Here is a 67,988-nt window from a genome sequence, read left to right on the forward strand (position 1 = left end):
ATTCACCACTTTAAGCGTCTATAAGAGCAAGCCAAAAACCGTGAACTATGCAGGCAGTCCCAAGTCTCAAAGACAGTGTAGCTAGTAAGTGAGACTGTAAGTGTCAAGACATGAAGAACTCTCACTGCAGCAGGTTGCTCCTGGTGTGCTCAGTTCTTGTGCTCTGCATCGTAACCGGAGGCGCGAGGTGCGACAAGTTAAGCAGCAATTTCTATGACTGGACGTGCCCCGGAGTGTACAACATCGTCCAGCAGCACGTGTTTTCTGCCATGAGGGAAGAGCTGAGGATGGGGGCCTCCCTTCTCAGGCTTCATTTCCATGACTGCTTTGTCAATGTACCTCAAGTTTCTTCTGAACTTACTATGAATGTTATGTTGCTGTCCGTCTACTATTGTGTTGCAGTTACTGAAAAAGAATGTTGTGATGTATCCAGGGCTGTGATGGTTCAATCTTGCTGGATGGTGCTGATGGCGAGAAATTTGCACTACCCAACCAGAACTCCGTCAGAGGGTACGAGGTCATCGACGCAATCAAGGCCGACCTCGAGAACATGTGCCCTGGGGTGGTGTCCTGTGCTGACGTTGTAGCCCTTGCAGCTGGCTATGGAGTACTCTTTGTGAGCATCTTACATCTCATGCTCCATTTTGTCAGATACATTCAGCTTGTCATACAAAGTATTAGGTACTGCACTAATTTTTTTCAGAGTGGAGGGCCTTACTATAATGTTCTTCTGGGTAGAAGGGACGGTCTGAAGGCGAATCAGTCAGGAGCTGACAACAGCCTGCCCTCGCCGTTCGAACCGATCAGCTCCATCGTAAAGAAGTTTGCCGATGTCGGCCTCGACACGAAAGACGTGGTGGTTCTGTCAGGTAACAGTTTCCACAGTAATAACAAAACTAACTATCTCCACGGAAGTGCACAACTAGAATTATAAACCCTGTGCTACATCCCTGAAAAAAAACCTGTGCTACATCCCTGAAAACGAAAGAGTGACAGTGTGGCCATGTTCCCTAAAAAAAAAGACAGTGTGGCCATGCTTAACTAAGAGCAGAAGCAACTAGTTCTGAAACTTCATCCCTCACAAGCAAACTGTCACAAATTTTTCATAGGTCAATTATCAGACAGTTGACCTGATCTTATGGAATGGAGTGCACAACGAAAAACTCTATTTTGTCCTAAATTCTGAACGTCAAAACCGACAGGTGCCCACACGATCGGGCGAGCCCGGTGCGTGCTGTTCAGCGACCGGCTGGCGTCCACCAAGAGCTCGGCCAACCCGACGCTGGACGCCACCATGGCCGCCAACCTGCAGAAGCTCTGCACCGGCGGCGACGGCAACCAGACCACCGCACTGGACGTGAGCTCCGCGGACGTGTTCGACAAGCAGTACTACCACAACCTTCTGAGCAAGAAGGGCCTCCTGACCTCCGACCAGGGCCTCTTCTCCGCGGACGAGGACGTGGTCGCCAGCACCACCAAGGCGCTGGTGCAGACGTACAGAGACGACGGCGAGCAGTTCTTCTCGGACTTTGGCGCGTCCATGGTGAAGATGGGGAGCATACCGTTGCCGGGGGCATCCGCCGGCGAGATCCGCTGCAACTGCAGGGTTCCCAATCCCAAATGAGCAACGGTGAGCAGAGTTCACCGGCGGTTAGATGAAAAAGATGAACCGGTAGCTAGGAAGAACTAGCCGACTGGCTAATAAAGCAGGACTGAGGATTCAATCCCAGGCGATTGTCGCTACTAAATGGTGCAAAGATCATTGTCATACTGATTAGTAGTATATCTAGAATCAAAGGATGCCACACTACGGAAATGTTTGTTCTTCTTCCTACTTGTGGCATCTACCCACAAGCCACAACACATACATCAACTTACCTTCATCACTCACAACGAAATCATAGAAAAATACTGAATTAACTTCATGCTTTCTAGCTAGCTGGGCAACAAACATTTGGGCATCTGCATTCCTGATTTTTAATTTGAGGCCATGGTGGTTGTTTTGCAAGTCCCTTTGTTGGAATATTAGACAAATTCATGATTAATTTCAGTAAATAATTCATGACTAGAACAAAAAGTAGAGAGTTTTTACGGTACATCATACTACCTGAAATAGTGAGTAGTATTTAGTTGATCCAACGGTCAGTATGGATCGGTTATTTTTTTCTTTAGGATATATTGGTAATTCCCTATTAGAGGTAGATTTGTTCTTTAATGATGATAATCTAATTAATTAGATTAATCCCATCCCACCCGACGCCGTGTGCGTGTGTTCACATCAGATGAGCGGGTTCGCGTACGTCTCTCTTGAAAGATGGCTTGAAGCGTATGCCTAGTAGGGACGCGTTGCGTGTTATATATAGCCATAGGGCTAGGGTTTACAGATCCGGTAGTTGGTTAGGCTTGATCCCCAAGTTAGCTATTCTACAGATAAGGATCGAAGCTTTAAACCTAACTACCGGTTTACATATTGATACACACGCAACACCAAGAGAATATACGGTTTTATATACCCAACCGTATATACATACAATATATTCTAACACACCCCCTCAATCATAACTTCACCAAGTTGAGATTGTTCTTGAATTCTTCTAAGTTGCGCCATGATAAGGCTTTAGTGAATCCATCTGCAACTTGGTCATTAGTGGAGATGAAACGAATATCAAGAAGCTTCTTAGCTACCCTTTCTCGCACAAAGTGATAATCTACCTCAATGTGTTTTGTTCTAGCATGAAACACTGGGTTTGCTGATAGATATGTAGCACCAATGTTATCACACCACAATCGTGCAACAGGAGAGTGATTAACACGTAGCTCATTCAACAAGGTTTGAACCCATATCAACTCTGCCGTGGCATTAGCTAAAGCTTTGTACTCAGCTTCTGTACTTGATCTTGATACAGTAGCTTGTTTTCGTGCACTCCATGATATAAGATTTGGTCCAAAGAAAACAGCAAAGCCCCCTGTTGATCTTCTATCATCAGGACAACCTGCCCAATCAGCATCAGAGAATGCACTCACCAAAGTTGACATTGACCTTGTAACTTTCAGTCCTATACTCATAGTACCTCTTAAATATCTCAAGATTCTTTTCACTGCTGTCCAATGTGCAAAGGTAGGAGCATGCAAGAACTGACATACTTTATTGATAGGAAAAGATATATCAGGTCTTGTAAGCGTTAGATATTGCAAAGCACCTACAATACTTCTATAGTTTATAGAATCTTCAGCACTTAAAGGCTCTCCTTCTTCCTTAGATAATTTTTCAGAAGTTGAGAGAGGCATATTTGACACTTTGCAATTCATCATACCTGCTCGTTTCAGCACATCTGACACATACTTCTCTTGACTCAAGACTATGCCATCTTTAACCTTTTTTACTTCTATTCCCAAGAAGTAGTGCAAATCACCAAGATCTTTAAGAGCAAAGTCTCTCCTTAGATCTTCAAGCAATGCTTTGGTTGCATCCTGCGATGAGCTTGCAACAATAATATCATCAACATATACTAGCATGAAAATGGTGATTTTGCCTTTTCTGTAGAAGAACAGTGACGTGTCAGCTTTGGATGGCTGAAAACCAAGTCTTTGGAGTTTCACACTCAGCCTAGAGTACCATGCTCTAGGTACTTGTTTCAAACCATATAATGCCTTATCAAGCTTGCATACATAATGATACTTGTCCTTTACCTCATACCTAGGTGGTTGTCTCATATACACTTCTTCCTCTAGAACGCCATGAAGAAACGCATTCTGCACATCCAATTGATGAAGACTCCAATTGTTTGATACTGCAATGGACAGAACAAGTCTAACAGTAGCTGCTTTCACAACAGGGCTAAAGGTATCTTCATAATCTATACCATATCTTTGTTTAAACCCCTTTGCAACTAATCTAGCCTTGTATCTGTCTATTTCTCCATTTTCCTTTCTTTTAATTCTAAAAACCCATTTGCAGTCAATTAAGTTTCTCCCCATTGCTAGAGGAACTAGATGCCATGTTCTATTTTTCATGAGGGCATTATATTCCTCATTCATTGCATTTTTCCAATTTCTATTTTCCAATGCTTCTACCAAAGTATTTGGTTCTCCTGTGACAACAAGACCAGCAAAACGACGCCCTTTGTCATACCTGACCGTACCGTCCGTACGTACTTTTGGTTTCAAAATACCATGCTGAGATCTTGTTCTTGGTGGCGACGCAGAAATTATCACAGAAGCCGGCTGCACAGAGGATCCGGAGCCCTGCACAGCGGATCCAGACCCTGACCCAGCCGCACCAGATCCAATGCGGATAGTGTCGCCATCGCCAGCGTCCGCACCTGGGCCAGCAGCGACAGATCCAAGGCGGATGTTGTCGCCCACCTGCGACGCGCCTGGTTGGCTTGCGTCATCATGCGGAGGAGACCACCCCACTTGGCGTGTGGAGAGCAGCGCCTCGCTGCTCGTGGGTCCACCTGACCCTAAGTGCGCGACAGCGCCTGTGCCTACGGGCCCGCGAGAGGACACACGTCGCGGTGACGCTGGATCGCCCGCTCCCGAGGCTGATGCGGTGCGAATCCCATGGTCCGGCACGGCAGGCGAGGGAGGATCTTCCCTGGGATCGCCGCTGGCTGGATCCGGCGCAGCACCTGAATCTGCATCATGCTCCACACCTGTCTGCTGCATAAAATCATAGCCAAAAAAAGAATTGCCACCAAAATTTACAGCAGGATTTTTATGAAGATTAACCGAAGGATCAGCTGTCTGTTCGCCCCCATGATCAAGAGGTTTGGATGGAGCAGTTTCTGCAAGAAGAAGGACTTCGGAACAAAGAGGAACGCCGGCATTTGGATTTAGCGAGGCAAACGGAAAAATAGTTTCGTCAAAGATGACATCGCGAGAAATATAGACGCGTCCTTCTTTGACATCAAGGCACTTGAACCCTTTGTGGAGATTTCTATAGCCAAGGAAGACACATTGTTTTGAACAGAACTCTAGCTTCTTAGCATGAAAGGGCCGGAGATTTGGCCAGCACGCACAGCCAAAGGTGCGTAGGGCATGGTAGTTTGGTTTTTCATGGAACAATTTTTCCAAAGGAGTGTCAAGATTAATCACCTTGCTAGGAGTACGATTGATAAGATAGGTGGCAGCTAGAAAAACCTCGTCCCAAAATTTTAAGGGCATGGAAGCATGAGCAAAAAGTGAGAGACCCATGTCCACAATATGCCTATGTTTTCTCTCGGCAGACCCATTCTGTTGATGGGCATGTGGGCATGAAACGTGATGTGTGATCCCTACTTGACGAAAGAAGGAGTTGAGGCGCTCATACTCACCGCCCCAATCCGTTTGCATGGTGATAATCTTGCGATCAAAAAGTCGTTCAACTAGTGCTTGAAACTCATGAAACACTTTGAAAATTTCTGATCTATGTTTGAGGATATATATCCACGTGAATTTGCTGAAGTCATCGATGAAACTCACATAATAATTCTTTTTATTAATTGAATCTCGGGCAGGCCCCCATACATCAGAGAAAACTAGCTCTAAAGGAGCTTTTGAAATACTACTAGAATTTGGGTAGGGAAGTTGATGGCTCTTGCCTTGTTGGCAAGCATCACATACTCCCTCTTTATTCAACTCTTTGCTAGAAAAGGAAATTTGATTGTGTCTAAGAACATGTTGAACTATTGCCGAAGATGGATGTCCTAAACGATCGTGCCACCTTGATGAAGATATCTTGGTGGCGCCAAGTGCATGTCTGCCCGAGCTTATTGGAGCTGATGATAGGGGATAGAGCCCGTTTCTACATCTGCCGCGGAGGAGGGTTTTCCTCGTTGCCTTGTCCTTGACAAAGGAAAGATGAGGATGAGTTTCAAGAAACACATGATTGTCATTGGCTAGACGATGAGCAGAGATCAAGTTTTTAGTGGCTTTGGGCACATGCAGAATATTTTTGAGATGAAGATTACGAGTAGGGGTACGAACATATGCATGACCTATATGGGAAATCTTCATACCTACGCCGTTTGGCACGTTTACTTGATCGTGTCCATTGTACTTGTCACGGACGGTGAGCTTGTCGAGCTCACTGGTAATGTGGTCTGTTGCACCTGAGTCCACATACCAGTTTGTGTCCACGCCGTAGGAGGAGTTGGTGCTGTAGGAGGAGTTGGTGTTGACGGCTGCCGTAGTTTTCTCCTTGTTGAAGGAGACATCAAAACTACGATAGCACTCCATGGCCGTGTGATTTGGCTTGGAGTAGATTTGGCAGAAGACTTCTGGCAGATCGTTGCGGCCTCCTCCATTGCCGCGGCCCCCACCGCGACCACGCCCGCCGCCTCCATTGCCACGGCCGCCTCCATTGCGGCCACCATTGCCACTGCGGCCACCACCGCGGTTGGATCCACCGCGTCCGCCACGAGACACGGCGTTGGCAGAGGAGTGGGAGGACTGCCCTCCGCCTTCAAACATAGCCAGCCTGCTTTCGAAGCTGATCAGCTGCGAGTAAAGCTCACTCACCTTGATTTGCTGGGTGCGGGCGCAGATCGTGGAGACGAAATACACGTAGTCGTAGTCGAGTCCCGCCAAGATGTAGGACACCATGTCGTCGTCGGTGAGCGGCTTGCCCACCGATGCCATCTTAGCACCGAGCGCTTTCATGCGCCCGATGTATTCGGACATTGTCGAGTTGCCCTTCTTGGTGGTGGAGAGGGTGATTCTGGTGTTGACGACGTGCGCCTGGGTTTGGGAGATGAAGATCTCCCTGATGGCGGCCCATGCTTCGGCCGCCGTGTCACAGTGTGCGACCTGAACCATAACAGGAGCTAAGATAGAGTTGAAGATGAAGCTCAGCACCTGAGAATCTCGAGCCTTGTCGGTGTCGTATGCAGGGTTGGGCTCGTCCGTGGGCTTGCCGTCCTTGTCGTGGAGCTTCTGCTCCGGCTGCTCCCGATTTGGGTCGAGATAGGAGACGAGTTGTGCCCCACGGATGGCTGCCATGGCTTGCGCGCGCCATACCAGGAAGTTGGAGTGATGGAGTCGGTCGGCTATGGGGATGAGGGCAGGTGCGGCGACATCGGAGCTTGAGGAGGCCATGGCTACTAGATATGTGCTTTTAGAGGAGATAGGCTCCGAATACCATGAAAGATGGCTTGAAGTGTATGCCTAGCAGGGACGCGTTGCGTGTTATATATAGCCATAGGGCTAGGGTTTACAGATCCGGTAGTTAGTTAGGCTTGATCCCCAAGTTAGCTATTCTACAGATAAGGATCGAAGCTTTAAACCTAACTACCGGTTTACATATTGATACACACGCAACACCAAGAGAATATATGGTTTTATATACCCAACCGTATATACATACAATATATTCTAACATCTCTTGCATCTCCTGCCGACGGAATTGATTCAGATGTGTAGTGTAGTGCGTACGTGCTTGTCCTTCGGAAGAATCCATCCAGCAGCCAGGTCGCTGGAGAGGTTAGCTCTCTATGTGCATGCGTGCTAGTTTCTCGAGGATCTCAATCAACCAGCTCGACCTTTGTGTATTTGTGTCGCTCTTCGTTCGCGCCTTCCTTGATGAGACCTTTGATGTGAGCCGGGGCCTGCGCTAACATTCCGTTCTTCCCCGGCAACGTACTAAGCTTCAGCCTGCACGGCTCATGGTATTCTCTGTTGACATAGAGACGCTTCTTGGCAGGCCGTACATGAATGACGGTAACGAGGAGGAACTGTTTTGTATGAAGGCGTTGGGCCTCATCGAGCTGATGAACAAGTAGACGACAGGGCGAGTCAAGCTCAGTGGTCAAGCTGGAGATTGACGCCAAGCTAGTGTGCGGCCTTGAACCAGGAGCCTGCGGTGTCACGACGATATGCTTGAAATCGATTTCGACTACGGCTCACCTCAGGCCACATCACACAAGAACGCGGCAAGCAGCGGTGTTTAGTTCCTCCTGAAGATTGATATAAATAGATAGATAAACAGTGAACTGCCTATAATGCCCTTAATTAATGAATATACTACCGAAAATCTGTTGTAGTATTGGCTCATATGGGCCCTTCAACCACATAAATGGACGGCCCAAATAGACTAGATGCACCGTAAAAGGTCTCAAAAAGTACTCTCTCCGTCTGGTGTCAAAAAACGTCTTACATTATGGAATGGAGGGAGTAGCATACTAGAAAAATAGGAAAACACAACAACATTGCACATGTAACAACAACTGTAATAAGGGACAAGAACATATCACGACGGAGGTATTGTTCGTTCGTAGTAGGCGTAGCTGCTGCTGGAGCACATTGTCGATGATGGTGTTGGTGTCGAACTGGTGCGGACGGCGTTGAAGACGATGAGTAGGCCCGTCTGACTTGACTGAATACGACCCATGGTGACGAAATTGAGCAGTTGTGCAGAGCACTTTCCAAAAACCTAATTCGTCCTCTCCTGATGCAGGATCATAAAGACGAACGGTTCCGGATACCTTCTCTCCCGTGCGCCTATGCACGTCAGCATTTAGGATGGAGTGACTACGATGGCAGCGCAAGTTGCATGATGAGGCAAAACCCTAGGTATTTCGATGTGTCTTTGGCCGCAACCGGTAAGCAGTATATGTACGAGGACCATAGACAGTACCATGTCGCGATCATGATCTCGAACTGATTTGGTTTCCAAGTCGTGAACTTACCAGACAAGTAAATGATCAACTTGTCTTCCAAGACATCAAAATATAAAAACGACAAAAGGAAGCCGTGCTCTTGCAAGGCCACTGACCAGATTTTGGCAGAGCATCATGCGCATGTCGCACATCCGCCCTATCCTGAGCTCGGCAAGGCGAGGCGAGCACACACGTGTAGTCTTCTCTTTTTCTCCTCAACACATCACTTAGTGTGGTGGGGAGAACCCACTATATAAAGAGGTCAATATTTCTAACAACCCCCACTACCATTTAGAGATTTGCCTTTTCTCACTACTTGTTTAATATACCAGTGTTACAGCAGATATTGTTAAGTTGAACTTCTGCGTAGAGCTTTAAGCTACATCTATCTACAACTTCACAATGAACTATGTCTTGAATTGCAAGTTTAGTGTGAATTGATTTCTACTCAAAGTCTTAACTAGTACCTGGCTGCCAGTAGGCTACCCCACGGTTTGGAGCATGTACGACAACTCCCTGGTCTCTTCGCGAGCTTACTAGAGATCACTCAAGTCTCATAGACTACGATGCACAATTAGGGCTCATATAGGTATGTTATTTCATGACTGCTCTATGGGACAATATCTTTGCTAATCATAGCCAATAGAACCACATTAAGGCATGTTGCCAACCTGTCTTACAGCTCCGATCCTTACAGGCAATCTCGAAGCTCGACGCCAATCTTGATTAGCTCTATGGGCACATTAACGATGTCAAGTTGCCCAGCAACACCGACCTCGGCGAGCTTCAGAATGGTCTGGATCATTCCGGACAAACCGTTGATTCGTCCAAGGGAGCGGAACGACTGGTCCCGATGGGCACCATGGTAACACCGAGATTCGGGGGTCTAGGCATAAACACTATGTCCCACCCCTACCAGAGGTATGCAGCCCGACCAGTTCAATTCGTAATCTCCACTCAGTTTAATTGAAAACATGCATTGGAATTCTACGGATGTTTTTGGTTTGGGGCCCTAGATTGAGTTGCCTCATTTTGATGGCGCCAATCTAAAACTCTGGCAATCACGTTGTGGAAACTACTTCAAGCTCTGGAATACGCCATAGCCGCTTTAGATTTCCTATGTTTCGTTGCTATTCGTGGGAGCTCCTGCCCGTGTCTAAAGTGTTTCACCGACGAGTTCCTCACATTAATTGTGAGGAATTTTGTCGCCTACTGCAGTCCTGTTTCAGTCGCAGCCAACACCAATATATTTTGAGGAAAAGTTTCAGCATCATCAGTCAGGAACGGTGGATGATTACGTTGAGTGATTCTCTGATATGTATGACAAGCTATCAACATATTATGAGAGAAAATGCATTAGAATTGCTCCACAAAGTATTATATTGATTGAAAACACTATAAATGACAGTAGGGAAACATGATGCAAAATGGACATATCACTCGACTTTGACCAGTTTGGCTTGGTAATCCTATATGCAGTCATGCTCTGATACCAAAACAGCCGGGACCCCAATCCTAAGTCACACTGATCTAGCAAGTAACACATCATATCACTTTGCAGCCTCACACACGGTATCCCCATGGCTGTCGCCTTACCTTGGCCGGGACCGTTTGCGTCTTTTGGCTCACGCATATGATTGTGTCACTAGCATCCATATGACAGAGAATCTGAGTCGACATGACTAGTCGTAAACCAAGGTGGCACAAACTTACAAGGAGAGGCATACGTAACCCAACAGTGCACGTGTCGGTCAACAGCGTGTGCAACCGAGTCGTAGCAAGCTACAAGGACTTCAGTAAAACACCACGTGACATTTCCCCGAAGGGACATACATATGAGCAAAGAAGGATACATGACGGTCAATCCATGTGTTCTGGAGCAGTAGCGAAACTCGGTAGAAGCACTAAGTGGCATTTTCCCATAAAGAAGGCTACCAAGAATAAACAACTAGGTGTCAGATCCCACACATACCTAAGCATTTCAATAATATACACACAATATGCTCGATATGTGTAGATACAACATGGCATCACAACATAATTCTATGACTCAAAGTATTTCTTTAAGAGGCTGCGAGGAGCCTTACATAGCTTGATTTTACAAACATGGGTCTCATGACCCAACATACGACGTCATATGATACGTCTCCAACATATCAATAATTTTTGATTGCTCCATGCTATATTATCTACTGTTTTGGACATTATTGGGGTTTATTATCCACTTTTATATTATTTTTGGGACTAACCTATTAACCGGAGGCCCAGCCCAGAATTGCTGTTTTCCCTATTTTAGGGTTTCGAAGAAAAGGAATATCAAACGGAGTCCAAACGGAATGAAACCTTCGGGAACGTGATTTTCTCACCGAACATAATCCAGGAGACTTAGACCCTACGTCAAGCAACCAACAGGGAGGCCACGAGGTAGGGGGCGCGCCTACCCCCCACAGGCGCGCCCTCCATCCTCGTGGGCCCGCTATTGCTCCACCGACGTACTTCTTCCTCCTATATATACCTACGTACCCCCAAACGACCACATACGGAGCCAAAACCCTAATTCCACCGCCGTAACTTTTTGTATCCACGAGATCCCATCTTGGGGCCTGTTCCGGAGCTCCGCCGGAGGGGGCATCGATCACGGAGGGCTTCTACATCAACACCATAGCCTCTTCGATGAAGTGTGAGTAGTTTACCTCAGACCTACGGGTCCATAGTTATTAGCTGGATGGCTTCTTCTCTCTTTTTGGATCTCAATACAAAGTTCTCCCCCTCTCTTGTGGAGATCTATTCGATGTAATCTTCTTTTGCGGTGTGTTTGTTGAGACCGATGAATTGTGGGTTTATGATCAAGTTTATCTATGAACAATATCTGAATCTTCCCTTAATTCTTTTATGTATGATTGGTTATCTTTGCAAGTCTCTTCGAATTATCAGTTTGGTTTGGCCTACTAGATTGATCTTTCTTGCAATGGGAGAAGTGCTTAGCTTTGGGTTCAATCTTGCGGTGTCCTTTCCCAGTGACAGTAGGGGCAGCAAGGCACGTATTGTATTGTTGCCATCGAGGATAACAAGATGGGGTTTTTATCATATTGCATGAATTTATCCCTCTACATCATGTCATCTTGCTTAAGGCGTTACTCTGTTCTTATGAACTTAATACTCTAGATGCATGTTGGATAGCGGTCGATGTGTGGAGTAATAGTAGTAGATGCAGGCAGGAGTCGGTCTACTTGTTTTGGACGCGATGCCTATATACATGATCATACCTAGATATTCTCATAACTATGCTCAATTATGTCAATTGCTCAGCAGTAATTCGTTCACCCACCGTAAAATACCTATGCTCTTGAGAGAAGCCACTAGTGAAACCTATGGCCCCCGGGTCTATCTTCATCATATTAATCTTCCAATACTTAGTTATTTTCATTGCTTTTATTTTACTTTGCATCTTTATCATAAAAATACCAAAAATATTATGTTATCATATCTATCAGATCTCACTCTCGTAAGTGACCATGTAGGGATTGACAACCCCTTATCGCGTTGGTTGCGAGGATTTATTTGTTTTGTGTAGGTGCGAGGGACTCGCGCGTAGCCTCCTACTGGATTGATACATTGGTTCTCAAAAACTGAGGGAAATACTTACCCTACTTTGCTGCACCACCCTTTCCTCTTCAAGGGAAAACCAACGCAAGTGCTCAAGAGGTAGCAAGAAGGATTTCTGGCGCCGTTGCCGGGGAGGTCTACGCAAAAGTCAATATACTAAGTACCCATCACATACCCTTATCTCCCACATTACATTATTTGCCATTTGCCTCTCATTTTCCTCTCCCCCACTTCACCCTTGCCATTTTATTCGCCCTCTCTCTCTCTATCCTCCCTCTCTTTTCCGTTCGTCGCTTTTCCGTTTGCTTGTCGTTATGCCTAGTCCCTTATCTTCCCCGTTGTCTCCCGAAAATGAAGTTCTAAACTTTAAAGAAAGGGAGGGAGAAAAACTAAAAGACGCTTGGTATAGAATTTGCAATGCTCAAAATAGATCTACTAGGCAACAATCTACTTCCATTCTTCTTCGCAATTTTTATGTAGGCGTAACTCCTTGGCACAGATATATCCTTGATACCATTACCAGAGGGAACTTCTTGGGTAGCCATACTTTTGATTCTTATAATGCTATGATAGATTTGTTTGTCTCACCATCTCTTTTGGTTAATGGAACTATGTTAACTTTGGAGCATGTAATGCAAAAACTTGAAATTATTGAAAATAAAGTTGCTACCATTGAGTTATTGAAAATTTCGATAAAAAGATCCACAACCAAATTACTCAATATGGATCTAAAGTAGGAGTAACTTTGAAAAATATTAAAGAGAAGGAACCTATAGTTAATGAAAGAATAAACCATGATTCCATTAGAATCGATAAACTTGAGGGTATCATTACCAACTTGGGAACCACTTTTTCTTCCGTAAAGAATACTCCAAGTCCTCCAACTAAACTGTCAAGTTTATGTATGTTCCTAAAAATAAAGGTGAATCCTCTAGCAAAGAAACTACGGATCTCAAATCTATAAGTGTTCGCCCTAATCTTTTTGCTATCATTAAGGAACCATTTGCTGCCAATGATTTTTTTCAATCTTGTGCCTAAAAGTTTGATAATAAATAAAAGGAAAGAAATTCCTAAGGACGGTAGATGCCTCATTGAAGAATTACCTACCAAAGATGGCAATACCGAGATCTATCCTTGCTTTTTATGCCTAGTTAGGGGCGTTAAACGATAGCGCTTGTCGGGAGGCAACCCAATTTTATTTTTATTCCTTGCTTTTCGCTCCTGCTTAGTAATAAATAATTTATCTAGCCTCTGTTTTGGTTGTGTTTTTTTGTGTTTAATTAGTGTTTATGCCAAGTAGAACCGTTGGGAAGACTTGGGGAATGTCTTGTTAATCTTGCTGTAAAAAACAGAAACTTTAGCATTCACGAGAACTGCTGCCATTTTTATTTGGAAAGTGCTATTTAGTTAATTATTTTTTCAGATGATTAATAGATAAATTACTCACGTCTAGAAATTTATTTTAGAATTTTTGGGGTTCCAGATCTTGCGCTAGCTACAGATTACTACAGACTGTTCTGTTTTTGACAGATTCTGTTTTTCGTGTGTTGTTTGCATATTTTGATGAATCTATGGCTAGTAAAATAGTTTATAAACCATAAAGAAGTTTGAATACAGTAGGTTTAAAACCAATATAAATAAAGAATGAGTTCATTACAGTACCTTGAACTTGAAGTGGTCTTTTGTTTTTTTTCGCTAACGGAGCTCACGAGATTTTCTACTTTAAGTTTTGTGTTGTGAAGTTTTCAAGTTTTGGGTAAAGATTTGATGGATTATGGAACAAGGAGTGGCAAGAGACTAAGCTTGGGGATGCCCATGGCACCCCCAAGATAATCTAAGGACACCTAGAAGCCAAATCTTGGGGATGCCCCGGAAGGCATCCCCTCTTTCGTCTACTTCTATCGGTAACTTTACTTGGAGCTATATTTTTATTCACCACATGATATGTGTTTTGCTTGGAGCGTCTTGTATGATTTGAGTCTTTATTTTTTAGTTTACCACAATCATCCTTACTGTACACACCTTTTGAGAGAGACACACATGATTCGAAAATTATTAGAATACTCTATGTGCTTCACTTATATCTTTTGAGTTATATAGTTTTGCTCTAGTGCTTCACTTATATCTTTTAGAGCGTGGTGCTGGATATGTTTTATAGAAACTATTAATCTCTCATGCTTAACTTAGATCATTTTTGAGAATCTTAAATTGAAGGAAATATGCCCTAGAGGCAATAATAAAGTTATTATTTATTTCCTTATATCATGATAAATGTTTATTATTCATGCTAGAATTGTATTAACCGGAAACATGATACATGTGTGAATACATAGACAAACAGAGTGTCACTAGTATGCCTCTACTTGACTAGCTCGTTGATCAAAGATGCTTATGTTTCCTAGCCATAAACAAAGAGTTGTCATTTGATTAACGGGATCACATCATTAGGAGAATGATGTGATTGACTTGACCCATTCCGTTAGCTTAGCACTTGATCGTTTAGTTTGTTGCTATTGCTTTCTTCATGACTTATACATGTTCCTATGACTATGAGATTATGCAACTCCCGTTTACCGGAGGAACACTTTGTGTGCCACCAAACGTCACAACGTAACTGGGTGATTATAAAGGTGCTCTACAGGTGTCTTCGAAGGTACTTGTTGGGTTGGCGTATTTTGAGATTAGGATTTGTCACTCCGATTGTCGGAGAGGTGTCTCTGGGCCCTCTCGGTAATACACATCACTCAAGCCTTGCAAGCATTGCAACTAATAAGTTAGTTGCGGGATGATGTATTACGGAACGAGTAAAGAGACTTGCCGGTAACGAGATTGAACTAGGTATTGAGATACCGATGATCGAATCTCGGGCAAGTAACATACCGATGACAAAGGGAACAACGTATGTTGTTATGCGGTCTGACCGATAAAGATCTTCGTAGAATATGTAGGAGCCAATATGAGCATCCAGGTTCCGCTATTGGTTATTGACCAAAGACGTGTCTCGGTCATGTCTACATAGTTCTCGAACCCATAGGGTCCGCACGCTTAAAGTTCAGTGACGATCGTAATTAGGGTTTTTGTGTTTTGATATACCGAAGGTTGTTCGGAGTCTCGGATGTGATCACGGACATGACGAGGAGTCTCGAAATGGTCGATACATAAAGATTGATATATTGGAAGCCTATATTTGGATATCGGAATCGTTCCGGGTGAAATCGGGATTTTACCAGAGTACCGGGGGGTTACCGGTACCCCCCGGGGGTTAATGGGCCTACATGGGCCCTAAGGGAGAAGAGGAGGGCCGGCCAGGACAGGCCGCGCGCCCCCTCCCCCTAGTCCGAATAGGAAAAGGAGGGGGGCGCCCCCCTTTCCTCTTTCCCCCTTCCCCTTTCCTTCTCCAACAAGGCAAGAGGGGGGAATCCTACTCCCGGCGGGAGTAGGACTCCTCCAGGCGCACCCCTAGGGGCCGGCCGCACCTCCCCCTCCCTCCTTTATATACGGGGGAAGGGGGGCACCCATGACACACAAGTTGATCTTCGTGATCGTTTCTTAGCCGTGTGCGGTGCCCCCTTCCACCATATTCCACCTCGGTCATATCTTAGCGGTGCTTAGGCAAAGCCCTGCGTCGGTAGAACATCATCACCGTCATCACGCCGTCGTGCTGACGAAACTCTCCCTCAACACTCGGCTGGATCGGAGCTCGAGGGACGTCACCGAGTTGAACGTGTGCAGAACTCGGAGGTGCCGTAGTTCGGTACTTGGATTGGTCGGATCAGGAAGACGTACGACTACTTCCTCTACGTTGTGTCAACGCTTCTGTTGCCGATCTACGAGGGTACGTAGACAACACTCTCCCCTCTCGTTGCTATACATCACCATGATCTTGCGTGTGCGTAGGATTTTTTTTGAAATTACTACGTTCCCCAACAGTGGCATCCGAGCTAGGTTTTATGCGTAGATGTCATATGCACGAGTAGAACACAAGTGAGTTGTGGGCGATATAAGTCATACTGCTTACCAACATGTCATACTTTGGTTCAGCGGTATTGTTGGATGAAGCGGCCCGGACCAACATTACGCGTACGCTTACGCGAGACTGGTTTTACCGCCGTGCTATGCACACAGGTGACTAGCGGGTGTCAGTTTCTCCAACTTTAGTTGAACCGAGTATGGCTACGCCCGGTCCTTGAGAAGGTTAAAACAGCACCAACTTGACAAACTATCATTGTGGTTTTGATGCGTAGGTAAGAACGGTTCTTGCTAAGCCCGTAGCATCCACGTGAAACTTGCAACAACAAAGTAGAGGACGTCTCACTTGTTTTTGCAGGGCATGTTGTGATGTGATATGGTCAAGATGTGATGAGATATAAGTTGTTGTATAAGATGATCATGTTTTGTTGAAGTTATCAGCAACTGGCAGAAGCCTTATGGTTGTCTCTTTATTGCATAAGATGCAAGCGCCAAATAATTGCTTTACAATTATCGCTATGCGATAGCAATAGTTACAAGAGCAATAGTTGGCGAGACGACCATGTGACGACACATTGATATAGATCAAGATGATGGAGATCATGGTGTCATGCCGGTGACGATGGAAATCATGACGATGTTTTGGAGATGGAGATCAAAGGCACAAGATGATGATGGCCATATCATGTCACATATTTTGATTACATGTGATGTTTATCTTTTACGCATCTTATCTTGCTTTAATTGATGGTAGCATTATAAGATGATCTCTCACTAAATTTCAAGATAAAAGTGTTCTCCCTGAGTATGCACCGTTGCCAAAGTTCGTCGTGCCCAGACACCACGTGATGATCGGGTGTGATAAGCTCTACGTCCATCTACAGCGGGTGCAAGCCAGTTTTGCACATGCAGAATACTCAGGTTAAACTTGACGAGCCTAGCATATGCAGATATGGCCTTGGAACACTGAGACTGAAAGGTCGAGCATGAATCATATAGTAGATATGATCAACATAGTGATGTTCACCATTGAAAACTACTCCATTTCACGTGATGATCGGTTATGGTTTAGTTGATTTGGATCACGTGATCACTTAGAAGATTAGAGGGATGTCTTTCTAAGTGGGAGTTCTTAAGTAATATGATTAATTGAACTTTAATTTATCATGAATTTAGTCCTGGTAGTATTAGCATATCTATGTTGTAGATTAATAGCTCGCGATGTTGCTCCCCGTTTAATTTTTTATATATTCCTAGAGAAAACTATGTTGAAAAATGTTAGTAGCAACGATGCGGATTGGATCCGTGATCTGAGGATTAACCTTATTACTGCACAGAAGTATTATGTCCTTGATGCACCGCTAGGTGACAGACCTATTGCAGGAGCAGATGCAGATGTTATGAACATTTGACAAAAGCTCGGTATGATGACTGCTTGATAGTTTCGTGCACCATGCTTTACGGCTTAGAACTGGGACTTCAAAAATGTTTTGAACGCCACAGAGCATATAAGATGTTCTAAGAGTTGAAATTGGTATTTCATACTCATGCCCGTGTCGAGAGGTATGAGACCTCTGACAGTACTTTGCCTACAAGATGGAGGAGAATTGCTCAGCTAGTGAGCATGTGCTCAGAATGTCTGAGTACTACAATCACTTGAATCAAGTGGGAGTTAATCTTCCAGATAAGATAGTGATTGACAGAGTTCTCTAGTCACTATCATCAAGTTTCTAGAACTTCGTGATGAACTATAATATGCAAGGGATAACGGAAACGATTCCCAAGCTCTTCGTGATGCTGAAATCGACGAAGGTAGAAATCAAGAAAAGCATCAACTGTTGATGGTTAACAAGACCACTAGTTTCAAGAAAAGGGCAAAGGGAAGAAGGGGAACTTCAAGAAGAACGGCAAGCAAGTTGCTGCTCAAGTGAAGAAGCCCAAGTCTGGACCTAAGCCTGAGACTAAGTGCTTCTACTGCAAAGGAACTGGTCACTGGAAGCGGAACTACCCCAAGTAATTGGCAGATAAGAAGGATGGCAAAGTGAACATAGGTATATTTGATATACATGTTATTGATGTGTACTTTACTAGTGTTTGTAGCAACCCCTCAGTATTTGATACTAATTCAGTTGCTAAGAATAGTAACTCGAAACGGGAGTTGCAGAATGAACAGAGACTAGTTAAGGGTGAAGTGACGATGTGTGTTGGAAGTGGTTCCAAGATTGATATGATCATCATCGCACACTCCCTATACTTTCGGGATTAGTGTTGAACCTAAATAAGTGTTATTTGGTGTTTGCGTTGAGCATGAATATGATTTGATCATGTTTATTGCAATACGGTTATTCATTTAAGTAAGAGAATAAATTGTTGTTCTGTTTACATGAATAAAACCTTCTATGGTCATACACCCAATGAAAATGGTTTGTTGGATCTCGATTGTGGTGATACACATTCTCATAATATTGAAGCCAAAAGATGCAAAGTTAATAATGATAGTGCAACTTATTTGTGGCACTACGCATGAAGAAAATACATGCTGATGGGCTTTTGGAATCACTTGATTATGAATCAGTTGATGCTTGCGAACCGTGCCTCATGGAAAGATGACTAAGACTCCGTTCTCCGGAACAATGGAGCAAGCAACTGACTTATTGGAAATAATACATACTGATGTATGCAGTCCGATGAATGTTGAGGCTCGCGGCGGGTATCGTTATTTTCTAACCTTCACAGATGATTTGAGCAGATATGGGCATATCTACTTGATGAAACATAAGTCTGAAACATTTGAAAAGTTCAAAAACTTCAGAGTGAAGTGGAAAATCATCGTGACAAGAAAATAAAGTTTCTACGATCTGATCGCAGAGACAAATATTTGAGTTATGAGTTTGGTCTTCAATTAAAACAATGTGGAATAGTTTCACAAAATCATGCCACCTGGAACACCACAGCATAATGGTGTGTCCGAACGTCATAACCATACTATTATTGGATATAGTGCAATCTATGATGTTTCTTACCGATTAACCACTATAGTTTTGAGGTTATGCATTAGAGACAACTACATTCACCTTAAAAAGGGCACCATCTAAATCCGTTGAGACGACACCGTATGAACTATGGTTTAGCAAGAAACCTAAGCTGTCGTTTCTTAAAGTTTGGGGTTGCAATGCTTATGTGAAAAAGTTTCATCTTGATAAGCTCAAACCCAAGTCGGAGAAGTGCATCTTCATAGGATACCCAAAAGTAACTGTTGGGTACACCTTCTATCACAGATCCAAAGGCAAGATATTTGTTACTAAGAATGGATCCTTTCTAGAGAAGGAGTTTCTCTCGAAAGAAGTGAGTGGGAGAAAAGTAGAACTTGATGAGGTAATTGTACCTGCTCCCTTATTGGAAAGTAGTTCATCACAGAAATCTGTTTCTGTGACTCCTACACCAATTAGTGAGGAAGCTAATGATGATGATCATGTAACTTCAAATCAAGTTACTACCGAACCTCGTAAGGTCAACCAGAGTGAGATCCGCACCAAAGTGGTACGGTAATCCTATTGTGGAGATCATGTTAATTGACCATGACGAACCTACGAACTATGAGGAAGCGATGATGAGCCCAGATTCCGCGAAATGGCTTGAGGCCATGAAATCTGAGATGGGATCCATGTATGAGAACAAAGTGTGGACTTTGGTTGACTTGCCCGGAAGACGGACACTGATAGTAGTGTTACTATCTACAAAGCTAGACTTGTCGAAAAAGGTTTTTGACAAAGTTCAAGGTGTTGACTATGATGAGATTTTCTCACTCGTAGCGATGCTTAAGTTTGTCTGAATCATGTTAGCAAATTGCCGCATTTTATGAAATCTGGCAAATGGATAAACAAAATTGCATTCCTTAAAGGATTTGTTAAAGAAAGAGTTGTATATGATGCAACCAGAAGGTTTTGTCAATCCTAAAGGTGCTAACAAAATATGCAAGCTCCAGCGATCCATCTATGGACTGGTGCAAGCATCTCGGAGTTGGAATATACGCTTTGATAAGTTGATCAAAGCATATAGTTTTTTACAGACTTGCCGTGAAGCCTGTATTTACAAGAAAGTGAGTGGGAGCACTACAGCATTTCTGATAAGTATATGTGAATGACATATTGTTGATCAGAAAGAATGTAGAATTATTCTGCAAAGCATAAAGGAGTGTTTGAAAAGGAGTTTTTCAAAGAAAGACCTCGGTGAAGCTGCTTACATATTGAGCATCAAGATCTATAGAGATAGATCAAGACGCTTGATAAGTTTTTTCAATGAGTACATACCTTGACAAGATTTTGAAGTAGCTCAAAATGGAACAGCCAAAGAAAGATCTCTTGCCTGCGTTACAAGGTGTGAAATTGAGTAAGACTCAAATCCCGACCACGGCAGAAGATAGAAGGAGAATGAAAGTCATTCCCTATGCCTCAGCCATAGGTTCTATAAAGTATGCCATGCTGTGTACCAGATCTATTGTATACCCTACATTGTTTTTTGGCAAGGGAGTACAATAGTGATCTAGGAGTAGATCACTGGACAGCGGTCAAAATTATCCTTAGAGGACTAAGGAAATATTTATCGATTATGGAGGTGATAAAAGAGTTCGTCGTAAAGAGTTACGTCGATGCAAGCTTTGACACCGATCTGGATGACTCTAAGACTCGATCTAGATACATATTGAAAGTGGGAGCTATTAGCTAGAGTAGCTCCGTGCAGAGCTTTGTAGACATAGAACTTTGCAAAATACTTACGGATCTGAATTGACGGACCCGTTGACTAAAATTATCTCACAAGCAAAACATGATCACACCTTAGTACTATTTGGGTGTTAATCACATAACGATGTGAACTAGATTACTGACTCTAGTAAACCCTTTGGGTTTTGGTCACATGTCGATGTGAACTATGGGTGTTAACCACATAAAGATGTGAACTATTGATGTTAAATCACATGGCGATGTGATCTAGATTATTGACTCTAGTGCAAGTAGGAGACTGAAGGAAATATGCCCTAGAGGCAATAATAAAGTTATTATTTATTTCCTTATATCATGATAAATGTTTATTATTCATGCTAGAATTGTATTAGCCGGAAACATGATACATGTGTGAATACATAGACAAACTGAGTGTCACTAGTATGCCTCTACTTGACTAGCTCGTTGATCAAAGATGATTATGTTTCCTAGCCATAGACAAAGAGTTGTCATTTGATTAATGGGATCACATCATTAGGAGAATGATGTGATTGACTTGACCCATTCCGTTAGCTTAGCACTTGATCGTTCAGTTTGTTGCTATTGCTTTCTTCATGACTTATACATGTTCCTATGACTATGAGATTATGCAACTCCCGTTTACCGGAGGAACACTTTGTGTGCCACCAAATGTCACAACGTAACTGGGTGATTATAAAGGTGCTCTACAGGTGTCTTCGAAGGTACTTGTTGGGTTGGCGTATTTCGAGATTAGGATTTGTCACTCCGATTGTCGGAGAGGTATCTCTGGGCCCTCTCGGTAATACACATCACTCAAGCCTTGCAAGCATTGCAACTAATAAGTTAGTTGCGGGATGATGTATTACGAAACGAGTAAAGAGACTTGCCGGTAACGAGATTGAACTAGGTATTGACATACCGACGATCGAATCTCGGGCAAGTAACATACCGATGACAAAGGGAACAACGTATGTTGTTATGCGGTCTGACCGATAAAGATCTTCGTAGAATATGTAGGAGCCAATATGAGCATCCAAGTTCCACTATTGGTTATTGACCAGAGACGTGTCTCGGTCATGTCTACATAGTTCTCGAACCCGTAGGGTCCACACGCTTAAAGTTCAGTGACGATCGTAATTAGGGTTTTTGTGTTTTGATGTACCAAAGGTTTTTCGGAGTCCCGGATGTGATCACGGACATGACGAGGAGTCTCGAAATGGTCGATACATAAAGATTGATATATTCGAAGCCTATATTTGGGTATCGGAATCGTTCCGGGTGAAATCGGGATTTTACCGGAGTACCGGGGGGTTACCGGAACCCCCCCCCCCCCCGGGGGGTTAATGGGCCTACATGGGCCCTAAGGGAGAATAGGAGGGTCGGCCAGGGTAGGCCGCGTGCCCCCTCCCCCCTAGTCCGAATAGGACAAGGAAGGGGGGGCGGCGCCCCCCTTTCCTCTTTCCCCCTTCCACTTTCCTTCTCCAACAAGGCAAGAGGGGGGAGTCCTACTCCCGGGAGGAGTAGGACTCCTCCAGGCGCACCCCTAGGGGCCGGTCACACCTCCCCCCTCCCTCCTTTATATACGGGGGAAGGGGGCACCCCATGACACACAAGTTGATCTTCGTGATCGTTCCTTAGCCGTGTGCGGTGCCCCCTTCCACCATATTCCACCTCGGTCATATCGTAGTGGTGCTTAGGCGAAGCCCTGCGTCGGTAGAACATCATCACCGTTATCACGCCGTCATGCTGACGAAACTCTCCCTCAACACTCGGCTGGATCGGAGCTCGAGGGACGTCACCGAGTTGAATGTGTGCAGAACTCGGAGGTACTTGGATTGGTCGGATCGGGAAGACATACGACTACTTCCTCTACGTTGTGTCAACGCTTCCGTTGCCGGTCTACGAGGGTACGTAGACAACACTCTCCCCTCTCGTTGCTATACATCACCATCATCTTGCGCGTGCGTAGGATTTTTTTTGAAATTACTACGTTCCCCAACATAAATAGCATGGTAATTTGCTTAAATAATCCTTATATGCTAGGTATACAAGATTAATAATAAAATTCTCTTCTGAGTGTGTTGAATACTATGAGAAGTTTGAAACTTGATAATTGTTTTGAGGTATGGAGATGGTGATATTAGAGTTATGCTAGTTGAGTAGTTGTGAATTTGAGAAATACTTGTGTTGAAGTTTGTGATTCCCGTAGCATGCACGTATGGTGAACCGTTATGTGATGAAGTCAGAGCATGATTTTATTGATTGTCTTCCTTATGAGTGGTGGTCGGGGACGAGCGATGGTATTTTCCTACCAATCTATCCCCCTAGGAGCATGCGCGTAATACTTTGCTTTGATAACTTGTAGATTTTTACAATAAGTATATGAGTTCTTTATGACTAATGTTGAGTCCATGGATTATACACACTCTCACCCTTCCACCATTGCTAGCCTCTCTAACACCGCGCACCTTTCGCCGGTATCATACACCCACCATATACCTTCCTCAAAACAGCCACCATACCTACCTATCATGGCATTTCCATAGCCATTCCGAGATATATTGCCATGCAACTTTCCACCGTTCCGTTTACTATGACACGCTCCATCATTGACATATTGTTTTGCATGATCATGTAGTTGACATCATATTTGTAGTGAAGCCACCATTCATAATTCTGTCATACATGTCACTCATGAGTCATTGCATATCCCGGTACACCGCCGGAGGCATTCACATAGAGTCATATTTTGTTCTAAGTATCGAGTTGTAATTCTTGAGTTGTAAGAAAATAAAAGTGTGATGATCATCATTATTAGAGCATTGTCCCAAGTGAGGAAAGGATGATGGAGACTATGATTCCCCCACAAGTCGGGATGAGACTCCGGACAAAAAAAAAGAGGCCATAAAAAAGAGAGAAAATGCCCAAATAAAAAAATGAGAGAAAAAGAGAGAAGGGACAATGCTACTATCCTTTTACCACACTTGTGCTTCAAAGTAGCACCATGATCTTCATAGTAGAGAGTCTCCTTTGTTATCACTTTCATATACTAGTGGGAAATTTTCATTATAGAACTTGGCTCGTATATTCCAATGATGGGCTTCCTCAAAATGCCCCAGGTCTTCGTGAGCAAGCAAGTTGGATGCACACCCACTTAGTTTCTTTTTGAGCTTTCATATACTTATAGCTCTAGTGCATCCGTTGCATGGCAATCCCTACTCACTCACATTGATATCTATTGATGGGCATCTCCATAGCCCATTGATACGCCTAGTTGATGTGAGACTATCTTCTCCTTTTTGTCTCCTCCACAACCACCATTCTATTCCACCTAAAGTGCTATGTCCCTGGCTCACACTCATGTATTGCGTGAAGATTGAAATTTTTTTGAGAATGTCAAAAGTAAGAAACAATTGCTTGGCTTGTCATCGGGGTTGTGCATGATTTAAATACTTTGTGTGGTGAAGATAGAGCATAGCCAGAGTATATGATTTTGTAGGGATAACTTTCTTTGGCCATGTTATTTTGAAGAGACATAATTGCTTAGTTAGTATGCTTAAAGTATTATTATTTCTATGTCAATATTGAACTTTTGTCTTGAATCTTTCAGATCTGAATATTTATGCCACAATTCAGAAGAATTACATTGAAAATATGCCAAGTAGCACTCTACATCAAAAATTCTATTTTTATCATTTACCTACTCGAGGACGAGCAGGAATTAAGCTTGGGGATGCTTGATACATCTCCAACGTATCTATAATTTTTGATTGCTCCATGCTATATTATCTACTGTTTTGGACATTATTGGGCTTTATTATCCACTTTTATATTATTTTGGGGACTAACTTATTAACCGGAGGCCCAGCCCAGAATTGTTGTTTTTTTTGCCTATTTTAGGGTTTCGAAGAAAAGGAATATCAAATGGAGTCCAAACGGAATGAAACCTTCGGGAACGTGATTTTCTCACTGAACATGATCCAGTAGACTTGGACCCTACGTCAAGCAACCAACAGGGAGGCCACGAGGTAGGGGGCGCGCCTACCCCCCACAGGCGCGCCCTCCATCCTCGTGGGCCCGCTATTGCTCCACCGACGTACTTCTTCCTCCTATATATATACCTACGTACCCCCAAACGATCACATACGGAGCCAAAACCCTAATTCCACCACCGTAACTTCCTGTATCCACGAGATCCCATCTTGGGGCCTGTTCCGGAGCTCCGCCGGAGGGGGCATCGATCACGGAGGGCTTCTACATCAACACCATAGCCTCTCCGATGAAGTGTGAGTAGTTTACCTCAGACCTACGGGTCCATAGTTATTAGCTAGATGGCTTCTTCTCTCTTTTTGGATCTCAATACAAAGTTCTCCCCCTCTCTTGTGGAGATCTATTCGATGTAATTGATACGTCTCCGTCGTATCTATAATTTTTGATTGTTCCATGCCAATATTCTACAACTTTCATATACTTTTGGCAACTTTTTATACTATTTTTGGGACTAACATATTGATCCAGTGCCAGTTCCTGTTTCTTGCATGTTTTTTGTTTCACAGAATATCCATATCAAACGGAGTCCAAACAGGATAAAACTAACGGAGATTGTTTTTGGAATATATAGGATAAAACTAACGGAGATTGTTTTTGGAATATATATGATTTTTGGGAAGAAAAATCCACGCGAGACGGTGCCCGAGGGGGCCACGAGGCAGGGGGGCGCGCTCCTGACCCTCGTGGCTACCCCGTAAGGCAGTTGATGCCCTTCTTTCGCCGCAAGAAAGCTAATATCCGGATAGAGATCGTGTTAAAATTTCAGCCCAATCGGAGTTACGGATCTCCGGGAATATAAGAAACGGTGAAAGGGAAGAATCTGAGAACGCAGAAACAGAGAGAGACAGAGAGACAGATCCAATCTCGGAGGGGCTCTCGCCCCTCCCATGCCATGGAGGCCATGGACCAGAGGGGAAACCCTTCTCCCATCTAGGGAGGAGGTCAAGGGAGAAGAAGAAGGAGGGGGGCTCTCTCCCCCTCGCTTCCAGTGGCACCGGAGTGCCACCGGGGGCCATCATCATCACCACAATCTTCACCAACAACTTCACCGCCATCATCACCAACTCTTCCCCCCTCTATGAAGCGGTGTAAGCTCTCTCTTACCCGCTGTAATCTCTACTTAAACATGGTGCTCAACGCTATATATTATTTCCCAATGATGTATGGCTATCCTATGATGTTTGAGTAGATCTGTTTTGTCCTAATTGTTATTTGATGATCGTGATTGGTTTGAGTTGCATGTTTTATTATTGGTGTTGTCCTATGGTGCTCTCCGTGTCGCGCAAGCGTGAGGGATCCCCGCTGTAGGGTGTTGCAATACGTTCATGATTCGCTTATAGTGGGTTGCGTGAGTGACTGAAACACAAACCCGAGTAAGGGGGTTGTTGCGTATGGGATAAAGAGGACGTGATGCCTTATAATGCTATGGTTGGGTTTTATCTTAATGATCTTTAGTAGTTGCGGATGCTTGCTAGAGTTCCAATCATAAGTGCATATGATACAAGTAGATAAAGTATGTTAGCTTATGCATCTCCCTCATATAAAATTGCAATAGTGATTACCGGTCTAGTTATTGATTGCCTAGGGACAAATAACTTTCTCGTAACAAAAAGCTCTTTACTAAAACTAACTTAGTTGTGTCTTTATTTAAACAGCCCCTACTTTTTATTTACGCAATCTTTATTATCTTGCAAACCTATCCAACAACACCTACAAAGTACTTCTAGTTTCATACTTGTTCTAGGTAAAGCGAACATCAAGTGTGCATAGAGTTGTATCGGTGGTCGATAGAACTTGAGGGAATATTTGTTCTGCCTTTAGCTCCTCGTTGGGTTCGACACTCTTACTTACCGAAAACTGTTGCGATCCCCTATACTTGTGGGTTATTAGTAATCTTCTTTTGCGGTGTGTTTGTTGAGACCGATGAATTGTGGGTTTATGATCAAGTTTATATATGAACAATATTTGAATCTTATCTGAATTCTTTTATGTATGATTGGTTATCTTTGCAAGTCTCTTCGAATTATTAGTTTGGTTTAGCCTACTAGATTGATCTTTCTTGCAATGGGAGTAGTGCTTGGCATTGGGTTCAATCTTGCGGTGTCCTTTCCCAGTGACAGTAGGGGCAGCAAGGCACATATTGTATTGTTGCCATCGAGGATAACAAGATGGGGTTTTAATCATATTGCATGAATTTATCCCTCTACATCATGTCATCTTGCTTAAGGCGTTACTCTGTTCTTATGAACTTAATACTCTAGATGCATGCTGGATAGCGGTCGATGTGTGGAGTAATAGTAGTAGATGCAGGCAGGAGTCGGTCTACTTGTTTTGGACGTGATGCCTATATACATGATCATACCTGGATATTCTCATAACTATGCTCAATTCTGTCAATTGCTCAACAGTAATTCGTTCACCCACCGTAAAATACCTATGCTCTTGAGAGAAGCCACTAGTGAAACCTATGGCCCCCGGGTCTATCTTCATCATATTAATCTTTCAATACTTAGTTGTTTTCATTGCTTTTATTTTACTTTGCATCTTTATCATAAAAATACCAAAAATATTATCTTATCATATCTATCAGATCTCACTCTTGTAAGTGACCGTGTAGGGATTGACAACCCCTTATCGCGTTGGTTGCGAGGATTTATTTGTTTTGTGTAGGTGCGAGGGATTCGCGCGTAGCCTCCTACTGGATTGATACCTTGGTTCTCAAAAATTGAGGGAAATACTTACGCTACTTTGCTGCACCACCCTTTCCTCTTCAATGGAAAACCAACGCAAGTTCTCAAGAGGTAGCATCATACAAGCAACAAGCACATGTAAAAACTTATCATGTCTGAGTACAGACAGCTGAAAAGAAAGAAGGCTAGAAAGCCTGTCTATCTACAAGACCCTCCAAAGGAACTAGACTTATGTCTGGGATTCCCAAGCTAATCGGCGAACTCATCGTAGGAATCTAAAGTGAGATAGAAGTCTCCTCTGCAAAAACATAAATTAAGCAAACGTGAGTACGAATGTACTTAGCAAGACTTACATCAGAACTAGCTACATATGCATCAGTATCAACAAAGGGGTTGTGGAGTTTAATTGCAGCAAACCATATTTGACTCAGTGGCTATCATGTACTATGACTACCAGTATTATCTTTGAGGTGATAAAGCGCACATGAGTCCACATATTCACCACATCAATACACCACTATGGATTCGCTCCCGTCTCCCTACGAGAAGGTCATCCATAGCACTCACGTTTATCTTGCGCATTTTAGAGTATCCACTTCAAGTTGTCTATGAACAATGTAAGATTTCCAAGTAGTCCATATCCGAGGACGCGGCTATTCGAATAGATTCATACCCCTGCAGGAGTGTACTTCTTCACACATGTGTCCACCACTTAGCGCTTGTACACGACATGTGCTCGGCAGACTTCAAGCGAAAGCCGGCGGGGGTATAGACCACGACCTAACAAACCACACAAGTCTATAGTACAGGTTTATCGCCTATTTGAGTTCCATCCGCAAGGAAGTCTGGCTAAGGTTTCCACTAGGGCCCCAAACGATGTGTGCAGGGTTCCCAAGCCCACCAAACGGGTGCCCTGGTACACCGTGCCACTTGCCTACCGCATCATAGCCCATCCCTAGGGTCAGCGCTACGCACGACCTCCAGCATACTACAAACACCAGAAACTACTTGCAACTGCTAGACAAAGTACAAGGGGTTAATAAGTCAAGCGGGGTCATATTTCAGGGCCCAATGTGTGGTAGACTGGTAGTAGCTGTTCATGGATCACAAACACAGAACTCAGTTCCCGAGGACGGATTCAATGAGACGACCCACCATGTACTCCCATGGCCTCTCATCGCTACCTTTACCAAATCATCTTCACACACTTAGCTCTCGGCGGTAGGACATGTTCACCATCATTCCAGTCCATCCTAGATGAATAAGACCTGACACAACTCTAAGCATAGCAGGCATAGCAAGCAACCATGAATGAGTAGGCACATCATGGCTCAAACAACTCCTACCCATGCTGGTGGGTTTTAACTAATTACTGTGGCAAAGACATGTCATGTAGAGTAATGGGTTCAACTACCGCAACATGTAACAGTTGAATCGTTGTTGTCCTAATGCAGTAAAAGAGAGTAAGAGCGAGAGAGTGGGATTGTATCGGAATGCTCAAATGGGGTTTTCTTGCCTGGCACTTCTGAAGATAGAATTGTGTCTTCATCAGTGGCAATGATCTCAATGTCAGAACAAACATCTACCGAGAGGGGACAACCACCGACAAACATAAAAAGGAACAACATTCAATGCAATGCACAACCAAATGCATGATATGGCATATCAAGGTACTGAATTGAGCTAATGCAACAACAAGTCATTTTAACTGAAGTGGAATTCAGAAACATATCAAATTCCAACTCCAAATCTATTTACCAAATTTGCCCTAAACACGATTTGTCCTAAACAGTGAGGTTAACTTGTTCAAACATGCATGAACATGGAACAAACAGATTCTTCATATTTTTCTGATAATTTCTTATATATAAATTATTTTCATTGGAGTTACTATTTAATTTCTATGAAATTTGGAAGTTTTAACTATTTTCTGGAATTTTCAGATTTATCTCTAAATTAGAAAATCCAGTTAATTACATTATGATGTCAACATCGTGTCATGCTTACATCACCTAGTCAAAAGCAGGTCCAGGTCAAACCGGACCAGTGGGTCCCACTGGTCAGTGTCATAGTGATGGCTAGGGTCACAGACAGGTGGGCCCGGTCAGAGGCCACGTCAGCAAGGTCAATGCTGACGCATGGGTCCATCGGTTTAATTAATTAACATAACTATTTTGGTTAAGCAGTAAACTAAAAGGTGGGACCCATTGTCAGTTTCTTAGGTGGTTAATTAGGGGGGGTGATTAACAACCTAATGAAGGTTTAGCCGGTAGCTAAACGCCGGTGGCCATCCAGTGCGACAGAGGCTCGCGGGAGTCTCTATTCCAGCGACCATTTGTCGCGCGAACGGGTGCATTCGGGAGCTGGGAGCGTGCCGCGTCCAGCGGTCCAAGTGGTTTGGCGCGAGGAGGCCAGGAACGACGGCGGCGTCAAGGTCCACGGCGGCCGGAGCTCGGCCACGGTGGAGATCCTCGCCAAGGGATGCAAACGAGAGAGGAAAGAGAGGGGTTCTACGCGGGAGCTCACAACACATCGGATGGGGTCGTCAACGAGCTCGGGGGTGCACGGGTGACGGCGAACCGACGACGACCATTAACCGCGGTCGAGGAGGAAGACGAGCTTGTTGTCAGCGGAGCGAGGCTTCCCGTGTTGCTTGGACCCGTGGAGAGGACGAGGACGACGCCATGGAGCTCTTGGACATGGCAGAGGAGCAAAGGGGTGGTTGTGGCCGCGTCCAATGGTGAAGGCGGCAACGGCGCGCTCCGGCTCCTCTCGGTGAGCACAAAAGCGAGAGGGGGAAGGGGCTAGAGCGAGCAGAGGGCGAGCAAGAAGTGAGAGGGGGCCTCGGGCCTCTCCAGACGCAGATCAGGTCGAGAGAGGGGCAAGCAGGAGGTGGTCGGGGACGCACGCGCGCGCGCCACTCTTCCCCTCTGCCTACTAGCAGGAGGAAGAAGACGGCTCTGCCCTCGGTGGGCTGGGCCGGCCAGGTGGGTTGCCTATTGGGTCGTCCAGGTAAGCCAGGTAAGTCCTTTTTTTCTTAATTTCTTTCTAGTTTCTATTCTCTGCATTTGTTTTAAATTTGGTTTGTTATCCAAATGACTTTATAAAATTCTGAAACATTTTGTGGGCACTAATTATTTCTAAGGCCCTCAACCAATTCTAGAATTATTGGAGCATTTAAAAATATCTATAGGATTTAATTGCACCAATTCAAATACAATATGGTTTAATTCAAAAATTCAGAATGTACTAGAAATATGTGCGTAATTTTTGGCAGAGGTTCTAACCTTAGTCAAAAATCATGAACTTTTCTGCAGGGCATTTTGGGTCATTGAAAAGATTTATATTCGATCCTAGTTGAATTTCATCAGGTGCTAGGGTTTGAGCGTCCCATTTCAAATTCATTTAAACTTAGACATGATGCATGAATGCAAATGCCACTATTTACAAGCATTATTCTAGGGTTGTGACAGTATTTTTGATATTCAAAAAGAACATCCGTCATCTTGGCCGTCGGTTTTGTCCGGCGGCAGTGAATCAAATGGAGATCAGCAAGAGAAGGACTCTGCGAGGAAATAGGCTGAGGGCCGCCGTGTAGCATAGGAGATGCACACGGGATGACTCAAATTGTGAACAGCCAATACCAATTAGTTTTTTTAAGAAAAATGTTCTATATACTCCAAGATATTCCAATGCTGGAGTTTTTTTTTAAATTATTTTCTTCATTAAGTTATTTGATTAGCCTATAGATCTTTTTTTTGAGGAATCACACGGGGGAGAGGATCCCCACCTGTATGTATATTACTCAAAAGCCAGAAAGGGCCAAGCAAGATTACAGGGTCACGGCGAGCCGTGAGGTAAGGAACAGCAGCCAGGAGTTGGCCGCTGCCATGTCAGCTGGGTCGCGGAATCTATTCAGGCAGACCTCAAAGTCCTTACAGATATTTCTAACAGTGACTAGGGGAGAGTGAACTTCAATACGGAATACAGCAGCGTTTCTAGAGTCCCAATTTTCCACAGGATCATGAGAAGAACTTCAAGCCAGACACGGCCATCCAGGGCGTCCGAAGGTTGGAGCAGCCAAAGGTCTTGAAACCTGGTGGTGGGAGTTAATCCCAGCCATTCCCAAGTCCGAGTCGCATGCGGACAGCCAAGGAACAGGTGTGAGGTGTCCTCGGAGGGGCCGCTACAGCGTGGACATGCAGTGTCGGTGGCGATCGTTTTGTGGAACAGGTTGCACTTGGTATTGAGACGCCCTCTGAATAGTAGCCAGGCGAAGATTTTAAGCTTGTGAGGGGCTCTAGACCTCCAAATCAGAGGGGCATGATCATCCTCGACCTTTTCATGGAGCAGAAGTTTGTAGGCTTTCTTGGGGGAGAAGCTCGTGCCATGGATCAAGAACCGTTCGTCCGGAGCATTGGCTAGCTGGAAGTCCTGCAACAACAAAGAGAGAGCAGCAAGCTCGCGCGTGGCGGCCATGGTTAGCCTGTTCACTAGGTTTGCCTGCGCCCCATACTGCATGATGTGCACCACAGGGATGTGAGTATTTGTGGAGTGAGAGTAGAGGCTTGGGAAAGTAGTTGCGAGCGGTGTGGCCTGTAGCCAGGAGTCGAGACAAAAGAATGTCTTTTGACCGTTCTTTGTGAGCACAAAGGTGATGGACAGTAGTTTGGGTAGCTGGGCTTGTATGTTTTTTGTTAAAAAGGAGGGTTTTGCACTGCTGGCTACATGAGGTAGGCTACATAGGTGTTGTTTGTCTAACCAAGAGATCCACGGCAGGGGGGTGGTATTGTTGTTGTAAGGTATAAAATGTTAATTTTTAAAGAAGTTGTGTGGACTTCAATGTGTGCCTTGCCTTCATTGGTATTCGATACTTAGATAATCTTTTTTTTGCGGGATAGTCGCAACCAAGTATTTTGCCTCAATATAGATAGTCATACAAGCAATTAATCAGTATTTGTTGCACTGTCTCTACGAATAATGAATAAGTTGGTTCTGAAGTGTTAAACACCAACAACATACAGATACTTGCAGGCTATATATCAAGCTCCAAAAGGTCTTTTTCTTTTTATCCACAAGCTCCAAAAGGTCTAAATACACGCTGTTTGAATTCTTTTGTGTAAAATCATGAATTGACAAGTCTCACAGGGTCATTACTAAACAACAAACCGAGACACTAAAGGATCAGAAATTAACCAATCCTCAAAAAACTTGCACTACGTTTTAATTAGTTCTAATTTCATTCGGTTCTTCCTCATGTTCTCCAAAACTAACTTCTTACACGCACCTAAATCTGTGTTTGAGTTTTCTACAGTAAATCTGTAATGCTAGTCTATATGGATAGCACCGTGTTTAAGTTTGACTTGAAGCACCATCACATTCACTGAACTGTGTAATCCCCTGTAAATGGAGAGGCACTTGACGGCACCATTTGCAACTCAGCTATCGTTGAAAACCTCTTCTGAATCACCAGACCAAACCATTATTTTTTCTTCACGAGAGAGCGATTTTATTACCATCAGGCTCTGCATCATCGAGCGGGATAATGCAGGCGGCCCAATCCCCATACGAAACTGCATGCAATACATTACAATTTCCTATGGTTGGGTCTCCACTAGACCACTACACCTTGGACTTGAGACAAAAAGGCAACGGAAGCATGCTAAGTGCAGCACCATCACACTAGTGACTCCACCATGGCAGCCAATTGCCATTTTCAGAATGTGCTGTTTTGGCACAAAAAATGTTTGTTAACAGGAGAAGATCGGTGCATGCGCAGCCGCACCACTATCGCGATGACTTGTCGTACCGGGAACCAATATTCACCACTTTAACCGTCTATAAGAGCAACCCAAGGGACCATGAACTATGCAGGCAGTCCAAGTCTCAAAGATAGTGTAGCTAGTAAGTGAGACTGTAAGTGTTGAGACATGGAGTACTCTCACCGCAGCAGGTTGCTCCTGGTGTGCTCAGTTCTTGTGCTGTGCCTCGTAACCCGAGGCGCGAGGTGCGATGAGTTAACCAGCGATTTCTACGACTGGACATGCCCCGGTGTGTATGACGTCGTCCAGCAGCAAGTGTTTTCTGCCATGAGGGAAGAGCCCAGGATGGGAGCCTCCCTGCTCAGGCTCCATTTCCATGACTGTTTTGTCAATGTACCTCAACTTTCTTCTAAACTTTATGTTGTCGTACGTTTCCTACTGTGCTGCAGTTACTCAAAAAAATTGTTGCATTGTATGCAGGGGTGTGATGGTTCAATCTTGTTGGATGGCGCCGATGGTGAGAAATTTGCACTACCCAACCAGAACTCTGTCAGAGGGTACGAGGTCATCGACGCAATCAAGGCCGACATCGAGAACATGTGCCCCGGGGTGGTGTCCTGTGCTGACATTGTGGCCATTGCAGCTGGCTATGGAGTACTCTTTGTGAGCATCTTTCGTCTCGTACTCCATTCTGTCAGAATCATTCAGCTGGTGATACAAAGTATTGAGTAACTATGAACTGATTGTTTTCAGAGTGGAGGGCCTTACTATGATGTTCTTCTGGGGAGAAGGGACGGTCTGAAGGCGAATCAGTCAGGAGCTGACAACGGCCTGCCCTCGCCGTTCGAACCGATCAGCTCCATCGTACAGAAGTTTGCCGATGTCGGCCTCGACACGAAAGACGTCGTGGTCTTGTCAGGTAACAGTTGTCACAAAACTAACTACCTGCACGAAAGTTCACAACTAGAATTAAATCCCGTGCTACATCCCTGAAAATGAAACTGTGACAGTGTGGCCATGCTTAACTCATAGAAGCAATCAAGCAACTACTCCCTCTGTTCCTAAATATTTGTCTTTCTAGACATTTCAAATGACTACTACATACGGATGTATGTAGACATATTTTAAAGTGTAGATTCACTCATTTTGCTCCGTATGTAGTCACTTGTTGAAATGCCTAGAAAGACAAGTATTTAGGAACGGAGGGAGTAGTTCTTAAACTTCATTCCTCACATCCAAATTGTCACGAAATTTTCTCAGGCGAATTATCATACACTTGACCTGATCTTATGGAATGGAGTTTAGAACGGAAAGCTCTATTTGTCAAGAACACATTACCTAAATTCTGAACGTCAAAAATTCAGATAATAATTCTGAACGTGAAAACCGACAGGTGCCCACACGATCGGGCGAGCCCGGTGCGTGCTGTTCAGCGACCGGCTGACGTCCACCAAGAGCTCGGCCGACCCGACGCTGGACGCTACCATGGCCGCCGACCTGCAGAAGCTCTGCACCGGCGGCGACGGCAACCAGACCACCGCGCTGGACGTGAGCTCCGCGGACGTGTTCGACAAGCAGTACTACCACAACCTGCTGAGCAAGAAGGGCCTCCTGACCTCTGACCAGGGCCTCTTCTCCGCCGACGAGGACGTCGTCGCCAGCACCACAAAGGCGTTGGTGCAGACGTACAGCGACGACGGCGAGCAGTTCTTCTCGGACTTCGGCGCGTCCATGGTGAAGATGGGGAGCATACCGTTGCCAGCCGGATCCGCCGGCGAGATCCGCTGCAACTGCAGGGTTCCCAATAAAAAATGAGCAACGGCGAGCAGAGCTCATCATCTGCTAGGTGAAAGATGAACGGGTAGCTAGGAAGAACTAGCCGACTGGTTAATAAAGCAGGAGTGAGGATTCAATCCCAGGCACCTGCGCACTGGTGCTAGCCAGTAGAACACACTGGGTGTTATTTCATCAGCTGCTAGATGATCTTGGGATTAAATATAGTCAATGAAATGTGTTGTTGTGTGTAATATTAATATGTTAAATGCTCGAAAAAAAAGATCAAATATAATTCTTCGCATTTCATAATGGTCTGATTATGATCCTTGTTTGAGTGCGAGCTGATGAACATTGAACAATCAATGGACTGATGGCCACGTTGATTGATTTGACTCCATTCAATTTTGTCACATCATGCGGTTGATCTTAACTGTCTCTACAGTTTGACTTGTCTTGCGTGCTGCCGATCATGGCCGTGTGGACAAGGGAATTATTAACTAGCAACAACCAATTATGAGTAGGTTGCCATAGTATTAGTATTTCCCATACACATGTGATGAAAATGATGCCAGGAATAAGACCGATGTCTCTTGCATAACCACCTCCACATAGCGTATCAACCAAACCATTTTCATTTGGTATTTTTTTAACACGATACAGACGCAAGCGCTCATATATACGCGCGTACAATCATCCATATGAAGGCACGCACATCCTACCTCTATGAACACCTTCGAGAGACTGAGCCGATATATCATTTTGAGATTTTACGAAGTCACCGTAGACGCCTCATAGTCGACAGGAACATCTTCTCTCACTGAACGCGCATCGCCTGAAATTTTTAAATAAATTTAGAATAAACGCAAGCATCAGGACTTAAACCATAGTGAGCTAAGGATACCACTGTCCTACTAACCATCCAATTACAGATTTGGTTGAATTATAAGATTTTGGTTCATCAGATTTTACTTTATTTTTGGTATTTAGTAAGGTACTCCCTCTATAAACTTTTTTCTTTACCGCTTGCAGATGCGTGTATAAGAGTATGTGAACTAATGTTATCTTGGCCGCCACTCATTTCCGTACCACATCAGACAAAAGCTGAGCTGGAGTAGAGATAACATGAAAGGTGTGTAAGCCTGGCGGCTGGTGCCTGCCGATAGATTCAACAAGCAGGATATTCCTGACTATTCCGAGAACTAGGCGTCTTGATCGTTTTCTTTATGAACAATGTCTCCATGTGCTAGGGTAGTGCCCAGCTGGTTGGTTCGTCAAGATTTTTTTCTTCTAATATTTCTGAGCGTAGTGCATGTACACGCACTCAATATCCGGATATATACATATATATAATACAGAAATAGAGTACTCCTGCATGATTTAGCACATGTGGCCATTTCCTTGTTGGGAACAGCAGGAAAGGTACGTGGGAGGGAGCTTATCTGGTTAGTGTTGTCTCATGTGATGATGTCGTGCACCGGGCACACGCATCCAAGTTGCGTGAAAGGGACCGGCGCATAAACACTGCATCTGTAAAACGTATCCATGATTACATGTTAGGGCATCTCCAGCCGTTGGCCCCTCAGGAGGCGTCTAAAAGCGCCGTCTGGGGGTGAGTCGGCGCAAAAAATGGCCCTGGGGCGAGTCGGTCCCCAGTCGTCGGTCCCTAGGGTCGCCCCCAGGCGTGTATTAAAATAATAATAAAAAGAACCGTTCGGCGAAGTTATGATAAAAACTAGTTAAATTTCGGTCAAACATGGCAAATTTCAGTGAAATTCACGCATTTTCATTACATTAACCTAATCTAAAAAAGAAAGGGGCTGAAGTCGTCGCCGCCGTTGCCGCCATCGTCGTCGTCGGCCTTCTCCTCCTTGACGCGGGCGCCCCTGCTGGACCCCTGTCCGGCGTCGCCATGGCGGACTAGTGGCGGCGCATCATCGTCGTCGTCGTCGCTGTCGCAGATGACGACGACTCCGCCTTCGTCGCGGCCGCGTCGACGTTCCGCGAAGCGAAGCAGGGCGGCGCGCTGGCGCTCCTTCTCCATCGCTATGGAGTCCCTGCGCGCCAATTCCAGGGCCACTTCATCGTCGTCGAGCTCCGTCGTCACCGGCGCGAGCCCCGGCTCCGTCTTCACCGGCGCGAGCCCCGGCTCCGTCTTTGGCTTGACGAAGCGCGGAGGAGGAGCCGATGAGGAGGAGCGCCGGCCGTCCTCGTTGATGACGATGCCGGCGCTGCGGGTGCGCCGGCCGAGCGGCGTCTCCGCCGCGGGCTCGGCCTTGACGCCGAGCAGGGCCGGAGTGCCGGAGGAGTGCGATGAAGATCGGGAGGAGGAAGAAGAGGAGGAGGACCCGAACCTCCTTGGCGCCCATGGCCCGGCGCGTCGGTGCTGCGCCGGGGCGGACGCCCTCGCTGGGTACGCCAACGGCGGGTCGTTGCCGCCCTCGAGGTACGTCAGCACGCCCTCGAGTGTGCGGCCGGGGACGCCCCACCACAGGTGGCGCCCCTCGCTGTTCTGCCGGCCGCCAACCACCGGCGCGCCGTTGATGGACGCCAAGCGCTGCTGCTGGTGGCGCTTGAAATACGCCGCCCAAGCCGCGTGGTTGTCGGCGGCGTACTGGGGGAGGAGAGTTGGGCGTCGGTGAGGGAGGCGCGCACGACCTCGACTTCCTCGGCGAAGTACGTCGGCTTCGCCACGGCGTCGGGCAACGGGGGAATGGGCACTCCCCCGGCGCTGAGCCTCCACCCCGTCGGCCCGGCGCGCATGTCCGGCGGCGCCGGGATGTTCGCCTGAAACAGGAGCCAGGACTCCTGTTCGCGGAGCGAACGGCGGCCGAAGCCGTTGGTCGCCGCCTCGTCTCCGGGGTAGCGTTCCGCCATGGCGACGGGCTCGGGAGAGGTAGAGAGATAGAGGGAGGGGCTGGGCGGCGGCGCTCGGAAGAGGTAGGGAGAGGGAGGAGCTGGGCGGCGGCAAGGGGCGGGGCTGGTGTGGGCACATGCGAGTGCAGGCCACCGGCTATATAGCTGCGCCGCACCCGTGTGTACGCGTGCGAGGGAGGGGAGGCGTCGGCGCGCCGTCCCGTGACGCGCCGCCCGTGAGGAATCAATGGCAAGGCTGACCGGCGGCAGCCTTGGCATTGATTCCCCGCGGGAACCGAGGCCGTTGGGGGAAGACGAGGCGCCGTGTCGCTGACGCGGCAGGCCCGCGGCTGTTTCACGCCAAAACAATTCGCCCCGGCGCCCCCGGGCGCCCCCAGCGCGCCGGGTTTCGGCCTGGGTCCGCCGGCGCTGTTTTCGGCCCAGGCCGGCGAAAATCGGGCTCCTGGGAGCGCGACTGGGCCGTTTTTTTGGCGCCGGCGCGAAAAAATCGCCTGAAGAGGCCTTCCTCGGGGCGCGGCTGGAGATGCCCTTAGTTGCTGTCAACTGAGAGTGACCTCTCAGAACCAAATTAAGATGATGAACTGTGAGGAGTGATGCCGTGAAAAACAACTGCATGCATGTTCATGTATCAGAGAAGTCGGCTTAGGCCAACTCCACCGCGTGATTTCAAACGGACATCCGGTTTGACTGGATTTTGTCCCTTTTGGACGACGATGGGTTTGCCATGTTCGCGTTTGTCCGTTGGGTCGTGCGTGCGTCCAACACGCGGCCTTATCCCAAATCATGTCCTGGGTGGACGTGATTAAAAAAACTTAAATAAAATGCCTAAAAAGTAAATAAATGCACTTATAAAATAACATAAAACATATATAGAGGTCATGGCCACAAAACGGCCCAGTTTAATAATTAAACATAAAAAGAAATGAAAAAAATGTCGCCCGCACGCTCCTGCCGCGCCCGTCGATGCCGTGGCCGTCGCCGTCTTCACTGGCCGCCGGCGTCATCGTCGTCGCTGACGAGGTCGACGTAGTCCGACGGCGTTCGCAGGTGGGGCGGCGGGCTGGAAGATGGCCAGTGCCTGCACCACCTCCTCCCGAGGCGAGGCGTCCCGCTCCGGCGACCGCGGCGGCGTGGGGCACCAGTTCACGCCCCCCACGGCGCCCGCCATCTGCTCAGTGGTGCACGACCAGCTTCACCCCTGGCCCACCAGGCCAGGGTGGAACGCGGCCACCGGCGGCTCCTCCACCATCTCCTCCTTCGGCACCATCTCCACGTCGGGCATGGCGACGTCGCCGGCTGCAGAGAGGGCTATCGTCTCCTCGAGGCCCGGCCACTGGCGCTCATCGTGCGTGTTCAAGGAGTCCGCCGTGACACGCGCCATGAGCCGGGCCTCCTCCTCCGCTGTTATGCGAGGAGGTGGTGGAGGAGATGGAGATGGCGACGTCGACGGCGACGGCGTGGGCGTGAGGCCGCAGCCCCGTCGACGTGCCGGCGAAGAAGGACGCCCACCGCATGTCGTGCTCATCGCGGAACCAAGTGTCCCATAATGGAGAGTCGGGGGCGTACCTCTCGTCGTAGTAGAGGTCGTCCAGGAGGAGGCGGCGGCGGCGCTGGATCTCCTAGCGGCGCGCACGGCCGCTTAGCGGGACCGACGGGATCGGCACGCGGTCGGCCGACAGGTGCCAGTTATTGGGGAGGTGGACGTCGCTCCAGGGTAGCGGCGTCCTCGTCTCCCAATAACGGCGGCAGACGGCCGCCTCGATGTAGTGCCGGTCACGCTCGCCGGCGACCGTGGGTGCGACGGAGAACACGGGCGGCGCGGGGGCCCGACGTGGTGGCGATGGCGAGGCGGGCTCCTCCTTCTTTACGGAGCCGCGGCGGTGTCCCGACGAGGAGCCAGCCTTGCAGTCGTGCTTGCCTTTGCGGTTGTAGTTCCATAGGCCTATGGTTGTGGGCGGCCGGCCGGCGAGTTCTTGGATAGGGTTTGGGACTAGGGATGTCGGGTTTCGAGGAGGCCGCGGGGTGGCGTGCGGCAGTGTGGAGGACAACCGGTCCACGGTTCCCATTTAAAAAGGACCGTGACCCCTCGCCTGGGCGGATGACAGGCGGGGCCGCCCGCGCGTGCGCGTTGATGGGGGCAGGTGGGAGGTAGGTTGCCGCTGTCCACGCGGCCCCGACACGGACGAGGCGCGCGTCCGTTTGATGTCCGCTGCGATCCAAACCCGGCGCAAGTTTGCGCTCGAAATGGGTCGGCCCGGACACAAAACGGACCAGATGGGTCCGGGCCGTCATGCGCTGGGCCGCCTCGTTTGTCCGTTTTACCCCAAACGGACGGGGCCGGACAGAATGGGGTCGCGCGCTGGAGTTGGCCTTAGGGCATCTCCAACAGCGTCCATCAAAATGGCCACAGTATTTGTCCGTGGCCCCGGATATTGGAGCCGGGCGTCCAACTCTGTCCCTCAACTGCCGCACTATTTTCTTAGGGAATGTACAATGATTGATAAAATTGTCTTAACTTAGGTCTTGCATGTAATTAAGAGATGACAAAAAAGATGTCTATAATGGGTCTTTTTTAGCCTTATCTTCATAACTAGTTATTCCTAAAAACATGATAACACATATTATGCTAAGATATTATCTTTTGTCTTATCTTAAATAAGAGAAGACAATACTTTTCTTATGAATTCTCTTTCCTTCACCTTATCATTTATCCTACATGGCACTCCTAAGATAGCACCATTGTACATGCCCTTAAGTCCGCCAAAGTGTTGGCAAAACCTTTCACAACCACTAAGTAATGCCTGGATTAGTAGCTGCATTTGAAGAAAAAAAAGTGAAACAAAGTGGCTTCCACCAAACATGCTGGGAGGTTTCAAAGCCTTCCGCCAAAATGCTAAGCACGCAAAGCAAAAAAAAGAGTCATCAACAGTCGTCTGCAACCGGACAGAGAAAAGAGAGGGGTACCCTGATGTGCTTCCACTTTGTGAGATTTTGGACAATGGGACCGGTTCGTAGACTGATGGGGTACTGGGTTAGATGGCAAAATGCATTCAGACATCATACATGCTCATGAGATTGGCTTTTTAGCACCCGGGTGCCTAGGCACCCGGTTATCCCAACCATTCATCCAGGAAACAGCTACTCGGGATATGTACCAGACCCTGCATCACTAGTTGTATTAGCAGGTCTAGGATTTCTTTAAGCGCCGGAGACTACTAATATTTTAAACGACACTGGACCTATTCTTGTTGTGCGGCTCAATGCATCAGCGGTACAACGGAACATGCATCGATGTAGCTATACCTCTTTTTTATCTCCTCTCTCTTCTGACATCTATCACTGTTACACACGTCTGACAAAAAGAAAAAGCTCCTTACCTTTCTCCTCTCACAACCTCTCTCTCCTCCCCGAACTCCCGTCACTCTCTCATGGAAAAAAGCTATTTTCTCTCTCTTATCTCTCACAGCCTCTCTCCCCTGCCATTTCTCTCACACACGGGCTCACTGAAAGAAAAGGCTCTCTCTCCTCACCTTTCTCCCCTCTCCGGTCAAAAGAAGAGCAGGGAAAAATATACTAGAATAGAGGAGATTGACATGATGTGATGAGAACTCCGTGAAGCACAACGCTGCATGCAGCACCCGTGACCTGTCCTATCAACTATGGCCCGCTGTCTTACCCATGCAAAAGCCTAGTCTGCATGCCCCCAGCCTACGATCGGCCCTGTCCATCACTGCGCTTTATCTGATTAATTAAAACTGCCACCACTAATGGCCTGCTCCCGGCTGCACCACTGCACGAATCTTTAAAAGGCTGGACGCGCGAGATTAGAGGGTGTCGGGGCTCCCGAGTGTCATCACGCCTTTCCGTATGCCCATACGTTGCAATGGTGGAAAGTTTTAGTTTTATTATGATTGGCCAGGTCAAGGAACTATATCACCGGACAACAGCCGTTGGTGACAAAAAACGCATCATACGTCTATGTGGCATATGAACAAAACCTTCATGAAAGAACTAGATAAGCATAGGAGGAAGTTTTTCTGGTAGGGTTGTAATAAGAAAAGGCGCTACTATTTAGTTAAATGGAATAGGATTTATCGTTCCAAGGATAAGGGTGGCCTAGGAGTTAAAGATCTCAGGAAATAGAATATTAGTCTTATGGTGAAATGTTGGTGGAAGGTTGATACTCAAGCTAGGCTTTGGCAGGACATTGTCAAGGCTGGATACTTGACAAACAAATCCGTTGCCACTCTTAGCCCTCGTTTCTCTCTGTGTTGGGAAAGCTTGTTGAAAGTAAAAGATCTTCATATGGTGGGTAGAAAGATCAAGATCAGGTCTGGTAATTTAGCAAGATTGTGGAAAGACTCCATTAATGGGCTGACCCCATTTGTGGAGCAACTCCCTCAGTTGTTCGACATTTGTATGGATCAGGACTGTACTGTGAACAAGTATAGTGCCATAAACACCTCTTCCTTCTTTCGAAGAAGGCTTGATCCGGTGTTGTCAAATCAGTGGAATGGCCTGTGCAGGAGTGTTGTTGATATTTAGCTCACTAGTGATAGTGATTCGATCTATTGAGACCTTATCAAGTCTGCCCGTTACACGACTAATTCCATGTACAAGTGATTAGTGGTTAGAAAAAAAATACTTAATGGCTGTAACTTCAAATGGATTTGGGAGGCTAAAATACCCCTCAAAATCCAAATATTACGATAGCAATTATTCCAAAACACTGAACTTACTAGGTAAGTAGTGAAACAATGCCGCTGGCCGGGGAATCCCATCTGCTCTTTTTGTAAGGAAGTCAAACTTCCCAGCATTTATTTTTTACATGTCCAATGGCCAAGGTGGTGTGGAGATCAATTGGAGTGATGTTGGGAATGGATCTTTGTCCAAAACCATTGGCAATTTTATGCTTGGTGTCATGTCTGGGAAATATTTTTCACTGTTGGCTTGGCTGCTGTCACCTGGGCCATTTGGCCGGCTAGAAATCGAGCCACACTTGAGAACAAAATGATCAAAAACCCTTTGAGAGTGTGTTTACTGCTTATTCTTTTTTATTGTATTGGGCAGGGTTGCAAAAGGAGGGCCACGTGAAGATGCTTCGCGTTGGAGCTGAGATGATCCGCACAAGTGCTATGTCGCTTATGAGGCTTTGTGATTCATCGAAGGAGCCGGTTGGGGGAGAGTGATGTGTTGCACCCAGCTTTTTCTATGTCTTCAGTCTACTTAGTTCTTTGCGAGCCCTGGGTTTATGTCATATCTTGAAGACTGTTTTGTGTGTCCCTATGTTTGTTGGACTGTTGGATTTTCTGTCAATTAATAGGGCTAGTCTATTTTGGTGTTGTTTAGGTTTTCGCCCCATAACACTTTCTTTGCTGACAGGCGAATGTAATGGGTTTTTTAGCAGTGCTTTGAACTCACTTCCCCCTCCTTTCCCATCTCCGGTAAAGCTTCTAAGACTCCTGTATTTCCATTATTTACAATGAAAAGGGGGTTAGTTCGGTTCAAAAAAAAACTGAGGATCACGACCTAGAGGTTAGGACATGCGGTATGATTTGGATTAAATTGATATGATTCTTTTACGAAAATACTTTTGATCTATTCATCAAAAGTAACTAAAATTACATCGATGTCATGTGTTTCAATGGTAAATAAAATTTACGTAAATTTAGCAATAAGGATCATATTTGCAGACATAATGTAAATTTAGTAAGAATCATATGTGCAATCCTTGGTGCAACTTCCTCCTGTTTTGTACCACATGCATGTCAATCCCAACACAAATCCCATGATATATAATTACTTCATGGAAGCCCCACAATCGAGGGAGTTAATTTCTTTCACATCTTTGTTCTTAACTCCCGAGGCTCCTAGTTGATATTCCAGGCAACTTTCGAACATATATAAATTGGTTAGATTTGATGTAAGAAATCGAGGTGGAACTATTTCTAATGCTATAAATAAAGCCCTCTTTTATAAACATTAACATACTCTGGTTCAGTTGGTTACCACAGCTTTGCCATCATATGGGTGGTCACAAATTTGATTCAGCACAGTGCAACTATTTTCTTTTCAGTTTCAGAAAGCCCACTCATGTGTTGTGTGGCCCATAAGAGAAATCATGTAGGAAGGACCACTTACCTGGCTCGTGGTCCATAAGACCAGTGCAACTGAAGGAAATATGCCCTAGAGGCAATAATAAAGTTGTTATTTATATTTCCTTATATCATGATAAATGTTTATTATTCATGCTAGAATTGTATTAACCGGAAACTTAGTACATGTGTGAATACATAGACAAAATGAGTGTCACTAGTATGCCTCTACTTGACTAGCTCGTTAATCAAAGATGGTTAAGTTTCCTAGCCACGGACAAGAGTTGTCATTTGATGAACAAGATCACATCGTTAGATGATGATGTGATTGACTTGACCCATCCGTTAGCTTAGCACTTTGATCGTTTAGTTTACTGATATTGCTTTCTCCATAACTTATACATGTTCCTATGACTATGAGATTATGCAACTCCCGAATACCGGAGGAACACTTACTGTGCTATCAAATGTCACAACGTAACTGGGTGACTATAAAGATGCTCTACAGGTGTCTCCGATGGTGTTTGTTGAGTTAGCATAGATCAAGATTAGGATTTGTCAATCCGTGTATCGGAGAGGTGTCTCTGGGCCTCTTGGTAATGCACATCACTATAAGCCTTGCAAGCAATGTGACTAATGAGTTAGTTATGGGATGTTGCATTACAGAACAAGTAAAGAGACTTGCCGGTAACGAGATTGAACTAGGTATTGAGATACCGACGATCGAATCTCGGGCAAGTAACATACCGATGACAAAGGGAACAACGCATGTTGTTATGCGGTTTGACCGATAAAGATCTCTGTAGAATATGTAGGAACCAATATGAGCATCTAGGTTCCGCTATTGGTTATTGACTGGAGATGAGTCTTGGTCATGTCTACATGGTTCTCGAACCCATAGGTTCCGCACGCTTAACGTTCGGTGACGATCGGTATTATGAGTTTATGTGTTTTGATGTACCGAAGGTAGTTCGGAGTCCCGGATATGATCACGCACATGATGAGGAGTCTCGAAATGGTCGAGACATAAAGATCGATATATTAGAAGGCTATGTTTGGACATCGGAATGGTTCCAGGTGAGTTCGGGCATTTACCGGAGTACCGGGGGGGGGGGGTTACCGGAACCCCCCGGGGGGGGTATGGGCCTTATTGGGCCTTAGTGAGAGAGAAGGAGGCAGCCAAGGTGGAGGGCGCCCCCCCCCCAAGCCCAATCCAAATTGGGTGGGGGGCCGCCCCCCCTTCCTTTCTCTCATACTCCAACAAGGGAAGGGGGAATCCTACTCCCACCGGGAGTAGGACTCCCCCCTAGGGCGCGCCATGAGAGGGCCAGCCCTCCCCCTCCTCCACTCCTTTATATACGGGGGAGGGGGCGCCCAATAGACACACAAGTTGATTGTTTAGCCGTGTGCGGTGCCCCCCTCCACAGATTTCCACCTCGGTCGTATCGTTGTAGAGCTTAGGCGAAGCCCTGCGTCGGTAACTTCATCATCACCGTCATCACGCCGTCGTGCTGATGAAACTCTCCCTTGACCTCAGCTGGATCTAGAGTTCGTGGGATGTCATCGAGTTGAGCGTGTGCAGATCGTGGAGGTGTCGTACCTTCGGTGCTAGGATCGGTCGGATCGTGAACACGTACGACTACATCAGCCGCATTGTCATAACGCTTCCGCTTACGGTCTACGAGGGTACGTAGACAACTCTCTCCCCTCTCGTTGCTATGCATCACTTATATGGATCTTGCATGTGCGTAGGAATTTTTTTGAAATTACTGCGTTCCCCAATAGTGGCATCCGAGCCAGGTCTATGCGTAGATGTTATATGCATGAGTATAACACAAAGGATGATTCTACGGTTGATTCTTGATTCAGCGGTATTGTTGGATGAAGCGGCTCAGACCGACATTATGCGTACACTTACGCGAGACTGGTTCTACCGACGTGCTTCGCACACAGGTGGCTAGTGGGTGTCTGTTTCTCCAACTTTAGTTGAATCACATTCAATGAACATGGTTCTTTCTGAAGATCAAAAAGCAATCATTATACCGCGTTGTGGTTTTTGATGCGTAGGTAAGAACGGTTCTTTCTAAGCCCGTAGCAGCCACGTAAAACTTGCAACAATAAAAGGACGTCTAACTTGTTTTTGTAGAGCATGTTGCGATGTGATATGGTCAAGTCATGATGCTAAATTTTATTGTATGAGATGATCATGTTTTGTAACAGAGTTATCGGCAACTGGCAGGAGCCATATGGTTGATGCTTTATTGTATGAAATGCAATCGCCATGTAGTTGCTTTACTTTATCACTAAGCGGTAGCGATAGTCGTAGTAGCAATAGTTGGTGAGATGACAATGATGCTTCGATGGAGATCAAGGTGTCAAGCCGGTGACGATGGTGATCATGACGGTGCTTTGGAGATGGAGATCAAAGGCACAAGATGATGATGGCCATATCATATCACTTATATTGATTGCATGTGATGTTTATCCTTTATGCATCTTATTTTGCTTAGTTCAACGGTAGCATTATAAGATGATCTCTCACTAAATTTCAAGGCACAAGTGTTCTCCCTGAGTATGCAGCGTTGCTACAGTTCGTCGTGCCGAGACACCACGTGATGATCGGGTGTGATAAGCTCTACATTCACATACAACGGGTGCAAGCCAGTTTTGCACATGCGGAATACTCGAGTTAAACTTGACGAGCCTAGCATATGCAGATATGGCCTCGGAACACTGAGACCGAAAGGTTGAGCGTGAATCATATAGTAGATATGATCAACATAGTGATGTTCACCATTGAAAACTACTCCATCTCATATGATGATCGGACATGGTTTAGTTGATATGGATCACGTGATCACTTAGATGATTAGAGGGATGTCTATCTAAGTGGGAGTTCTTAAGTAATATGATTAATTGAACTTTAATTTATCATGAACTTAGTACCTGATAGTATTTTGCATGTCTATGTTGTTGTAGATAGATGGCCCGTGTTGTTGTTCCATTGAATTTTAATGCGATCCTAGAGAAAGCTAAGTTGAAAGATGATGGTAGCAATTACACAGACTAGGTTCGTAACTTGAGGATTATCCTCATTGTTGCACAGAAGAATTACGTCCTGGAAGCACCGCTAGGTGACAAACCCGCTGCAGGAGCAACACCAGATGTTATGAACGTATGGTAGAGCAAAGCTGATGACTACTCGATAGTTCAGTGTGCCATGATTTACGGCTTAGAATCGGGACTTCAACGGCGTTTTGAACGTCATGGAGCATATGAGATGTTTCGGGAGTTGAAGTTAATATTTCAAGCAAATGGCCGGATTGAGAGATATGAAGTCTCCAAAAAGTTCTAAAGTTGCAAAATGGAGGAGAATAGTTTTGTCAGTGAACATATACTCAGAATGTATGTGTACCACAACCACTTGATTTAGCTGGGAGTTAATCTTGCTGATGATAGTGTCATTGATAGAGTTCTTCAATCACTGCCACCAAGCTACAAGAGCTTCGTGATGAACTATAATATGCAAGGGATGGATAAGACAATTCTCAAGCTCTTCACAATGCTAAAGGCTACGAAAGTAGAAATCAAGAAGGAGCATCAAGTGTTGATGGTCAACAAGACCACCAGTTTCAAGAAAAAGGGTAAAGGGAAGAAGGGGAACTTCCAGAAGAATGGCAAGCAAGTTGCTGCTCAAGTGAAGAAGCCCAAGTCTGGACCTAAGCCTGAAACTGAGTGCTTCTACTGCAAAGGACTGGTCACTGGAAGCGGAACTGCCTCAAGTATTTGGCGGAGAAGAAGGATGGCAAAGTGAAAGGTATATTTGATATGCATGTTATTGATGTGTACCTTACTAATGCTCGCAGTAGTGCCTGGGTATTTGATAATGATTCTGTTGCTAATATTTGCAACTCTAAACAGGGGCTACGGATTAAGTGAAGATTGGCTAAGGACAGGGTGACGATGCACGTGGGAAATGGTTCCAAAGTCGATGTGATCGCCGTCGGCACGCTACCTTGATACGTCTCCATCGTATCTACTTTTCCAAACACTTTTGCCTTTGTTTTGGACTCTAACTTGCATGATTTAAATGGAACTAACCCGGACTGATGCTGTTTTCAGCAGAATTGCCATGGTGTTATTTATGTGCAGAAACAAAAGTTCTCGGAATGACCTGAAACTTCGCGGAACATCTTTTTGGAAATAATAAAAAATCCTTGCAAAAGATGAAGACCAGGGGGCCCACACCCTAACCACGAGGGTGGGGGGTGCGCCTGCCCCCCTGGGCGCGCCCCCCTACCTCGTGGGCCCCCTGGAGCTCCTCCGACCTCAACTCCAACTCTATATATTTGCTTTCGGGGAGAAAAAAATCAGAGAGAAGGATTCATCACGTTTTACTATACGGAGCCGCCGCCAAGCCCTAAAACCTCTTGGGAGGGCTAATCTGGAGTCCGTTCGGGGCTCCGAAGAGGGGAATTTGTTGCCATCGTCATCATCAACCTTCCTCCATCACCAATTTCATGATTCTCACCGCCATGTGTGAGTAATTCCATCGTAGGCTTGCTGGACGGTGATGGTTTGGATGAGATTTATCATGTAATCGAGTTAGTTTTGTTAGGGTTTGATCCCTAGTATCCACTATGTTCTAAGATTAATGTTTCTATGACTTTGTTATGCTTAATGCTTGTCACTAGGGCCCGAGTGCCATGATTTCAGATCTGAACCTATTATGTTTTCATCAATATATGTGATTTCTTGATCCTATCTTGCAAGTCTATAGTCACCTACTATGTGTTATGATCCGGCAACCACGAAGTGCAATAATCGGGACCACTCCCGGTGATGACCGTAGTTTGAGGAGTTCATGTATTCACTATGTGTTAATGCTTTGGTCCGGTACTCTATTAAAAGGAGGCCTTAATATCCCTTAGTTTCCATTAGGACCCCGCTGCCACGGGAGGGTAGGACAAAAGATGTCATGCAAGTTCTTTTCCATAAGCACGTATGTCTATATTCGGAATACATGCCTACATTACATTGATGGATTGGAGCTAGTTCTGTGTCACCCTATGTTATGACTGTTACATGATGAACCGCATCCGGCATAATTCTCTATCACCGATCCATTGCCTACGAGCTTTCCATATATTGTTCTTCGCTTATTTACTTTTCCGTTGCTATTGCTACCATCACTACCAAATACCAAAAATATTACTTTTGCTACCGTTACTTTTGCTATCGTTACCACTACTATCATATTACTTTGCTACTAAATACTTTGCTGCAAATACTAAGTTATCCAGGTGTGGTTGAATTGACAACTCAACCGCTAATACTTGACAATATTCTTTGGCTCCCCTTGTGTCGAATCAATAAATCTGGGTTGAATACTCTACCCTCAAAAATTGTTGTGATCCCCTATACTTGTGGGTTATCATACCTCTACATCTACCTTCGGGATTGATATGTCTCCAACGTATCTATAATTTTTGATTGTTCCATGCTATTATATTATCTGTTTTGGATGTTAATGAGCTTATTTTTACACTTTTATATTATTTTTGGGACTAACCTATTAACCAGAGGCCCGACCCAAATTGTTGTTTTTTTGCCTATTTTAGTGTTTCGCTGAAAACGAATATCAAACGGAGTCCAAGTCCAAACGGAATGAAACCTTCGGGAGCGTTATTTTTGGAACAAACGTGATCCAGGAGACTTGGAGTGGACTTCAAGAAACAACCGAGGTGGCCACGAGGCAGGGGGCGCGCCCACCCCCCTGGGCGCGCCCTCCACCCTCGTGGGCCCCTCATTGCTCCACGGACCTACTTCTTCCTCCTATATATATATATATCCATATACCCCGCAAACATCCAGGAGCACCATGAAACCCTATTTCCACCGCCACAACCTTCTGTACCCAAGAGATCCCATCTTGGGGCCTTTTCCGGAGCTCCGCCGGAGGGGCCATTGATCACGGAGGGCCTCTACATCAACTCCATGGCCCCTCCGATGATGTGTGAGTAGTTTACTTCAGACCTTCGGGTCCATATATAGCTAGTAGCTAGATGGCTTCTTCTCTCTCTTTGGATCTCAATACAAAGTTCTCCTCGATTCTCTTGGAGATCTATTCGATGTAATCTTCTTTTGTGGTGTGTTTGTCAAGATCTGATGAATTGTGGGTTTATGATCAAGTTTATCTATGAACAATATTTGAATCTTCTCTGGATTCTTTTATGTATGATTGGTTTATCTTTGCAAGTCTCTTTGAATTATCAGTTTGGTTTGGCCTACTAGATTGATCTTTCTTGCAATGGGAGAAGTGCTTAGCTTTGGATTCAATCTTGCGGTGCTCGATCCCAGTGACAGAAAGGGAAACGACACATATTGTATTGTTGCCATTGAGGATAAAAAGATGGGGTTTACATCATATTGCATGAGTTTATCCCTCTACATCATGTCATCTTGCTTAAGGCGTTACTATGTTCTTATGAACTTAATACTCTAGATGCATGCTGGATAGCGGTCGATGTGTGGAGTAATAGTAGTAGATACAGGCAGGAGTCGGTCTACTTGTCACGGACGTGATGCCTATATACATGATCATACCTAGATATTCTCATAATTATTCGCTTTTCTATCAATTGCTCGACAGTAATTTGTTCACCCACCATAATACTTATGCTATCTTGAGAGAAGCCACTAGTGAAACCTATGGCCCCCGGATCTATTCTCCATCATACAAATTTCCAATCTATTTTATTTTGCAATCTTTACTTTCAATCTATATCATAAAAATACCAAAAATATTTATCTTATTATTATTATCTCTATCAGATCTCACTCTTGCAAGTGGTCGTTGTCGTGGTTTTGTCACGGCAGATGTCCTAGAGAAAGGACTTAGTCGTGAGGCCATCACAACGGGTTAGCTCGAAGGGGTTAAAGCGGACACAGGGACGCAAGAGGGTTTATACTAGTTCGGCCCCTTTGATGAAGGTAAAAGCCTACGTCTAGTTGTGATGGAATTGATGGGGTTTCGATGACTAGGGAGCAAAACAAGCTTCGCCTACCCTCACGCCAAACTGCACTGAGTTTACTGACGGTTCCAATACGGAATTGGGTGGTGTGGCGATTCAGAAAAGGAAAGAGGTCACATACCCTCACGGCAAACTGCATAACCACCCCAAAGAATGGAATCAAACATGGTTCTATTGCAAAGACACCTCCCCTGCTGATGAAAATCCTTTGCCTGGCTTTCGTCCGGAGCGGCTTAGCAATACACACCCCTTTCCACAAAGGTTGACTGCCAAGGAGAGAAGAAAATACGCTCCTCAACTGTCCAAGCTCAGAGCCTTCATGGCTAATGGTTTAACAGGGGTTGATCTTGCTCGCTGTTGGATATCGTGGAGCATACTGCCCCTTAGTCAGCGCTCCGGTTTGATGTGCGAGTATACTGGCAGTGTTGATGACCCACTGCGACATGTTAACATCCAGCTCACGGACGAAGAAATCATAGAGGCTGTGAAGAAAATGCTGAATGAACTGGAACACATCTGTGCTCGAACCGGCCTGCTTCCCTTCTGTGCCACCAACAAACCGCCAGCTGTAAGAGTTTGATTTTTCTTTTTACTGAACCTGTCATAGATATATCTGGCCATTGTTTAATATCAATATCTGTTTAAACAGGGCGATGATCCGTTTTGGAGTAAGAAACTTCCACAGGAGAAGCCAGAAAAAACAGACAAACCGGAAAGACCAACCCGGCCAAAGACTAAAGTCGTGAAGCGGCCTGCTCATAAGAAGAAAAACACTGCATCTTCTGATCCGGCCGTTGATGATGATGTGGATAATCCGGACCTTGAGGTAGAGCTTGACTCACTTGGCTTATTTTTCACATGCCTTATTGATGATGATATTTGTCAGGATGATGCCGAAGCCAGCCATGCTGATGCCGCAGAGGTAATCTCTCTCTCTTCCGATTCAAACCCTTTGCCTTCGCAAAAAATCCGTCAGGCAAACCGGAAGGTTAAATTTTCTCATCCTCTTGCTTACTTGGATCCCAAATTTCTTATGAAGACCCAACAGCACGAAGCTCGCCGCACAACCCGGCACAGCTGCCAGGTAGTTACCTCCACCGGTTTACCGAACAGTCCGGTTCAGAAACGCCATTCAGAGGTCTCTAATTTGCTTGTCAGTGCTTGTCCTAAAGCGGGCTGTTTTCGTCAACCTCTTAATCCATCTGACTCCGATTATCAGGTTACTTCCCACTCATCCTCTGGCGAGTCATCGGCTACTCAGCTGCCACCGCTCAAAACGGTGCTTGGGTAAGCTATACTTATCATAATATTTCTGGTACATCACTTTGGAACATATGTTGTATTTGACTTTGTTATTCCTTTCAGGGCCAAGCCTAGGCCGAGCAAGAAGGCTCGCCTGGATAAAGCGGCCGAGGAGGACGCTGTCCCTGAACCGGGTAAAACACCAGATCTTGAAGCGGCTATTCATGAAGATATACCCAATGATCCACCACAGCAAGATGACGATTTTATTGCTGAAGAAAGGCCTAATGACACCTCAGGCCCTGTCAACCAGCGCACAAGCCCCATCCGGTTCGGGAGATCCACCAGTCCATCCTAGCCTGCTGACAAACCGACTGCGCCAGTGCAAACCGGTGATGCTAAGGATGATGAAGTTGTAATTACTGGCATTGGCCGTACAGAGCCTAGTAATCCTGTTGTTTTATCCAAGCATACCGCCAAAGAAGAACTTGCTGCCATGGGCAAAGGCAAGTGGAATGTTGACTTGGCGACCTATGCTGCTCTGAATGCCCAAGATCTTCATTCTGGCTACCTGAACCGGCTGTATACCAACCGTGATTATGAAGCTGGTCTGGTGAATATGATGAAAGAGAAATTTGAGGTAACTTCCATGTGCTTTTTCCTGCTTGGATATTTCAATCTTGTTAGTTCTCCTAGCCCCCAAGGGCCGGTTTAGAATCTTCATTCAAACCGGGACTTGCTAATATAAATCTCAATGCTTCGGAATTCGCTGATGTAGCCCCCAAGGGCCGGTTCAACTTAGCATAGTTAAACTGGGACTTTAAGTAATTGTCATCTTTATTGGAGAAAATAGCCATTAGCCCCCAAGTGCCAAGTTGAATACCTGTATTGATCTTGGGACTTTTAGAATCTATTGAAAGATTAAGATCAAATATACATTAGCCCCCAAGGGCCAAGCACATAACTTGTTATGTGGTTGGTACTTCAATTGTTGTACTTCTTTTGGAATCATATAACTGTCTGTATGCAGGCTGAGCTGAAGACAAAAGAAGACCAAGTCGCCGATCTCCAAGAAAATCTGAAATCCCAACATGCTGAAACCTCCAAAGCAAAAGAAGAGTTGACCAGCGCTTTAAGCGTCATGGAACATCTTAAGGAGGATTTCAAGAAAGAACGGGCGGACTGGGTCATTGAGAAGGCCACTTTAACAAAGCAAGTTAAAAATGCCGAAGCCACACTTAAACCGGTGGTAGATGAACTAACCAGCGTAAAGCGTCACGTGCATGCTATGACTGCCTCTATCTTTGGTAAGCTTTCTTGATTGCCGTAATAACTCGGCCTTCTTATGATGTGTCCGGTTTGTGAATCCTTTGTAACGGTTGCAGGGACACGCATTGGTCACTTGGGGTCAGATGTGCGGAAGAAGTTGAAAGCTGTCTATACACTGACAGAGCAATTATATTCTGGCACGCGGCGGATCATCTCAACTGCGTCCCATAACAACCCGGCGCCCACCTTAATCCAAGACACCCTGAAAAGACTGTCTATGCTTCCTGCCCGGTTTGAAGAGCTGAAAAAATCTACTGCTCGAACCGGCGCTATCAATGCCTTAATCCGGGCAAAAGCGTGGGTGCCGGATTTTGATCCTATTGAAGCAGCTCAAGGCTACCCCCACTTGAAAGAAGATGGTTCAGAGTTCAACGAGGAGGACCTGAGAGCGATAAATCGGGAGGTGCGCCCTCTAGCTTGTCAATTGGTAGAAGAGGCAGACTTGTCTCATTATCAGGCCCAATATGACAACCAGAACAAACGAGTGGCTGCACCAATTCCTGAAGTGGAGAATCTAATCCCTCCAATCCGTAAGCATACTTATGCTCCTGATATTGAACCGTCGTTGTTGATCCATGATGAAGCTGTCTTTCAAGCCTTAATGGGAATCGACTGGACAACTGTTGATTTCCAGCCACTGGGTAGGGAAGCAAAAGCTAAAGCGGCGCAGGATGACCCACAACCATCAGACCAGGGCGGCGACCAAGCTTGAACGGAGGCCGGTTTAAACTGCCTCTCTTCTATATTCCGCCGAGAAAACAATGGTCTTATTTGGGCACCATGTTGCCTTGTAATAGGATAGCCAATACTCTTGCTTTTAAGATGCCTTCGTGCATAGTTACTGGTACTTACACTTCTGTTGAATGATCAAAACCTTCAATCTATTTTTCCTGCAATCATAAAATCTTAAACTGCCAAGGCGGTTGTACCGCCAGCCGGATTATGATCTTTATATATATGCAATGAAATTGAGGTACCTGATCGAATCTTGTGATACAAAATACCTGCCATCGTTGGGCATGAAGTTGGCGTTGCCAATCTTGAAACGGAGGTATATAAACCTATACCGTCGAGGAGAAAGCAGCTCCTGTGTATGTAATGCCAGTTTACCATATAAACCGTGCCGGGTTATGATAAACACCGTGTTTATTCCAAGATGTGAATAGAAAATTAAACCGAGCAAATAGTCTCCGGACTAAAAACCGTTTGCAAAAAGAGGCTTATTTGAGCCGATCAGATGGCGTTACCATGGTCGGACACGACCAAGCCCCCGATAGGTGTGGCTATGGTTCAAGTCAGCCGGGTCCCCAAATAAAACCGTGGCATTATGCCGATCAAAAGGCGTGGCAATGGTTCGGGTTCGACCAAGCCCCCAAGTGATTTTGTGTCCTTAGGCCGATCAAGAGGCGTGACTGGTTCAGATTTGACCATGTCCCCAAGTGATCTGGTGGCTTTCTCCTATCAAAAGGTGTCGCATTGGTTCGGATACGACCAAGCCCCTGAATGATATTATAAAAACTTCAAGGGGTAAACTAGAGGTTGCTTTAAGACAGAACAACTCCATGTAACCACACATGATGTAAAAGAACAGATACCCTGCTTTAGCTGAGGTTCCGGTTTATTATATTAATCATAATATATACATCGTCATAATATGTACATAAGTAGAGCCAATGGCTCAGGTATAGTAAGGCTGAAGATGAGCTATGCTCCGCGGCCTGTTGGTCTCCTCCTCTGATGTACGTGAGTCTTTATGCTCTCGAATATCGATCAGATAGTATGACCCGTTGTGCAGATTCTTGCTGACCATGAAAGGTCCCTCCCAAGGTGGGGATAACTTATGCATATCAGTCTGATCTTGGATGAGCCGAAGCACCAAATCTCCCTCTTGAAAGGTTCTGGTTCTAACTCGGTGACTGTGATAACGACGAAGATCCTGTTGGTAAATCGCCGAGCGGGCAGCTGCTATGTCACGCTCTTCATCCAACCGGTCCAAAGCGTCTTGCCGTGCTGTCTCGTTGTCCGCCTCAACATAAGCCGCCACACGAGGTGAATCATGACGGATATCACTAGGGAGAACCGCCTCCGCTCCATAGACCAGGAAGAATGGTGTGTATCCTGTTGATCTGTTGGGTATGGTATTGATGCTCCATAACACAGATGGTAACTCTTCTACCCAACAACCCAGTGTTCTCTACAAAGGAACCATAAGCCGGGGCTTGATGCCTCTCAAGATCTCTTGATTAGCCCTTTCTGCTTGACCATTGGACTGTGGGTGCGCTACGGATGAAACGTCAAGCCGGATGTGCTCACGTTCGCAGAACTCCTTCATGGCACCTTTGGACAAATTGGTACCATTGTCTGTGATGATACTGTGTGGAAAGCCAAACCGGAAAATCACTTTTTTGATGAACTGAACCGCCGTGGCCGCATCACACTTGCTAACAGGTTCTGCTTCCACCCACTTTGTAAACTTATCAACCGCCACCAGGAGGTGGGTCTTCTTATCCTTGGACCGTTTAAAAGGTCCAACCATATCCAGCCCCCAAGTTGCAAACGGCCAAGTGATTGGAATCATTCTCAATTCTTGAGCCGGCACATGAGCACGTCTTGAAAACTTTTGGCAACCGTCACATCGTCTAACCAGATCCTCCGCATCAGCATGAGCAGTTAACCAATAGCCATGACGGAACGCTTTGGCCACCAAAGATTTTGAACCGGCGTGGTGACCACAATCTCCTTCATGGATCTCACGCAAAATTTCACAGCCTTCTTCAGGAGACACACAGCGTTGAAACGCCCCTGACACACTGCAATGATGCAACTCGCCATTGACAATAATCATGGACTTGGATCGCCGGATTATCTGTCGGGCCAGAGTCTCCTCCTCTGGTAACTTGCCTCGGTTCATGTACGCAAGGTAAGGAAGCGTCCAATCCGGAATAACATGAAGAGCTGCCACCAATTGAGCCTCCGGATCAGGAGTAGCCAAATCCGCTTCACCAGGGAGCTTGACCGACGGGTTGTGCAGCACATCGAGGAAAACATTGGGCATCGAGGGAAACATTGGGAGGGATCGGTTTGCGCAGCCCAGCCGGCTTAAAGCGTCCGCCGCTTCGTTCTTCCGTCGGTCCACGTGGTCCACCTGATAGCCTTTAAAGTGACCCGCAATAGTATCCACCTCACGACGATATGCTACCATGAGTGGGTCCTTGGAATCCCAAGTGCCAGACACCTGCTGAGCCACAAGGTCCGAGTCCCCGAAGCACTTAACTCGACTTAGATTCATCTCTTTAGCCATCCGGAGACCGTGGAGCAAGGCTTCATACTCAGCTGCATTGTTAGTACAAGGGAACATTAGGCGGAGAACGTAACAAAACTTATCACCTCGTGGGGAAGTTAATACGACTCCAGCCCCCGAGCCCTCCAATTGCCTAGATCCGTCAAAATGGATGGTCCAATATGTGTGATCCGGTTTGTCTTCAGGTGCTTGCAGTTCCGTCCAATCATTGATGAAATCAACAAGCGTTTGAGACTTAACCGCCGTCCGCGGCACGTACTTTAACCCGTGCAGCCCAAGCTCTATAGCCCACTTGGCAATCTGGCCAGTCGCTTCCCGGTTCTGGATGATATCGCCCAAGGGAGCAGAACTGACTACCGTAATGGGGTGCCCTTGGAAGTATTGTTTAAGCTTCCGGCTTGCCAGAAAAACACCATATACCAGCTTCTGCCAATGCGGATACCTTTGCTTGGACTCAATAAGTACCTCGCTGATATAATAGACCGGATGTTGAACCGGATGCTCCTTGCCTGCCTCTTTTCGCTCCACCACAATAGCCACACTGACCACACGAGCATTAGCAGCAACATATAGTAGCAACGGCTCCTTGTCAATGGGAGCGGCGAGCACAGGCGGATTGGCCAATTGCCGCTTTAAGTCCTCAAATGCCTTATCAGCAGCAGAACTCCAGACGAATTGATCCGTCTTCTTCAACATCTGATACAAAGGGATTTCCTTCTCACCAAGGCGGCTGATAAACCGGCTTAACGCGGCAATCCGGCCTGCCAAGCGTTGAACATCATTGATACACTTTGGTTTAGCCAGGGAGGTGATGGCTGTGATCTTCTCCGAATTCGCCTCGATTCCCCTGTTGGACACCAGAAAACCCAGTAACTTGCCTGCGGTACACCAAAGACACACTTGGTCGGATTAAGCATCATCTTGTACATCCTCAGGTTATCAAAAGTTTCCTTCAAGTCGTCAACCAGAGTCTCCTTCTCTCTTGACTTAACCACAATATCGTCCACGTAAGCATGTACATTGCGGCCAATCTGCTTATGAAGACAATTTTGTACACATCGTTGATAAGTTGCCTGGGCACTCTTGAGCCCAAAGGGCATGGACACATAGCAGAAGGCTCCAAAGGGAGTTATGAACGCCGTCTTCTCCTGGTCCTTAACTGCCATTTTGATCTGATGATAGCCGGAATACGCATCCAAAAAACTCAAACGCTCACAACCCGTCGTAGCATCAATAATTTGATCAATACGGGGGAGGGCAAAAGGGTCTGCCGAACAAGCCTTATTAAGATCTGTGTAATCCACACACATGCGCCAGGTGCCATTTTTCTTAAGGACCAGCACCGGGTTAGCAAGCCACTCAGGGTGGAAAACTTCAATAATAAAGCCAGCCGCTAAGAGCCTGGCTACCTCTTCTCCAATAGCCTTGCGTCTTTCTTCGTTAAACCAGCGGAGGAACTGTTTCACCGGTTTGTATTTAGGATCCACATTAAGGGTGTGCTCAGCGAGTCGCCTGGTACACCTGGCATGTCAGAGGGCTTCCATGCAAAAATGTCCCGATTCTCACGGATGAACTCGATGAGCGCGCCTTCCTATTTTGGATCCAAATTGGCACTGATGCTGAACTGCTTGGACGAATCGCCAGGCATGAAGTCAACAAGTTTAGTCTCAGCTGCCGATTTGAATTTCAGGGCCGGATCATGCTCCGTAGTTGGCTTTTTCAATGGAGTCATGTCTGCCGAATCAACATTGTACTTATAAAATTTCAGTTCCTCGGTGGCACAAACCGACTCTGCGTAGGCCGCATCTCCTTCCTCGCATTCCAAAGCGACTTTACGGCTTCCGTGAACCGTTATTGTCCCCTTGTGACCCGGCATTTTGAGCTGCAAATACACATAACAGGGCCGTGCCATAAACTTGGCGTAGGCCGGTCGCCCAAACAAGGCATGATATGGACTTTGGATTTTTACCACTTCAAACGTCAATGTCTCCGACCTGGAATCATGATCATCTCCAAAAACCACTTCCAGAGCTATCTTACCAACAGGATATGCTGACTTGCCAGGTACCACACCATGGAACACCGTATTGGACGATTTAAGATTTTTATCTGTTAGTCCCATATGACGGAAGGTCTCATAGTACAAGATATTAATGCTGCTCCCTCCATCCATGAGCACCTTGGTGAACTTGTATCCTCCCACCTGAGGCGCCACCACCAGAGCCAACTGACCCGGATTATCAACCCGGGGAGGTGTTGGGGAACGTAGCAGAAATTCAAAATTTTCCTACGTGTCACCAAGATCAATCTATGGAGTCATCTAGCAACGAGGGAGGAGTTGATCTACATACCCTTGTAGATCGCGCGCGGAAGCGTTCAAGAGAACGGGGTTGATGGAGTCGTACTCGTCGTGATTCAAATCACCGATGATCCTAGCGCCGAACGGACGGCACCTCCGCGTTCAACACACGTACGGAACGGAGACGTCTCCCACGCCTTGATCCAGCAAGGAGGAGGGAGAGGTTGATGGAGATCCAGCAGCACGACGGCGTGGTGGAAGTAGCGGGATTCCAACAGGGCTTCGCTAAGCGCTGCGGGAGGAGGTAGATGTGTCACGGGAGGGAGAGGGAGGCGCCAGGCCTTGGATTGGTTTGCTCCTCCTTTTCCCCACTATATATAGGGCCAAGGGAGAGGGGGAGGCGCAGCCCTTGCCCCTTCCTCCAAGGAAGGGTGCGGCCAAGGGTGGGGAGGAGTCCATCCTCCCCAAGGCACCTCGGAGGTGCCTTCCCCTTTTAGGACTCTCCCCTTTTTTTCCTCTCTTGGCGCATGGGCCTCTTGGGGCTGGTGCCCTTGGCCCATATAGGCCAAGGCACACCCCCTACAGCCCATGTGGCCCCCCGGGGCAGGTGGCCCCACCCGGTGGACCCTCGGGACCCTTCCGGTGGTCCCGGTACAATACCGATGACCCTAAAACTTGTCCCGATGGCCGAAATAGCACTTCCTATATATAATTCTTTACCTCCGGACCATTCCGGAACTCCTCGTGATGTCCGGGATCTCATCCGGGACTCCGAACAACATTCGGGTTACCGCATACTAATATCTCTACAACCCTAGCGTCACCGAACCTTAAGTGTGTAGACCCTACGGGTTCGGGAGACATGCAGACATGACCGAGATGACTCTCCGGTCAATAACCAACAGCGGGATCTGGATACCCATGATGGCTCCCACATGTTCCACGATGATCTCATCGGATGAACCACGATGTCGAGGACTTAATCAATCCCGTATACAATTCCCTTTGTCTAGCGGTATTGTACTTGCCCGAGATTCGATCGTCGGTATCCCTATACCTTGTTCAATCTCGTTACCGGCAAGTCTCTTTACTCGTTCCGTAACACATCATCCCGTGATCAACTCTTTGGTCACATTGCGCATATGATGATGTCCTACCGAGTGGGCCCAGAGATACCTCTCCGCTTACACGGAGTGACAAATCCCAGTCTCGATTCGTGCCAACCCAACAGACACTTTCGGAGATACCTGTAATGCACCTTTATAGTCACCCAGTTACGTTGTGACGTTTGATACACCCAAAGCATTCCTACGGTATCCGGGAGTTGCACAATCTCATGGTCTAAGGAAATGATACTTGACATTAGAAAAGCTTTAGCATACGAACTATACGATCTTTGTGCTAGGCTTAGGATTAGGTCTTGTCCATCACATCATTCTCCTAATGATGTGATCCCGTTATCAACGACATCCAATGTCCATGGTTAGGAAACTGTAACCATCTATTGATCAACGAGCTAGTCAACTAGAGGCTTACTAGGGACATGGTGTTGTCTATGTATCCACACATGTATCTGAGTTTCCTATCAATACAATTATAGCATGGATAATAAACGATTATCATGAACAAGGAAATATAATAATAACCAATTTATTATTGCCTCTAGGGCATATTTCCAACAGGAGGGTGATCCTCTCTGCTCCATATGATTGGCTGTTCAGACCAGCGTAGATAACGGGGCACGGCCGGTTCAACAGAGTTGACTGCCCGCCTCTGAACCTTCCGGTCTCGCTTGTCCAAGCTAGTGGTGAAGACATGGTACTGCCCACTATTCAACTGCTTTGGGTTGCTCTGGTAACCCGACTTTTGTTGTTGCTGGTTGTAACCACCCTGGCTGTTCTGATTATTTTGATTGTTATGTCCGCCCGGATTACCATTAAATCCTGAACTGGAATTTCCTCCACCGTATCCTGGCCCGGATCCTGAGCCACCGCCGGAGCCGTGATCATACCGGAAAGCATTAGAATTCTTTAACTCCTGCATAATGTAGCAATCCTTCCAAAGGTGGTTTGCTGGCACCTCCTTCGTCCCATGCTTAGGACAGGGCTGGTTCAGTAGATAATTTAGGCGGTCCGGGTTAGGGTTGGGCGCCCCACTGCGATTCAGTGGTTTACCTTTGTGTCGCTGGCCCTTGTCCTGCGTGTTGGTATTAGCCACGAAGTCCATGTTGCCATCCGCTTTACGCTTGCCTCCGCTACCATTGCCTTCCTAGTGATGCTGCTGACCCTTGGAGTTGCTGTTCCTCTTTCCCTTCCCTGCCTTGTCATCATTAGACTCGGGATCCTTGGTACTATCAGAATCAGCATACTTTACCAGAGCAGCCATGAGGGTCCCCATGTCAGTGCAATGGCGCTTCATCCTTCCCAGCTTCAGCTTTAGGGGCCCAAACCGGCAGTTGCCTTCTAGGGTTATGACTGCAGTGTCAGCGTTGATGCGGTCTGATGAATGCAACACTTGTGAGACCCGGTGCACCCAATGAGTTGTCGATTCTCCTTCCTCCTGGACGCAGGCAGCTAAGTCCACTATCGACATAGGCTGCTTACATGTATCCTTGAAATTACTGATAAATCGGGCTCGTAATTGGGCCCATGAACTGATAGAATTGGCCGGTAAGCTTTTTAACCAAGTGCAGGCCGTTCCTTCGAGCATCATGGTGAAGTATTTCGCACATGCCGCATCATCCACATCAAGCATTTCCATGGCCATCTCATAGCTCTCCACCCATGTCTCTGGAGGTTGATCCGCCGTGTAATTTGGTACCTTGCGCGGGCCTTTGAAATCCTTGGGCAGGCGTACATTGCGTAAGGCGGGGACAAGGCAAGGCACCCCCAAAGAACTAGAAGTAACACCAGGTTCGACCGAGATAGTTGGACGAACCGGCGTAAGCTGCCGAGTCTGATACTGTGCGGCTAACTCGGCCTCCCTGCGCGCTCGGGTCCGGTCCACCACTTCCTGAGTGTTATCAGCACCACCCGCCAGGTTGTTGCCGCGGGGTGCTCCACGTCGTTCATTACTTGACATGGCCGGTTCATCCATATGCCTGCTATAGCTCTGGCTTGGACGAGGGGTCGAGTGGATCCGGTCGCGGCTGTACGAGTATGCTTCCTGTTGGACCAAAGCTGTCCTAAGAAGCTCCTTGACCCGACGCGTCTCTACCGCCTGCGGCGAGTCACCTTCAATTGGAATGGCCTCCAGCCGTGCAGCAGCGGCAACAAGATTGTCCATCGGGTTAGAGTAGTGACCCGGAGGTGTTGAAACAGCCTGAGGTACAACAATGTCATGACGAGGCAGATCCATCAAACGGGGCTGAACCAGCGTGCCGGTCCCAGGAGCTTCCGCCCAGTTTATCCCCAGCGGATTACTGGTTCCTGCTCCTGGGGTGTTGAAAAGGTCTCTGGCCTCGAAAACCGAAGGCAAACGGGATCGATACTTCCTCTTCATGACCTCATGCGACGCGTTCTGGTCAAACATGAGCCTGTAGGCTTGTGCGTCTAAAGCGGCACGCTCTGCGGTCATCCTGGCATTCTCAGCTGCCAGGTCCGCCTTGGCCTGGGTGATCTGTTCCCTCACTTTTGCAATCTCCGTGTTGTGGACGTCCTGATCCGCCGGGTTAGCTTCTGCCATAAGCATAGCCAATGCATCAAATAGATCTGATAGAACTTGAGCCGGCGGGCGTACAGAGCCTCCTGCCCCGGCAGCCGTTGCCGCTGCTGAACCGGAGGTTGTCGCCGCTGCTGAACCGGAGGTTGTTGCTGCAGCGGTCGAAGAATGAAGCACTGCTTGTGTGCCGGCCATGAATATTCCAACTCGGTTGGGTAGATCAGAGGGGTCCAGAATACTGTCGCCATCGGAACAGCCCCCAATCCGGCCATCTTGTAGCTGATATAGAGATTCGGTTTCTCCGGCTGATGACTCATCGCTGGAATACACGACGGTCTCGCCGCCAGATTCCGATCCATCCTCATAACCTCCTCCATGGATGACTCCCACGAAGACATGCTTCATGGCCGGTTTAACTCGGGCAGATCGCGCACGCTGAGCCGTTTCGACGAGGTCGGTGAAGATGTCCGGCTCAGGGCCCGGTTCACCGATCTTGCCGATGAAAACATGTATGCCACCAAAGGGGACCCGGTACCCATACTGAACTGAACTGAGCCGGCCTCGGGGCCCCAGCCTGCATCGTCGATGTAGAGCTTGCCGCGACGACTCTTAGTCATCCGGCCCACAGCGTAGCCCTCGAGTCCTTCAAAGCGGCCCTCCAAGAACTTCGAACCATCGTGCGATAGCCCCACGGTGGGCGCCAACTGTCGTGGTTTTGTCACGGCAGATGTCCTAGAGAAAGGACTTAGTCGTGAGGCCATCACAACGGGTTAGCTCGAAGGGGTTAAAGCGGACACAGGGACGCAAGAGATTTATACTAGTTCGGCCCCTTCGATGAAGGTAAAAGCCTACGTCTAGTTGTGATGGAATGATGGTTTCGATGACTAGGGAGCAAACAAACAAGCTTCGCCTAAGTCTCGAGTTGTTGTCTCTCCCCCTAAACTGCCGCCGGGTCGTCCCCTTATATACACGGGTGACGCCCGTCGGTTCACAGAGTCCTAACACCGGTTCATATTCGTATCCGGGTTGGTCTCTCCTTATTCCTATCTTACAATACAAGTTTACATACAGATGCCGGTTTACGGCTACAAGTCTTAAACCGACTACGGGCCTTAGGCCCTCATCTATCTTCTTGGGCTTTAACACTCTTGAGTTACTGATGAAGTTAACCCGGCCCACATAGGCCGGTTTACGCCCAATAGTAATATCCCCAACAGTCGTGAAGGGATTGACAACCCCTTTATCGCATTGGTTGCGAAGTTCTTATTTGTTTGTGTAGGTACGAGGTGACTCGCGCGTGGTCTCCTACTGGATTGATACCTTGGTTCTCAAAACTGAGGGAAATACTTACGCTGCTTTACTGCACCACCCTTTCCTCTTCAAGGAAAAACCAACGCAGTGCTCAAGAGGTAGCAGGGATTAGTTTTAGACCTAAATAATTGTTATTTGGTGCCAGCATTGAGCATGAACATTATATCTGGATCTTGTTTGATGCGAGATGGTTATTCATTTAAATCGGAGAATAATGGTTGTTCTATTTATATGAATAATATATTTTATGGTCATGCACCCTTGATGAGTGGTCTATTTTTACTAAATCTTGATAGTAGTGATACACATATTCATAGTAATGAAGCCAAAAGATATAAGTTTAATAATGATAGTGCAACTTATTTGTGGCACTGCCGTTTAGGTCATATTGGTGTAAAGCGCATGAAGAAACTCCATGTTGATGGGCTTTTGGAATCACTTGATTATGAATCACTTGATGCTTGTGAACCATGCCTCATGGGCAAGATGACTAAGGCTCCGTTCTCCGGAACAAAGGAGCGAGCAACAGACTTGTTGGAAATAATACATAGTGATGTATGCGGTCCGATGAGTGTTGATGCTCACGGCGGGGATCGTTATTTTCTTACCTTCACAGATGATTTGAGCAGATATGGGTATATCTACTTGATGAAACATAAGTCTGAAACATTTGAAAAGTTCAAAGAATTTCAGAGTGAAGTGGAAAATCATCGTAACAAGAAAATTAGGTTTCTACGATCTGATCGTGGAGGTCAATATTTGAGTTATGAGTTTGGTCTTCATTTGAAACAATGCGGAATAGTTTCGCAACTCACGCCACCTGGAACACCACAGCGTAATGGTGTGTCCGAACGTCGTAACCGCACTTTATTAGATATGGTGTGATCTATGATGTCTCTTACTGATTTACCGCTATCGTTTTGGGGTTATGCTTTAGAGATGGCTGCATTCACGTTAAATAGGGCACCATCGAAATCCATTGAGATGACACCTTATGAACTGTGGGTTGGCAAGAAACCCAAGTTGTCGTTTCTTAAAGTTTGGGGTTACGATGCTTATGTGAAAAAGCTTCAACCTAATAAGCTCGAACCCAAATCAAAGAAATGTTTCTTCATAGGATACCCAAAGGAGACTGTTGGGTACATCTTATATCATAGATCTGAAGGCAAGATATTCGTTGCTAAGAATGGATCCTTTCTAGAAAAGGAGTTTCTCTCGAAAGAAGTGAGTGGGAGGAAAGTAGAACTTGATGAGGTAACTGTACCTGCTCCCTTATTGGAAAGTAGTTCATTGCAGAAATCAGTTCCAGTGATTCCTACACCAGTAAGTGAGGAAGCTAATGATGATGATCATGAAACTTCTGATCAAGTTACTACTGAACCTCGTAGGTCAACCAGAGTAAGATCCGCACTAGAGTGGTACGGTAATCCTGTTCTAGAGGTCATGTTACTTGACCATGACGAACCTACGAACTATGAGGAAGCGATGATGAGCCCAGATTCCGCAAAATGGCTTGAGGCCGTGAAATCTGAGATGGGATCCATGTATGAGAACAAAGTGTGGACTTTGGTTAACTTGCCCGATGATCGGCAAGCCATAGAGAATAAATGGATCTTCAAGAAGAAGACTGACGCTGACGGTAATGTTACTGCCTACAAAGCTCGACTTGTTGCAAAAGGTTTTCGACAAGTTCAAGGAGTTGATTACGATGAGACCTTCTCACCCGTAGTGATGCTTAAGTCTGTCCGAATCATGTTAGCAATTGCCGCATTTTATGATTATGAAATTTGGCAAATGGATGTCCAAATTGCATTCCTTAATGGACATCTTAAATAAGAGTTGTATATGATGCAACCAGAAGGTTTTGTCGATCCAAAAGGCGCTAACAAAGTGTGCAAGCTCCGGCGATCCATTTATGGACTGGTGCAAGCCTCTCGGAGTTGGAATATACGCTTTGATAGTGTGATCAAAGCATATTGTTTTATACATACTTTTGGAGAAGTCTGTATTTACAAGAAAGTGGGTGGGAGCTCTGTAGCATTTCTGATATTATATGTGGATGACATATTGTTGATCGAAAATGATACTGAATTTCTGAATGGCATAAAAGGATACTTGAATAAGAATTTTTCAATGAAAGACCTCGTGAAGTTGCTTATATATTAGGCATCAAGATCTACAGAGATAGATCAAGACGCTTAATTGGACTTTCACAAAGCACATACCTTGATAAAGTTTTGAAGAATTTCAAAATGGATCAAGCAAAGAAAGGGTTCTTGCCTGTGTTACAAGATGTGAAGTTGAATCAGACTCAATGCCCGACCACTGCAGAAGATAGAGATAAAATGAAAGTCATGCCCTATGCTTCAGCTATAGGTTCTATCATGAATGTAATGTTGTGTACCAGACCTGATGTGTGCCTTACTATTAGTTTAGCAGGGAGGTACCAAAGTAATCCAGGAGTGGATCACTGGACAGCGGTCAAGAACATCCTGAAATACCTGAAAAGGACTAAGGATATGTTTCTCGTTTATGGAGGTGACAAAGAGCTCGTCGTAAATGGTTACGTCGATGCAAGCTTTTACACTGATCCGGATGACTCTAAGTCACAAATTGGATATGTATTTTTATTGAATGGTGGAGCTGTCAGTTGGTGCAGTTCCAAGCAGAGCGTCGTGGCGGGATCTACGTGTGAAGTGGAGTACATAGCTGCTTCGGAAGCAGCAAATGAAGGAGTCTGGATGAAGGAGTTCATATCCGATCTAGGTGTCATACCTAGTGCATCGGGTCCAATGAAAATCTTTTGTGACAACACTGGTGCAATTTTCTTGGCAAAGGAATCCAGATTTCACAAGAGAACCAAGCACACCAAAAGACGCTTCAATTCCATCCGCGATCAAGTCAAGGAGGGAGACATAGAGATTTGCAAGATACATACGGATCTGAATGATGCAGACCATTGACTAGCGCAACTATTGAAGGAAATATGCCCTAGAGGCAATAATAAAGTTGTTATTTATATTTCCTTATATCATGATAAATGTTTATTATTCATGCTAGAATTGTATTAACCGGAAACTTAGTACATGTGTGAATACATAGACAAAATGAGTGTCACTAGTATGCCTCTACTTGACTAGCTCGTTAATCAAAGATGGTTAAGTTTCCTAGCCATGGACAAGAGTTGTCATTTGATGAACGGGATCACATCGTTAGAGAATGATGTGATTGACTTGACCCATCCATTAGCTTAGCACTTTGATCGTTTAGTTTACTGATATTGCTTTCTCCATAACTTATACATGTTCCTATGACTATGAGATTATGCAACTCACGAATACCGGAGGAACACTTAGTGTGCTATCAAACATCACAACGTAACTGGGTGACTATAAAGATGCTCTACAGGTGTCTCCGATGGTGTTTGTTGAGTTGGCATAGATCAAGATTAGGATTTGTCACTCCGTGTATCGGAGAGGTGTCTCTGGGCCCTCTTGGTAATGCACATCACTATAAGCCTTGCAAGCAATGTGACTAATGAGTTAGTTACGGGATGTTGCATTACAGAACGAGTAAAGAGACTTGCCGGTAACGAGATTGAACTAGGTATTG

The 67,988-nt window shown here is 46.0% G+C and overlaps 2 protein-coding genes, 1 long non-coding RNA gene and 1 pseudogene across 3 annotated transcripts; 2 read left to right on the plus strand and 2 right to left on the minus strand.

The window, feature by feature from the left end:
• The first annotated feature begins 38 nt into the window (after window positions 1–38).
• On the plus strand, window positions 39–1,810 carry LOC125550329 (peroxidase N-like). The gene is made up of 4 exons (XM_048713303.1): window positions 39–335; window positions 434–616; window positions 704–869; window positions 1,203–1,810. The coding sequence occupies exons 1-4, from the start codon at window positions 111–113 to the stop codon at window positions 1,622–1,624; spliced, it is 996 nt and encodes a 331-aa protein (XP_048569260.1). The 5' UTR covers window positions 39–110; the 3' UTR covers window positions 1,625–1,810.
• Window positions 1,811–6,464: 4,654 nt separating this feature from the next.
• Window positions 6,465–6,603, minus strand: LOC125533331 (annotated as a pseudogene).
• A 26,948-nt stretch (window positions 6,604–33,551) lies between these two features.
• On the plus strand, window positions 33,552–35,545 carry LOC125550338 (peroxidase N-like). Its single transcript, XM_048713314.1, has 4 exons — window positions 33,552–33,848; window positions 33,936–34,118; window positions 34,209–34,374; window positions 34,849–35,545. The coding sequence occupies exons 1-4, from the start codon at window positions 33,624–33,626 to the stop codon at window positions 35,268–35,270; spliced, it is 996 nt and encodes a 331-aa protein (XP_048569271.1). The 5' UTR covers window positions 33,552–33,623; the 3' UTR covers window positions 35,271–35,545.
• On the minus strand, window positions 34,234–34,928 carry LOC125550345. Its single transcript, XR_007301583.1, has 2 exons — window positions 34,794–34,928; window positions 34,234–34,400 (listed from the first exon to the last, which is right to left on the minus strand). It is a non-coding gene; the product is annotated as an uncharacterized LOC125550345 (long non-coding RNA).
• Window positions 35,546–67,988: the final 32,443 nt, after the last annotated feature.

This window comes from Triticum urartu, chromosome 1 (genome assembly GCF_003073215.2).
Source record: "Triticum urartu cultivar G1812 chromosome 1, Tu2.1, whole genome shotgun sequence".
In the NCBI taxonomy this organism is placed as follows: domain Eukaryota; kingdom Viridiplantae; phylum Streptophyta; class Magnoliopsida; order Poales; family Poaceae; genus Triticum; species Triticum urartu.

Coding starts and splice junctions, on each gene's coding strand:
- LOC125550329 (XM_048713303.1), top strand. CDS start 111: ATGAAGAACTCTCACTGCAGCAGGTTGCTCCTGGTGTGCTCAGTTCTT. Junction 336..433: donor TCCATGACTGCTTTGTCAAT/GTACCTCAAGTT, acceptor TGATGTATCCAG/GGCTGTGATGGTTCAATCTT. Junction 617..703: donor CTGGCTATGGAGTACTCTTT/GTGAGCATCTTA, acceptor AATTTTTTTCAG/AGTGGAGGGCCTTACTATAA.
- LOC125550338 (XM_048713314.1), top strand. CDS start 33,624: ATGGAGTACTCTCACCGCAGCAGGTTGCTCCTGGTGTGCTCAGTTCTT. Junction 33,849..33,935: donor TCCATGACTGTTTTGTCAAT/GTACCTCAACTT, acceptor CATTGTATGCAG/GGGTGTGATGGTTCAATCTT. Junction 34,375..34,848: donor AGACGTCGTGGTCTTGTCAG/GTAACAGTTGTC, acceptor GAAAACCGACAG/GTGCCCACACGATCGGGCGA.